This window comes from Micropterus salmoides, unplaced genomic scaffold (genome assembly GCF_014851395.1).
Source record: "Micropterus salmoides isolate LMB-PRFRI ecotype aquatic unplaced genomic scaffold, ASM1485139v1 Ms_hic_scaffold_7, whole genome shotgun sequence".
Taxonomy (NCBI): domain Eukaryota; kingdom Metazoa; phylum Chordata; class Actinopteri; order Centrarchiformes; family Centrarchidae; genus Micropterus; species Micropterus salmoides.
In genome coordinates this window covers 407,531-479,619 of record NW_024044459.1, presented here as the reverse complement: position 1 = coordinate 479,619, position 72,089 = coordinate 407,531, and the positions used below count along the sequence as shown (strand labels likewise).

The 72,089-nt window shown below is 42.5% G+C and overlaps 2 protein-coding genes across 2 annotated transcripts; one reads left to right on the top strand and one right to left on the bottom strand.

The window, feature by feature from the left end:
- Nucleotides 1-17,851: 17,851 nt before the first annotated feature.
- Nucleotides 17,852-26,129, top strand: LOC119892197 (E3 ubiquitin-protein ligase DTX3L-like). Its single transcript, XM_038704343.1, has 4 exons — nucleotides 17,852-17,942; nucleotides 19,454-20,428; nucleotides 24,908-25,125; nucleotides 25,237-26,129. Exons 1-4 carry the CDS (start codon nucleotides 17,937-17,939, stop codon nucleotides 25,304-25,306), a joined length of 1,269 nt encoding a protein of 422 aa, XP_038560271.1. The 5' UTR covers nucleotides 17,852-17,936; the 3' UTR covers nucleotides 25,307-26,129.
- Nucleotides 26,130-35,067: 8,938 nt separating this feature from the next.
- On the bottom strand, nucleotides 35,068-56,739 carry golph3 (golgi phosphoprotein 3). Its single transcript, XM_038702846.1, has 4 exons — nucleotides 56,288-56,739; nucleotides 49,898-50,029; nucleotides 41,791-41,905; nucleotides 35,068-38,155 (listed from the first exon to the last, which is right to left on the bottom strand). The coding sequence occupies exons 1-4, from the start codon at nucleotides 56,495-56,497 to the stop codon at nucleotides 37,731-37,733; spliced, it is 882 nt and encodes a 293-aa protein (XP_038558774.1). The 5' UTR covers nucleotides 56,498-56,739; the 3' UTR covers nucleotides 35,068-37,730.
- Between the last annotated feature and the right edge of the window lie 15,350 nt (nucleotides 56,740-72,089).

Below are 72,089 nucleotides of genomic sequence, written 5' to 3'. Positions count from 1 at the left end.
TGTGGTCGATCGTAAACTTAGTGACACCGATTATGTAATCCGGACCCCTGATCGTAGAAGGAAAACTCGTGTGTGTCATGTCAACATGCTTAAAACCTATGTTGACCGTAATAATTCTGTTAGTTCACCCCTCATGGTTGCACCTATGGCCTTAGTGTCAGTCGTTACATACAGTCCCAGTGATGATGGGCTGGATGACCGGCGTAGTTCTGTTTCCTGTGTGCGCCTTAGAAACTCTGAAATATTGACAGACTTAGACACACATTTGGTGCATCTGTCTGATTCTGCTAGGACTGATGTTAGTGAGCACGCATGGATGACTGTGTGGATCGAGTAGGGTCAGCAAAATATGTCACCAAATTGGACCTACTAAAAGGCTACTGGCAGGTCCCACTTACTCAACGCGCCTCTGACATAAGTGCCTTCGTCACTCCGGATCATTTCCTCCAGTATACAGTCATGCCATTCGGTCTGAGAAATGCCCCTGCAACTTTCCAGCGGTTGATGAATACAGTCCTATGTGGGGTTGCAAATTGTGAAGTTTATTTGGATGACATCGTGGCCTATTCGTCAACTTGGTCTGATCACATGAGGACCCTCAGTGTGATTTTTGAACGCTTGTGCGCTGCTTCCCTTACACTCAATCTGGCTAAATGTGAGTTCGGGAAGGCTGTTGTTACCTACTTAGGTAAACAAGTAGGTCAAGGTCGTGTCTGCCCAGTTACTGCCAAAGTACAGGCAATCTTAGATTTCCCAGCTCCTCAGACACGTCGTGAGCTCCGTCGTTTTCTGGGGATGGCTGGGTACTACCGTGCGTTCTGCAAAAACTTTGCTGATGTGGTAGCTCCTTTAACCAGTTTGGCAAGTCCCAAAACTCTTTTCCAGTGGTCAGAAGAATGTCGGATGGCTTTCGAGGCTGCCAAAGTTCTCCTCTGCAGTGAGCCTGTGCTCGCCGCCCCAAACTTCACTCGTCCATTTAAGCTGGAAGTACATGCCAGTGCGCTTGGTGCGGGTGCAGTGCTCCTGCAGGAGGATGTGCGAGGCATTGATCACCCCATTTGCTACTTTTCCAAAAAGTTCAAAAGACACCAGCTGCATTACAGCACCATTGAGAAGGAGGCCTTATCATTACTGTTAGCATTACAACACTTTGAATTGTACCTTGGGTCTAGCCATGTGTCAACCATCGTCTTCTCTGACCACAACCCCCTGGTGTTCTAGACTCGAATGCAAAATAGCAACCAGCGTCTCATGCGCTGGTCCCTATTACTGCAGGACTTTAATATTGAGGTTCGTTACAAAAAGGGTTTAGAAAATGTTATGGCTGATGCTCTCTCTAGGTCTCATTGAATCAAACCTTTTTCTTAAGAGGAAAATGTTTGATCTTGGGTGGGGAGGTGTTATGACCCTGGGGTCATATTTTGTTGTTTGTTTATCTCTCCTGGCACTGTCAGCTGTTCTCCTCCATTAGAGTGTGTGTGTGAGTGTATGCAGGTACTGGAGAACAGGTGGACACACTGGATTGGTCCTGTTGAGCTGATTGGAGCCTCCTGATTGGGCACCTGGATGACAGCAGCCATCTTAAGCCCTACTGACAGGAACTCTCCCCCTCTCTCTGCCATTCCCAACCTGCCTGAGGACTGTGTGTTATGTCTGTGTTTATGGTACATAGTGAACGGTTGTGACTATATTCAACTTAGATTGTAAGTAGTTTATCGTAGTCCTTCTGATTGTCTTATGACAACCTGGTTTTGTTGGCTTTGCCATTTTTGTTGCTATGAAGCAATTTCCTTTGTCGTAGCTATATTGTGTCAGCTACTAGCAGTGAGTAGGAGTGAGAAGCCCTTTTTTTTGTTTGCACCGTATTCTCCTGTTTTTGGACTTAGAAGCCTAGTTTTAGAGCTTTGTCTTTTCTTTACCTTTTGGTTTTGGGTTTAGGAAAGATTTAGGTTTTCTTAGTGTTTTGGTTGTTGTTTTGGGCACTGCTCATCTCCGATGTATAATAAAAACTGCTAAATTGTATTTGTTGTGTGCTGGCCTTGTTTGGGAATGGGAAGAGTGGGAGGCCACACATTTATGTTACATCCAGATCCAGGACACCCCTAGACCTTGGGACGTAACACAATCTCATAATCATATACAGTAACTCTAAACCATGCAATCCTTTTCCAGCCATTTTGGAGATTAAGAGTAAAAACACGTGAACAAGACGTTATAAATTACAAAAAACATTACTAACTTCATAAAGATATAATTTATTGCACGGCTGTTTTACTGCAATAGTTTTAGCTTGGTGTACCTAATAACAGAACGTAGGTATTTACTGTACGGGGATATTCTGTGCAATCAAAAGCTAATGGCACTTTTTAGTCACAAGGTGGTAGTGTTGCCTCAACACTTCACACAATACAAGAAAAAATTTGATTTTACAAATGTCCTATATGTTGTCTCTACTTCTGGGTTTTTTCACACATGTACAACTTGTGAACTGCATTATCCGCCTTTTCTACACGTTTCTCTCAGTAGTTCTGCATTTCAACCATGATGGTAGCAAAGAGGTTGCTGTGATGGTGTTATATATAACATGTTTTCCTTTCCTTAGCATATGTATCAGCCCTCATGGAGTCCACTGCACCTGCCCCGCTTTGCAGATCGGTCAAAAGATAATCGTGGAGAGATGAGGCAGTCGGCTAACGGTTGAACACAGGACATAAATGTGAAACCAGCACAGAGATCTTGGTTCCTGGCTTTGAGGTTGAGATCTTTATAAATCAAGGCAAAGACAGATCAGTCCTACAATTAATATTATCCTTGGCCAAAGTTACATTTGTTGATTTGTAAGATATCTCAAAAACCTCTTAAAAAGAGATTTAGATGAAATCTGGTAAACAAATAGGTCTTAGCCAACGCTTGAAGTGTGACTTTTTTTGTTCTCCACATTGCAGGCTAGTATTTAGAAAAGTGTCACTGTACTGTTAAAAGAATGTTCTGTGTGTATTTTCATGTTTCATGGAGCCAGAAGATGTTAATTAATAACCAAAGGTCAATTCTAGATTGTAGAGAACGTCTCGGGTTACGTATGTAACCCTGGTTCCCCGAGAAGGGGAACGAGAGACTGCGTCGGTTACGACACTATGGGAACGCCTCTAGGCGAAGCAGGTCTGAACGTGAATGAAATCACTCCAATCCTATTGGCCTGTTGCTAGAACGGTAAGGTGTGACGGAATAACCGGAGGAGTATAAAGCACACCTGTACACACTCATCATTAGCTTAAACTATGAAGCAGGCGCTTCAGGCGGGGAGAGAGGTGCGGCGGGCCGACGCAGTCTCTCGTTCCCCTTCTCGGGGAACCAGGGTTACATACGTAACCCGAGACGTTCCCCTTCGAGGGAACTCGAACTGCGTCGGTTACGACACTATGGGAACGAGATACCCACTAAACCGTGCCGAAAACCCCGCCTGCCCCTGTGTGCAATAAAGTGGCACTACTAAGAGGAGAGCGCACGAGTGCCAGGTGCCGAAGGAAGGTCAAGACTGTAAAACCGAATGAATGTGTGCGGAGTGGCAGCCAGCCGCTAAACAACATCCTGCAAGAGGCCCCGGAAAGGAGGGCTCGAGAGGCCGCCTTGCCTCTGGTAGAATGAGCCCTCACAGCCACAGGTGAAGGCAAACCGCGCACCTGATAGGCCAGGGAAATAGTCTGAACAATCCAGTTGCTAATAGTATGTTTGGATGCAGGGAGCCCGGCCCTGGGAGACCCAAAACACACTAGCAGCTGGTCAGCCTTCCTCCAACGGGAGGACCTCAGAGTGTAAATACTCAGTGCTCTGACAGGGCAGGCAGATGAAGTCTCCCGTCCTCCGCCGTCACATGAGGTGGAGGATGAAATGCCTGCAGCACTGTGGACCCTGCCGCACAAGAAGGCACTTTAGGGATGTATCCTGAACGAGGGTGCAGGATAGCCCTAATATTCCCCGGGGCAAACTCCAGGCTTTGCGGGGAAACCGAAAGCGCTTGGAGATCCCCCACCCTCCTCAGAGAGGTGATAGCAAGGAGAAAGGCCATCTTGAGGGTCAAGTGCTTAGCCTCAGCTGACTCTAGGGGTTCGAAGGGGGCCTCAGCCAACGCCCCAAGAACCACCGCCAGATCCCAAGGGGAACCTTGGACCGAGTCGCAGGTCTCATCCTCCGGGCACCACGGAGGAAAAGTACAACCAAGGGAAGTTTCCCCAAGGACCCCTCCCTCAGAGGGGTGTGGAAAGATGAAATAGCTGCCACGTACACCTTGAGGGTGGAAGGGGAAAGACCAGCAGAGAACCGGTCCTGGAGGAACTCAAGTACCTGAACCACCGGGCAGGTAACAGGGTCCACCGACCGCTCCCTACACCAAGTGGAGAAAACACTCCACTTCAGGCCGTACATCCTCCGTGTGGACGGGGCCCTGGAGCTCAGGAGGGTCTCGACTGCTCCGGCTGTTAGACCCGCCTCTAGGTACTGTGCCCCCTCAGGGGCCAGACCCACAGTCGCCATATGGCGGGGCAAGGGTGAAGAACCCGGCCCTGCGCCTGGGACAGCAGGTCTCTCCTCAGAGGGACCCGCCACGGCGGGCCGTCCAGGAGCGACATGATGTCCGAGAACCACACCCGGGTTGGCCAGAACGGGGCTACGAGCAGTAGGCCGACATAGTCCTGGCGGACCCGCTCCAGAACCCCGGGAGCAGAGCGACTGGGGAAAAGCGTACAGACGTAGCCTCGGCCACGAATGTACCATGGCGTCCAGACCCAACGGGGCTGGAGGAACGAGAGAAACCATAGCGGGCAGTGCGTAGTCTCTTGAGACGCAAACAGATCCACGTCTATGGGGCCGAACTCTTCGCACAAGAGCTCCACCACTTCGGGGTGAAGTCTCCATTCCCCGGGCCTCAGCCCCTGCCTCAACAGCAGGTCTGCTCCCTGATTCTGTGTCCCCAGGAAATACATCGCCCTGAGCGATAGTAACCTCTGCTGGGACCACAGGAGGATCTGACGCGCCAGTCTGTCCAGAGGGCGCGAGCGCAGACCGCCCTGGTGATTCAGATAGGCCACCACCGCTGTGTTGTTCTACTCGGAACGAACCAGGACGTGGTGGCCTTGGAGATCGGGCAGGAAACTCCTTAGAGCCTGGAACACCGCCAACATCTCGAGACAGTTGATATGCCACTCGGATCGATGCACCTGCCAGGATCCCCTTGCAAAGCGGCCATCCATGACCGCGCCCCAGCCCGTGAGGGAGGCGTCTGTCGAAATAACCAGCCGGCGACAAGACCCTCCCAGCACGGGCCCCTGGGACAGGAACCAAGTTTCCTTCCAAACTGATAGGGAACGAAGACACTTGCGCGTAACCCAAACCAGACGGAGAGGATTCCCCTCGGGGAAAAACCCTTGTTCCTTAGCCACCACTGCAGGGGTCTCATGTGCAGCAGTCCAGATGGTATTACGCTGGACGCAGCCGCCAGGAGACCCAACACTCGTTGAAAGTGTTTCATAGTGATGGCGTGGCCTAACTTCACCCCTTTCACGGCAGCCAATATGGTGTCGACACGTGCCGGAGACAATTGTGCCCGCATCGTTGTCGAATCCCATGCAACCCCTAGGAACGTAGCCCGTTGGGTGGGCGCCAGCACGCTCTTCTTTGCGTTGAGCCTCAGCCCTAAACGCCGCAGACGAGCCAGAACGACATCTCGATGCCGAACCGCCAACTCTCGAGACTGGGCTAGGATGAGCCAGTCGTCGATGAAGTTGAAATCCGGATGCCCCGGAGCCTCAGCGGGGCCAGTGCTGCATCCATACACTTGGTGAATGTGCTAGGGGAAGTGCCAGGCCGAATGGAAGAACCCGATACTGGTAAGCCACACCCCCGAAGGCAAACCTCAGGAACTTCCTGTGAGAAGGACGGATGGAGACCTAGAAATAGGCGTCCTTTAGATCTATCGTGACGAACCAATCCTCAGATTGGATGTGCGTCACGGTGGCGGGGATGATGAGCATCTTTAACCTGAATCTCCTCAGAGACCGGTTAGAACCCGCAGATCCAAAATAGGGCACGCAGCCCTCCGTCCTTCTTGGGGACTATGAAGTCTCTGTCTGGGGGGGAGAGACGTTCCACGGCCCCTTTCCTCAGCAGAGTACAAACTTCCTGTCCCAACACCGGACCTTGCTCCGGGCGGACCACAGTCCACACCACCCCCTCTCTTCTGTTGAATTTGGAGGGCGGGCTTGAACTGTAGTCGATACCCATCTATGGCAGTGCGCAGGACCCGCGGAGAAATGTTCGTCAGGCTCCGCCAAGCGTCTGCAAAGTCTGCCAACGGAACCAGCCCCTCGGGGCTGGTGGTCGGTGTCTCGTGTGATCTTCTGGTGGACCCCTGAAGCCCCAGAACGGCAGGGGGGAGCCGCCGAAGATCCACGGTGAGTGAGTCGGGATGCCGTCCGTCTGCAGACCCTCGGGGCAGGCAGTACGGTGCGGACTCGATGGTGGCAGGTGCGTCCTGAACGTGTAAACGGCGGGATAACATCACCTGTTGCCACGGCGGAGGGGACCTCGGTCGGCCTCCGGGGGGGGTGGGGGGGGTGCGGGAGGGGAGAAAGACTCCCCTACCCCGGTCTTCCCTGAGCTCCGTCGGGACTGGATGACGGTCCTCAGATCGCGTCTCTCAGACGGCTGAGGGTGAGAGCGCCGTCTCGCTGCCCCAGCTCCTCGGGGGGCCCCCGAGAAGCGACACTCTGCTTCCCTCCTCTCCGTAGGAGCTCGTAGAGGGAAGGGACCTACGCCTGGCAGCCTCAGCTGCCTTGGGTCCAGACCGGCGAGGGAGGTACTGGCGGAACGCTTCGCACTGCGTCTAACGCTTCGTGGTTCTGCGAAGCTCCGCCAGATCTTCCTCGGAGGGACCCCCCCTCTGAACCATCTCCTGTAGCAGGTTGGCTTGGTAGGCTTGAAGCACCGTGGTGTGCAAGCTCGCACCTGCCTGGCCCGCTGGCATGTACGCCTTCCCCACAAGCGTGGATGTGGTGCGACATGGTTTGGATGGTAACGCCGGCTTCTCCAGGGAGGACGCAAGTCGAGGGGAGAGATAGCTCGCAAGCTCATCCTCCACCCGAGGCATCCTCCCATAACCACGGTCCCTAACCCCCATCACATTACTGTAGTTCAGTGATCGGGGTGTGGAAAGCCATGTAGAGAAGGGTCTGCCCCATGATTTACTCAGTTCATCATGTAAATCAGGAAGAGATCGGCGTGGAGGTGGCGTGGTGCTTAAGAAACCTTTCATCAAGCTACCACTAGCCTGTGGTGTCTGCTCCTCCTGTCCTTGGTGTTGAGCTTAGCCACGGCTCTAGTCACCACCTCCAGCAGCACGTCATAGTCGGGCGCGGCCAGATGACGCCGCCCCGACACCCGGAAGTCATCGTCCACTGCGCTGAGCAGTCCGCCTCCTCGGAGTCGGATTGCTGCAGCGTCTCCGGATCCAAACCGCGAGCGGGAGAAGCCGAGAACGGGCTCCCGAACGAGGAAAGGAAGCGTCGGAGCCAGCGGATGAAGGTCGGGAAAAAGCCTCAGCCGTCCCGAAATCCTCCGACAGATCACGCTGTGAACCCATGAGTGAAGCCGCCGGGCCGCCTCAGCGGCCGCAGGGCCCGCGCCACGGGGAAAACACATCCGGCCATCCTCGGAAAAGAGAGCCATGCGGGACCTCAGTACCCGCACGGAAAGGGCTTCGCAACGGGCGCAGGCAGCCCCCTCGAGAGCTGCCCGTGCGTGCTCCATCCCAAACATGAGAGACACATCTCATGAGAATCTCCATCCGTGATGTACCGAGGGCAAGAAAAAACACACCTTCTGTACATCTGGTTGCCGGACATGCTGGTAGACTTCTTCTTCAGGTAAGACATACTGCTTGTAGGACTGGAGCTTTCTTCAAACAACATACAGAGCGCCTGCTGAATAAAAAAAGCTAATGATGAGTGTGTACAGGTGTGCTTTATACTCCTCCGGTTATTCCGTCACACCTTACCGTTCTAGCAACAGGCCAATAGGATTGGAGTGATTTCATTCACGTTCAGACCTGCTTCGCCTAGAGGCGTTCCCATAGTGTCGTAACCGACGCAGTTCGAGTTCCCTCGAAGGGGAACCAATAGCATTGCTCCATGTACGTCTATTCTGTCTGGTACATGTGCATATCATGCCAGACATCAATGACACTGAGTTGTTCACATAGGTGTGATATTGCTGTAAACCCTGAATCTGGAGTTATCCTTGCTGGAAACTGTAGAGTCAGATTTGAAGCAGATGTATGTGAAAACTGTGTTAAAAAACATACACCAATATATTCCTGATAGACAGCTAAAGTCAAGTTCACAGTGTTGAAACTATAGCTCTGTGTGTGTGTGTGTGTGCGTGTGCATGTGTGTGTGTGAGCAAATATGTGTGCTGTTGTTAGAGGAGGGCACAGCAGAGTGAGGGAGCACAGTAAGAAATAGCACACAGCACAAAAGACACCAGCTTATTCCACAAATGCTGAAAGATTGGAAAACAGAGAGAAGAGAGACACCCAGTTATAGTGAATAACAGAGTCCGACTCAATTTTGCATCGATCTCTGGCCCTCTCCAGTGAAACTTTTTTACGCTAATTGGTGTCTATTTCTATTGAGAATTAAAATGTTAGTCAAAGTTCAAGCTTTCTTATCTGGCCTAAGTCTCAATTTTTTTTACACAATACAATCTATCCATTTCCAATAATAAGATCAGCCTTTTGATATTTCTTCTTAATCTTTTATCTCTAATTCTGTTGCGAGAAGTACAAACATGTTTTTTTGCTAAAGCAATATTTTTATGTCCATAGATGATCCATCTACCCTCTTTAAATAAGTGAGAGTCTACCACCCCTCCTATACATTTATATAAGAAAATAGCAACTCCTGCTGAGTGATTGGAGGCATGGCTTAGATACATCTGGTCTCCCCACTGACATTTTTCCTAAATTTCTGCATTAGAACATCTACAGAACAAAAAAACATCATCCTTTTAGTGATATTTCATATGCCTCTAACATTTGGAGAAACAATTTTAAGGTTGATAAAGTTAGAATTTGCCAAAACAAAACAACGAAACAAAATTAATAAATTAGTTGATGCCTTCAAACAAGAACAAATATAACAGAAGATAAGAGACTCTTAACCTTTGTGGAAGATACACTGAGCACTGAGAGTCCTTATCCGAGTTTGAGTTTTTGTCAACTTTAGTAGTTATTATTGTAGGGGATTTTAATATTCATGTGGATGTTGAGAATGACAGCTTTAGTACTGCGTTTATCTCTCTGTTAGATTCCATTGGGTTCTCTCAGTGTTCATGACCCGACTCACTGTTTTAACCACACCCTCGACCTTGTTTGGTATATGGTATTGAAATTGAACATTTAATGGTGTTCCTACAGAATCCCTCTTTATCCGACCACTGTTTGATAACTTTTGAGTTTGTATTGCTGAACTACACTTCATTGGGCAAAAAATTCTATACAAGATGTCTGTCTGATAGTGCTGTAGCTAAATTTAAGGATGTGATTCCATCAGCTCTAAATTCATTATCAAGTCACAAAGTAACGGAGGACTCCTATGCTAATTGACTCGTCATTAATAGAGGAAAATAGGAACAACCCCAGGTTTCTTTTCAGCACTGTAGCCAGGCTGACAGAGAGTCACAGCTCTATTGAGCCAAGTATTCCCATAGCTCTCAGTAGTTACGACTTCTTGAGCTTCTTTAATGATAAAATTCTAACTATTAGAAACAAAATTCACCAAGACCTGCCCTCAACTGGCACCAACTTATCTCTAAACTCAGGAACCTTAGAAACAGCTGTAGAACCAGATACATGTTTAGACTGTTTTGCTTCCCTCAATCTTTACCAACTAACTTCAATAATTTCTTCATCTAAACCATCAACCTCCCTCTTAGACCCCATCCCGACTAGGTTGCTTAAAGGTGTTTTACCCTTAGTCAGCACTTCTATACTAGATATGATCAATCTTTCTCTATCAACAGGCTATGTACCACAGTACTTTAAAGTAGCTGTAATTAAACCTCTTCTGAAAAAGCCCAAACTTGATCTGGATGTTTTAGCCAACTATAGACCTATATCTAACCTTCCATTTCTCTCTAAGGTTCTGGAGAAAGCAGTTGCTAAACAGCTGTGTGACTTTCTACATAGCAATAGTTTATTTGAGGATTTTCAGTCAGGATTTAGAGCTCATCATAGCACAGAGACAGGACGGGTGAAAATTACTAATGACCTCCTCATTGCATCAGACAAAGGACTTGTCTCTGTACTGGTTTTATTGGATCTTAGTCCTGCATTTAATACCATTGACCATCAGATCCTATTGCAGAGACTGGAATATTTCATTGCCATTAAAGGAACCGCTCTAAGCTGGTTTAAGTCCTATTTATCAGATTGATTTCAGTTTGTACATGTTAACGATGAGTCCCCCATGCACGCCAAAGTTAGTCATTGAGTTCCTCAAGGATCTGTCCTCGGACCAATCCTGTTCACTTTATATATGCTTCCTTTAGGCAATATTATCAGGAAACACTCCTTTCATTGTTATGCAGATGATACTCAGTTATATCTATCGATCAAGCCAAATGAAACTAATCAGTTACCTAAACTTCAAATGTGTCTTCAGGGTGTTAAAACCTGGATGACCTGTAATTTTCTAATGTAAAACTGAAGTTATTGGGGCCTAAGCACCTCCGTGACGCATTATCTAAAGATATAGTTTCCCATGATGGCATCGCCCTGGCCTCCAGCACCACTGTGAGGAATCTTGGAGTTATCTTTGATCAGGACATGTCGTTTAAGTCTCACATTAAGCTAATTTCAAGGACCGCCTTTTTTCACCTACGTAATATTGCGAAAATGAGGGACATCCTGTTTAAAAATAATGCAGAAAAACTAGTCCATGCATTTGTTACTTCTAGGCTGGATTACTGCAATTCCTTATTATCAGGCTGCTTGAAAAAGTCCGTTAAGACTCTTCGGCTGATCCAGAATGCTGCAGCACGTGTTCTGACAGGAACCAGGAAAAGAGATCATATTTCTCCTGTTTTAGCTTCTCTGCATTGGCTTCCAGTAAAATCCAGAATAGAATTTAAAATCATTCTTCTTACCTACAAAGCTCTTAATGGTCAGGCACCATCTTATCTTAAAGAGCTCATAGTACCTTACTACCCCACCAGAGCACTGCGCTCCCAGAATGCAGGGTTACTTGTGGTTCAAGCTCCTCTCCTGTGGAACCAGGTTCCAGTTTGGGTTCAGGAGGCAGACACCATCTCCACATTTAAGAGTAGGCTTAAGACTTTCCTCTTTGATAAAGCTTATAGTTAGGGCTGGCTCAGGTGAGTCCTGAACCATCTCTCTCTTCTACTTTCTCTCCCTCTGTATGCAACCTCATCCCATTATTGCATGTTACTAATACAACTTCTCCCCTTTCCGGTAGTCTTGTGCTTTCTCGTCTCTCTCCTCTCTCCTCCTATCACTTCCTGCAGGTGTTTCTGGCTCTGGAGCTGTGGAGTCTGGATCTGTGGTTGCGGGTCACCTGCTGCTCCCGTGTTCCTGCTCGACACCCTCTGCTGCAACGACTATTGTTACTAGTCCTATTGTTATTATTGTTATTATAATCATTAACATTACGATTGTTATCATTAACACTACTATAAATATCTGTACCATTTTCATTTAGTCTATAGCAACATTACCTTTACTGTCTGTACCTCTGTGTGGATATTGTGTAGGCTGCCTCCCTCCCCTCTCTCTCTCTCTCTCCCTCTCTCTCTCTCTCTCTCTCTCTCTCTCCTTCACCCCCAACCGGTCGAGGCAGATGGCCGCCCACCCTGAGCCATGGTTCTGCTTGAGGTTTCTGCCTCTTAAAAGGAAGTTTTTCCTTGCCTCTGTCGCCTAGTGCTACTCTTGGTGGGAACTGTTGGGCTTCTGTAAATAACACCACACCACGTCTAGATCTGCTCATTTATGTAAAGCGCTGTGAGATAACTGTTGTTGTGTTTCTCTGATACGTATGGACAACATTGTGATTCCATACTTGTCTGGAGTATCAGAGAAACTCAGGAGGATTTTCAAGAACACACTAAGACAGATGCTGGTACACCCCAAAGACCGCACACCCAAACACAAGAAAAGCAATCTAGTGTATGCGGTCCAATGCAGTGAGGAATGCACAGACCTGTATATTGGGGAGACTAAACAACCACTACACAAACGCATGGCTCAACACAGAAGGGCCAACTCCTCAGGTCAAGACTCTGCAGTCTACTTACATCTGAAGGACAGAGGACACTCGTTTGAGGACCACCAGGTGCACATTTTAGACAGAGAAGATGGATGGTTTGAAAGGTGTCAAGGAAGCATCTACACCAGGGTTGAGAAGCCGTCATTGAACAGGGGAGGGGGTCTACGCCACCACTTATCCCCCACTTACAATGCTGTCCTTTCATCACTTCCCAGGAAACTCAACAAACGTAACCTATTGGCCTCAGGTGAAGATACCAACAATGGTTGTTCAGTCTTGGCCACAGGTAGTCTTAACGACTGTAACGACTGTCGTCACAGCAACAAGGAACAGTAACGAACCAGCGGTATCGACAATCCTGGCAAACGAGGTTAAATCGCTGAGTTTCCCTGCCAGTCAGTCAGAAGTGAAGAAGTCCTTTGGATGAGGGACAAAATGTCTTCCAGTATCTTCAACCAAGTCCAGATACCCTTGACTTTATCCTTCATTGGTTAGTTTTGGGGATGATGAATGAATGGGATCTGTAATATAATGACAAACCAACTCAGTGAAACTTCAAAGGATGTACAGTATCTCACAAAAGTGAGTACACCCCTCACATTTTTGTAAATATTTCTTTTCATGTGACACTGCTCCAATGTAAAGTAGTGAGCGTACAGCTTGTATAACAGTGTAAAGTAGTGAGGGTGCAGCTTGTATAACAGTGTAAAGTAGTGAGCATACAGCTTGTATAACAGTTTAAAGTAGTGAGCGTACAGCTTGTATAACAGTGTAAAGTAGTGAGGGTGCAGCTTGTATAACAGTGTAAAGTAGTGAGCGTACAGCTTGTATAACAGTTTAAAGTAGTGAGCGTACAGCTTGTATAACAGTTTAAAGTAGTGAGCGTACAGCTTGTATAACAGTGTAAAGTAGTGAGCGTGCAGCTTGTATAACAGTGTAAAGTAGTGAGCGTGCAGCTTGTATAACTGTGTAAAGTAGTGAGGGTACAGCTTGTATAACAGTGTAAAGTAGTGCAGGTACAGCTTGTATAACAGTGTAAAGTAGTGAGCGTACAGCTTGTATAACAGTGTAAAGTAGTGAGGGTACAGCTTGTATAACAATGTAAAGTAGTGAGTGTACAGCTTGTATAACAGCGTAAAGTAGTGCGGGTACAGCTTGTATAACAGCGTAAAGTAGTGAGTGTACAGCTTGTATAACAGTGTAAAGTAGTGAGTGTACAGGTTGTATAACAGTGTAAAGTAGTGAGTGTACAGTGAGCATACAGCTTGTATAACAGTGTAAAGTAGTGAGCGTACAGCTTGTATAACAGTTTAAAGTAGTGAGCGTACAGCTTGTATAACAGTGTAAAGTAGTGAGCTTACAGCTTGTATAACAGTGTAAAGTAGTGAGCGTACAGCTTGTATAACAGTGTAAAGTAGTGAGGGTGCAGCTTGTATAACAGTGTAAAGTAGTGAGCGTACAGCTTGTATAACAGTTTAAAGTAGTGAGCGTACAGCTTGTATAACAGTTTAAAGTAGTGAGCGTACAGCTTGTATAACAGTGTAAAGTAGTGAGCGTGCAGCTTGTATAACAGTGTAAAGTAGTGAGGGTACAGCTTGTATAACAGTGTAAAGTAGTGCGGGTACAGCTTGTATAACAGTGTAAAGTAGTGAGTGTACAGCTTGTATAACAGTGTAAAGTAGTGAGTGTACAGCTTGTATAATAGTGTAAAGTAGTGAGTGTACAGTGAGCATACAGCTTGTATAACAGTGTAAAGTAGTGAGCGTACAGCTTGTATAACAGTGTAAAGTAGTGAGCGTGCAGCTTGTATAACAGTGTAAAGTAGTGAGCGTGCAGCTTGTATAACCGTGTAAAGTAGTGAGCGTACAGCTTGTATAACAGTGTAAAGTAGTGAGCGTACAGCTTGTATAACAGTGTAAAATAGTGCGGGTACAGCTTGTATAACAGTGTAAAGTTGTGCGGGTACAGCTTGTATAACTGTGTAAAGTAGTGAGTGTACAGCTTGTATAACAGTGTAAAGTAGTGAGCGTACAGCTTGTATAACAGTGTAAAGTAGTGAGTGTACAGTGATCATACAGCTTGTATAACAGTGTAAAGTAGTGAGCGTACAGCTTATATAACAGTGTAAAGTAGTGAGCGTACAGCTTGTATAACAGTGTAAAGTAGTGAGCGTACAGCTTGTATAACAGTGTAAAGTAGTGAGTGTACAGCTTGTATAACAGTGTAAAGTAGTGAGTGTACAGCTTGTATAACAGTGTAAAGTAGTGAGTGTACAGTGAGCATACAGCTTGTATAACAGTGTAAAGTAGTGAGCGTACAGCTTGTATAACAGTGTAAAGTAGTGAGCGTACAGCTTGTATAACAGTGTAAAGTAGTGAGCGTGCAGCTTGTATAACAGTGTAAAGTAGTGAGCGTGCAGCTTGTATAACAGTGTAAAGTAGTGAGCGTACAGCTTGTATAACAGTGTAAAGAAGTGAGCGTACAGCTTGTATAACAGTGTAAAGTAGTGAGCGTGCAGCTTGTATAACTGTGTAAAGTAGTGAGCGTACAGCTTGTATAACAGTGTAAAGTAGTGAGCGTACAGCTTGTATAACAGTGTATAGTAGTGAGGGTACAGCTTGTATAACAGTGTAAAGTAGCGAGCGTGCAGCTTGTATAACAGTGTAAAGTAGTGAGCGTACAGCTTGTATAACAGTGTAAAGTAGTGAGGGTACAGCTTGTATAACAGTGTAAAGTAGTGAGCATGCAGCTTGTATTAGCCATTAATGTCTAAACCGTTGGCAACAAAAGTGAGGACACCTCTAAGTGAAAATGTCCAAATGGGGCCCAATTAGCCATTTTCCCTCCCCGGAGTCATGTGAGTTACAAGGTCTCAGGTGTGAATGGGGAGCAGGTGTGTTAAATTTGGTGTTCTCGCTCTCACACTCCCTCATACTGGTCACTGGAAGATCAACATGGCACCTCATGGCAAAGAACTTTGAGAATCTGAAAAAAAATTGTTGCTCTACATAAAGATGGCCGAGGCTGTAAGAAGACTGCCAAGACCCTGAAACTGAGCTGCAGCACGGCAGCAAAGACCATACAGCTGTAACCCTAACCCCCCCATACATGAAGAGACAGAAAATGCACAATAAAACAACAGAAACATTTCCTTCCATTTTCAATTTCTTTAAGCAGTCTGACCCACAACAAATCCAAGAAAAACCAACAAATGCACATTATTCACAGATACACTGTGGATATTTTGAGAATGTGTTGTCCAATAGTTAAAATAAGGATCATTCAGAGTTCAGGGAGCAGCTTTTAGCTTTTAGGAGGCGATCTCAGAATGAGGGAGTGACTGGACCTGCAATAAGGGATGCAATTAAACTTTTCAAATTTGCCAATTAATACAACATTTTATCGTGTAGTAGCCTGTATACACACATTTATTTCTATTTTGCACTTGATTTATTTAAACTTTACAGTGATAAAGCAGATAAAGTAGACATCAGTACAGTAAAGTAAAAAAAAAAAAGTCCCCCAAACAGCTGTCAATATCAAACAAAAAATAATGCATTTAATTTCAACTGTAACAATCATCAGAAGTGAACCATTCAAAAGTAGTTTGTCACAATTGCATCCGTTGTTGCAGGTCCAGTCAGAAATAGAGCAAACAAAAAGGGGTGATGATGGTGCAATGGATAAGATGCCTGCCTTTGGTGTGAGAGACCTGGGTTCAATCCCACATTATGTCCCTGAGTAAGACACTTAACTTCTCATTGGTCCAGAGGTGTATGACCTCTGGCGTGTACAGCAATTGTACATTGCTTTTGATAAAAGTGTTGGCTGAATGTAATGATGGGCATTGCAGTCATATTTTTGTGGGTCCCAGCACATATTGGCATCAAAGGAAACAAAATGGCAGATAAATACATCGATGTGGCAGTCAGTAAGACAGAAATCAAGAGCGTTATTAAACAGAGAGAAGGAAAAGGTGGCAAAAGTTATGGTAGGAAGAGAGGAAAGGGGCGGTGGTTTTACAAAAATCAGAAGAGAGTGGGAGAAAAGAGATGTGCAGGAACAGGAGAGAAGAGACAATTCTATCAAGACACTGGATTAAACAGCACTTTATTCACAGTAGGTAAACAGGTAATAAAGAATAGTCTTCACTATACACAAGGTGTCCCTCAGTGAAAACTGTAAATGTTAATATACGGAACTTTAGACAGATTCGTACATCATTAACGGATACAGCAGCGATTACATTCCTGCACTCTGATACTGGCTCATATTGAGTACTGTATCACAAGTTGGTCCTATACGAGTCATGCTGCTATTGGGCCAATCGAAGTATGCTACAAAAGAGCATTGAAAATATTAGACAAGAAACCTTCGTCATATCACCATTGTCAAATTTTAGATAAATACAAGTTTTTAAATTTTGCTAATTTCAAATTATTTAAATCAGCCTGTCTAATCTATAAGGTCATACATGGTTTGGCGCCTCCACCACTGAGTGATTTTATTAAACAAAAGTCTAGCAGTGTTGCCGGGACTCGAGTGACCAGAGCCACTATGAGAGGTGATTGTGACTTGGCGTTTAGGCGAACTGCCTTTTCACAGAACGTTCTGTCATATCAGGGAGTGAGCTTCTGGAATAGTATTCCACTGTCAGTGAGGGGAAGCACAAGTCTTCCTACCTTTAGGAGTCGTTTAAAAGTGTGGCTGAGGGACACACAAACATGTGATCATGTTTAGTTAATTATTATATATCAGACATAAAACAGAGTTAGTGCATTATTAAAAAGGGATAAGGGATTTCAGTGTAAAATGGGTCAGTGCAATATCAGGTTAGACAGGGCATGTGCAAAATTGTGGCTTGTGTAATATAGTCGATGCTTTGCTATTTTTATATGTCCTTTGTTTTCCACTCTTGTTGTTACTGTCTGTTCTGACATGATGTGATCACTGTTTTTGTCCTTGTTTCTCTGTATATAGCCTGTGTATAGTGTATTTGTATGTATTTATTAATTTGTGTGTAACATCAACCTGTCAGGGGGTCTGCAGATGGAAATTAGCCTAAGGCAACAATCTGGCATATTTACATTTGTGAAAATGTTCATTAATATGTATTTTCCCTTTTTGTTTTTCGAAAAAACTACAAGAGACAGTCCGGCACATCATGGTACACTGTCAGAAGTATGAGGGGAACAAGAGGGAAATGATCCCAAACCTTAGAATGGAAAGAATACACTTGATTTATAGATAATCTTCTATAAAGAACTCAAGAGGTAAGTGCTATGGGATTATTTAGCATTATCTTAGAGTAATCAATATGATTGAGAAGATGTGAGGCTGTTTTTCTTTGTTCTGTTTTAAACTAATTACCAGTCGTTGTGATCCACGCTCCACACCAGCTGGTGGCGGTAATGCACCAACCCGCTGTGTGCTAACCGCCAACATCATTCAATAAAGAAGAAGAAGAAGACAAAGGGTGACGTCACGGGGCGGAAGTGATGTACTTGTTGGTCACCGTCGGGTTCGCTGAAAGACCCAACCTGAAGCTGAACCTGAAGCGAAACGAAACTTGGTGTTACTGGCTCCCAGATAGAGCTCTGCAGTATGGAGGTAGGTTCCATAGACTTCCAAATCAAACTACTTAGGGTTAGGGTTAGGGTTAGCTAGTATCAACAGATTTTACTGTCGGTGTGTTTGTTTTTCTCAAAAACACGGAGCACATTGCGGCAGTTGATCTCTCTAACGTTATTTGATTCAGGCACAGAAAACAAACAGTCCACATTTTACAGCTTGGATTCCAGACGGGGAGAAGAAGGAAGATTTAATTGGACGTTAATATTTGTAACCCACAGAAAACAATCCACAAATATTTCACTATCTGCAAATGTGTATTGTCATATCCACAAAAATACAGAGTGACTTCTACACAAAAACAGTTTTAGCACGTTTGCAGATTACTTTCTGTCAAATTGTGGGTCATGTTACATTTGGAACTTCCTTTTTACACGTTCTCTTCTGTGCATGTGGTCTCGCACAGACTTCACTCCGTAAAAAAAATGGTAGACTTTAAACGTACGTTACAAGTCAGGTGGATATTGTAGCACGGAGCAGGTAAAGCAGATGTTGGTTTCAGTTGTTTGCTGGGCTGCGGCGCTCACCTGCTGCCGGGATAACAGATCGCAGGTGGAAATGTACGGAAAAAAGACAAGTTCTCAGTCTTTTAGGCGACTTTATAAAACATACTGCTGACGGAGAAATGGAGCAGACAGGGGAGAGAGACCTGAGGTGTGTGTGTCATAGTGGGAAGAGAGAACTCCGAGTGCAACAAAACAATAATAAGAATGTTCGTGTTCAGTAAAGGCTGCTCTCACAGGCTGGAGATTTGTTTTGATGGGGGGGCGGGGTTTACAATCATGATGCCGGTGTTCTGACGATATATGCTGCCTTGTCGAAAAATGCCACCTTATGTGTGCACTTTTCCAATCCCATAAAGTTAACTCTCACAGTATTATGACATCTTCTGTTTTTTGATTATATTGTAACATCATTTCAGGGGCAGCGTCAAATCAAATAATGCTCCCACCACAGAATCATTTTATATTGCACCACTGCTCACTCCCTGTGTACTGTAAGGAGATGGGGAGCATGTTGAAATACTATATTATATACTGTACTATATTATGCCATCTTTATTTAAGATATCAGGGTAGCGTATTCTGATAGACTAATAATGATTTTTTGTTTTGATGTTGATGACGGCATGCACAACAGCAAGGTTGCACAGATTTATGGCCGTGGAAACAGACCGCACTTGTGAGTCATACGCATGCGCAGAACCGCTAAGTAGCACATCTGGATAGGTAGCATAAATCGACAGAACACCGGCTCAACGTTGTGATGTCTGTCAGCCATCGGCGATGGACGTTGGCCCAAGTTTATGGCATTTCACTTGTCTCCTCATTTTGCTTTTCCTCTGGTCAGTTTTTCTTGTTTTCCAGCTCGGACAGACATTAATGTCTGTTTTGCTGCTGAGTTCTTCAGCGCAGGCATAATATGCCTATGCGCTGTCACTGCTGCATCATCGCTGATTGCTAACCTTCAGCTGTCATTTCTTCTTGCAGTTTATCACAGATATCACAGTAATCATTGATGAAGCTTATTACAAAGAAGACCCTGAAGTATTGAAGATTCTTCAGCCTTACAGTAATAAGAGAAAAGATTCCTGCTATGAAGTGAGAGGAACCTTTGAGGAACTGGACAACCTTTCAAAGAAACTTTTAGAACTGAGGCCTGACTCCAGCCCAAACACTCATGGACAAGATGGCCGTGCTTCAACTCCTATCAAACCCGTGGATGTATCTGGAGTTGTTATGGCTTACATTGAGCAAAAATGTGCCAAAGAACTTAACAAAATTCTAGGGAACAGTTTTGTGATTGAAACCCATCCTGACCCCAGAACAGTACACAGTAAACCCAGCAGCACAGTGCAGGTGACCTTCAGACCACGCCAGGTCCCCATAAATCCTGTTCATGGGGACTTTGTCAGACAGCGATTCATCACATTCTACCAGAGAACCGCCTCTGACCTGCAGGTTACGTCTGTCCCTGTGAGTGCACAGGACCACAAAGACCTGCAGAGGAGATTTCCACAGCTCCTCTTCAAAGCCAGCCGCAACAGATGTACAGCGACGGGGCCTTTTGTGCACATTGCTAAATTAAAAGAGTTCCTTTTACAAAATACACAAAGCTCATTCAAGAGTCCGGTGAATAAAGGCCCAGTAGACACTCCAAGCGGCAGAACCTCAGGTCCTGCTAAAGATCCTGAAGATGAGTCATGTCCAATCTGTATGGAACCAATGGTAACAACAGACAAAGAGACTCTGCGGTGCAAGCACTCGTTCTGCAGGAAGTGTCTACAAACAGCTTTTCAATACAAACCTGTATGTCCGACATGTGGAGCGCTATACGGCATTTTGACAGGGACGCAACCTGCTGGAGGCACAATGAAGGCCACTAACAGCTCCTCATCTTTGCCTGGATATGAGAGATATGGAACAATAACCATCCATTATTACATTCCAAGTGGCATCCAAAAGGTAAGATACACTGAACAAGTTCATTTTCACTTTCCACCTTGGAGACCATATTGGAAAAACTCTAAGGAAAACCTTTTCAAATGTGTATTTCATAACACATAAGAAGAAATACATTTGCCACCAGTCCAGAAATAGTGATTTTGCCACATTGTAAAGAGGTTTTAAACAGGTTAACACGACCCGTGCACACTTTATGGTTACATGATTACTGAACGATTTTTAGAACAATAACTAAAACAGAGGAGCACATATTGGCCCAATGGCATCCCGGCATCTGTTCACTGCAGAGGCTCTATCCGCAACCTGGAGGAGAAATTAGTACACATGAGTGTATTATTATAATATAACATTAAATATAAGTTCAGTTAATAGTATACTATTTTACCACTAGTGGAATATTAAAACCAGTTTAACCAGTTAAATCCTGGCTCTACATCGGTCTCTAATTTGTTAAAGCTGAGTACTAACTTGATAATAATCATATTGTTCACTATTTTAAAATTTGCTGGGCAAACTTCGGGGGAGGGGGGGCAGACCAAGCAGACTGTAGTGCAGAGACGAGTGCACACACGCTTTTGTGTTTATGTATTTCACTAATAGAGCAGCCCTCGACAAAACTATACAAACCAGCTAAAACGGTATTAAAGCACAGATAACAATACTAAGGGGGTTAAAATGAGCAAAGAACTGACAGGACTCATTTACCATAGAATTTATAATAGTCCTTAGACTGGAGATATCAGTCCTCAATTTATCTTCCATCTGTAAGAGGATCCCAACACAGCATGAAGGCCCTCAGTCTTCATAAGACTGTGAAATACGCTTGCAGAGAGAAGGTGGAAAGTTGCCCAATATTGCTTCATAAATAAAAACACACAGCACCAATTACTGGAGTCGACACTTAGGCAGAGATGAGCAGCCAAATGTGGAACCCAGAACCCGATGATGAGTGGAAAACCGAACACCACGGAATACTAATGTTTAAGGTAGAAGGTTGTTCATTAGTTATGAATTTTGTTGTCTGGTCAATATGACTCCCATTTTATCCAGCATGGCTCCTCTCCTTTGAGCGATCACCGCACCCGCTGTGGCGCTGGTCCAGTTGTTTGGGCCAGGTGGATTGTGGTCTGCTGCTCAGTAACCCAAAAACCCCGTCGGAAAAAACAGATAAAAAAACAAAAGGGTAGAAAAGTTTGAAGCTGAACTACCGGCTGCTGCTTCTACAAGCGCTGCTGGTTGCCATAGCTGGCTGTCTGTCTGTCTGTCTATCTCTGTCTGTCTATCTATCTATCTAGCTCTGTCTGTCTGTCTGTCTATCTAGCTCTGTCTGTCTATCTAGCTCTGTCTGTCTATCTATATCTGTCTGTCTATCTAGCTCTGTCTGTCTATCTAGCTCTGTCTATCTAGCTCTGTCTGTCTATCTAGCTCTGTCTGTCTGTCTGTCTATCTAGCTCTGTCTGTCTATCTAGCTCTGTCTGTCTGTCTGTCTATCTAGCTCTGTCTGTCTATCTAGCTCTGTCTGTCTATCTAGCTCTGTCTGTCTGTCTGTCTAGCTCTGTCTGTCTGTCTGTCTAGCTCTGTCTGTCTGTCTATCTAGCTCTGTCTGTCTGTCTATCTAGCTCTGTCTGTCTGTGTATCTATCTAGCTCTGTCTGTCTGTGTATCTATCTAGCTCTGTCTGTCTATCTAGCTCTGTCTGTCTGTCTAGCTCTGTCTGTCTATCTAGCTCTGTCTGTCTGTCTATCTGTCTAGCTCTGTCTGTCTGTCTATCTATCTAGCTCTGTCTGTCTAGCTCTGTCTGTCTGTCTGTCTAGCTCTGTCTGTCTGTCTGTCTGTCTAGCTCTGTCTGTCTGTCTAGCTCTGTCTGTCTGTCTGTCTATCTAGCTCTGTCTGTCTATCTAGCTCTGTCTGTCTATCTAGCTCTGTCTGTCTATCTAGCTCTGTCTGTCTGTCTAGCTCTGTCTGTCTGTCTAGCTCTGTCTGTCTGTCTATCTGTCTAGCTCTGTCTGTCTGTCTATCTGTCTAGCTCTGTCTGTCTGTCTATCTATCTAGCTCTGTCTGTCTAGGTCTGTCTGTCTGTCTGTCTAGCTCTGTCTGTCTGTCTGTCTGTCTGTCTGTCTGTCTGTCTGTCTGTCTGTCTGTCTAGCTCTGTCTGTCTGTCTGTCTAGCTCTGTCTGTCTGTCTGTCTAGCTCTGTCTGTCTAGCTCTGTCTGTCTGTCTATCTATCTAGCTCTGTCTGTCTGTCTATCTAGCTCTGTCTGTCTGTCTGTCTAGCTCTGTCTGTCTGTCTGTCTAGCTCTGTCTGTCTGTCTGTCTAGCTCTGTCTGTCTGTCTATCTAGCTCTGTCTGTCTGTCTGTCTAGCTCTGTCTGTCTGTCTGTCTAGCTCTGTCTGTCTGTCTGTCTAGCTCTGTCTGTCTGTCTGTCTAGCTCTGTCTGTCTGTCTAGCTCTGTCTGTCTAGCTCTGTCTGTCTGTCTATCTATCTAGCTCTGTCTGTCTGTCTGTCTAGCTCTGTCTGTCTGTCTATCTAGCTCTGTCTGTCTGTCTGTCTAGCTCTGTCTGTCTAGCTCTGTCTGTCTGTCTATCTATCTAGCTCTGTCTGTCTGTCTGTCTAGCTCTGTCTGTCTGTCTATCTAGCTCTGTCTGTCTGTCTATCTAGCTCTGTCTGTCTGTCTGTCTAGCTCTGTCTGTCTATCTGTCTAGCTCTGTCTATCTGTCTAGCTCTGTCTGTCTGTCTGTCTAGCTCTGTCTGTCTATCTGTCTAGCTCTGTCTATCTATCTAGCTCTGTCTGTCTGTCTGTCTGTCTAGCTCTGTCTGTCTATCTATCTAGCTCTGTCTGTCTATCTATCTAGCTCTGTCTGTCTGTCTGTCTAGCTCTGTCTGTCTGTCTGTCTAGCTCTGTCTGTCTGTCTATCTATCTAGCTCTGTCTGTCTGTCTATCTATCTAGCTCTGTCTGTCTGTCTATCTGTCTAGCTCTGTCTATCTATCTAGCTCTGTCTGTCTATCTATCTAGCTCTGTCTAGCTCTGTCTGTCTATCTAGCTCTGTCTGTCTATCTAGCTCTGTCTGTCTGTCTATCTGTCTAGCTCTGTCTGTCTGTCTAGCTCTGTCTGTCTATCTATCTAGCTCTGTCTGTCTATCTATCTAGCTCTGTCTGTCTATCTATCTAGCTCTGTCTGTCTGTCTATCTATCTAGCTCTGTCTGTCTGTCTATCTATCTAGCTCTGTCTGTCTGTCTATCTGTCTAGCTCTGTCTGTCTGTCTAGCTCTGTCTGTCTATCTAGCTCTGTCTGTCTGTCTATCTATCTAGCTCTGTCTATCTATCTAGCTCTGTCTATCTATCTAGCTCTGTCTATCTATCTAGCTCTGTCTATCTATCTAGCTCTGTCTAGCTCTGTCTGTCTGTCTAGCTCTGTCTATCTATCTAGCTCTGTCTGTCTGTCTGTCTATCTATCTAGCTCTGTCTGTCTGTCTATCTGTCTAGCTCTGTCTATCTATCTAGCTCTGTCTATCTATCTAGCTCTGTCTGTCTGTCTGTCTAGCTCTGTCTGTCTAGCTCTGTCTGTCTGTCTGTCTATCTAGCTCTGTCTGTCTGTCTGTCTATCTAGCTCTGTCTGTCTGTCTGTCTGTCTATCTAGCTCTGTCTGTCTGTCTGTCTGTCTAGCTCTGTCTGTCTGTCTATCTGTCTAGCTCTGTCTATCTATCTATCTGTCTAGCTCTGTCTATCTATCTAGCTCTGTCTATCTATCTAGCTCTGTCTGTCTGTCTGTCTGTCTAGCTCTGTCTGTCTGTCTGTCTATCTAGCTCTGTCTGTCTGTCTGTCTATCTAGCTCTGTCTGTCTGTCTGTCTGTCTAGCTCTGTCTGTCTATCTAAGTTCTTCTCACAGAGGAAGAATGTGGATGGAAAGCTCACACTCCAAGTGGGAGGGGTAGAAAGTAAAATGAAGATTTGTGGGTTGTCCCTTTAATTTTCAATTTCAATTTTATTTATATAGCGCCAAATCACAACAACAGTTATCTCACAGCGCTTTTCATAAAAGAGCAGGTCTAGACTGTACTCTATGATGTGATTTACAGAAGCCCAACAGTTCCCACCAAGAGCAGCACTAGGAGACAGAGGCAAGGAAAAACTTCCTTTTAAGAGGCAGAAACCTCGAGCAGAACCATGGCTCAGGGTGGGCGGGTCTTAGGCATTTACCAGTCCTAAGAAACTGTGTTGCCCCTGCTGCCATATAAGTATTTTCTTCAAGTGGCCATTTTTATTTTGTTATTTTTATGTTTTATTTTGACGGGTTAGAACAACAGGATTCCCACATTTATAAGTTTTTGATGTAAGTATGTTATGTGCTTCTTCTAAAATGTAATTGGTCAAATAAAAAAGCTACTGTTGCCTAAGAACTGGGGACCCCCAGTCACTTGAAAGCCCATGTTCAACTTGACAGAACATCACTAAAGAGGGAAACCTCTGCTGTGTCTGCAGGAGGGGCATCCAAACCCCGGGCAGCCGTATGAAGGTGTATCCCGCACAGCCTATCTCCCAGACTCCTCAGAGGGCAGAAGGATCCTGAAACTGCTGAAGCAAGCCTTTAATCAGAGACTCATCTTCACTGTTGGTCAGTCCACCACCAGTGGCAGGAGCAACACGGTGACATGGAATGATATTCACCACAAGACCTCAACACACGGAGGACCAACTCAGTAAGGACTCTTATTTGGCAACATTACATGATGTACCACCTTAAATGTAATCATCATTACAGGTCTCGCATGATTTCACAGAGCACACTAACTCTGTGATTGTCTTTTCAGCTATGGATACCCAGATCTGGATTATCTCAGCCGAGTTCGAGATGAACTGAAAGTCAAGGGAATTGAATGAATCACTTTGTCAACACGTGAACGTAGAGCTAAGATGACACGACGTTAGAGTAGCTGGAAGGGGTAATGGCAAAGTGGACTACAAACTAGTAGGGATAATGAATGTCATTTTGACACCATTTGATGTTCCACAAATAATTATACCATCTCACATTAGTTTACCATAGATTTAAAGGTCTTTTTTTCAGTTTTAAATATTATATTTTTATTTTTTGCCTTGTATATGTATGAAATCACTACATATGGAACAACTGATTTGAAAGTGACCTGAGATTAATAATAAGGATGTAACTGGATCAAATACAAATAATAAATTAGATTTACAGCCCTGTGTTAGATAAAGTGGGACAGGCCACTTCAGGTTGAGTGGGACATGCTAGTAAGCACAGTGCAGCATTTTTTAGATTTAAAAGCAGATTTAAAAGTTGTTGGTAAGAAGGATGTATCTGACTATCAAATTTCAGGTTGGTAATTTCTTAAATCCACTAGGCTCCACAAAAGATGGCACCCATACAAAGAAAAGAGGAACAGAAAGAGAGGAGTGAGTGAAAGGGGGACAGGGGCATACGGAGAAGGTAAGGACAACGACGTAGGAAGGGAAATAAACTCAGTGGAGCGAAGAGAGAATGGGAGTGGACGTTGAGGAATACTATGTGACTGAAGGACAGGAACCTAACCTGACATGGACATAACAAAAGCGAGTGAAAGGGCTGCTGAGAGACCATGCATCAGGTAAAAGCCCCCAATCGTTTCAGAAATGCATTTAGAAACTTACTTACATAGCCTAGTATTAATAAACTGAAGACATTTAGGCTACTCGCAAACATGATTCTTTTTATGCATTGTTGAATATTTCTAACTAGATTAGATCTCTTTGAGTTACTCTACACGAACACATTTATATACGTTATATATATATATATATGTGTATATATATATATATATATGTGTATATATATAATATATATATATATATATATATATATATATATATATATATATATATATATATATATATATATATATATATATATATATATATATATATATATATATATATATATATATATATATATATATATATATATGTATATATATATATATATATATATATATATATGTATGTATATGTATATATGTATATATATGTATATATATGTATATATGTGTATATGTGTATATATATATATATATATATATGTATGTATATGTTATGTTATATGTTGCTAAATGTTAATATAATATTAAAATGTCTAATAATACGTTGTTAAGTTTCTCAAATGTTTAATAGTTAATTTTAACCTTATATAATATAGTGTCCCACTTTATCTAACAAAGCGTCCCACTTAACCTGATTGCTTCCAGTTTGCCCGAAGAGGGTGTCAGATGGTGTTTAAAGATAAACAGTTAACTGTTAATAAATTGGCTTAATTTCACCATAGATGTAAATGCTCTGTATTTGTATAGCACCTTCCTAGTCTTTTCAACCACTCTAAGCGCTTTTACACTACATCTGCATTCACACTGAGCCTAAGTGCTCAAACAGAAACTAACACACACACATTCATACAACATTCATACACTGGCCGCCAGGGGCAAGGACACTTCAACATGCAGCCTGGAGGAGCCAGGGATTGAACCGCCGGCCTTCCGATTAACGGCAACCCGCTCAATCTCCTGAGCCACAGCCCAAGATGCCTTCACAACAACCTATTTAAACAAAATACATACAATTAATACAATTAAAAATAAGATTTTAGGTTGTTTAAAATGCAATTTACATAAAAAGTGTCCCACTTTACCAGACTTCACCCTAATCTGATGGTATAATATAGTATAACAGTCATAGGGGACGTTTTTCTTTCTGCTATGAGTAGGCTACTTTTATTTCTAATTGGCTACTTCTACACTTTCCTGCTTATAGCCTACTTATCTACTTTTGCTTAACTTTTTCAATGCAGTAGGCTACTTGCAGAGTACTTTTATTTTTTTAAAGGATCTGAATAGGCCTATGTGACTTTGCTCACCACTGGCTAAAAAAGCTGGTTGCAAAGAGGTTGGAGAGTTTTTAACTGCATCAGTAATAATTTAGCACGCATTTGGCTCTCACTCTTTGATCATTACCGCATCCATCGCTTCCAACTTCCACTCCGTGTGTGCACGCATCCATGTTGCCTGGTAACGAGCGTGCCTGCCACGGGATCACGGAATTCACCCGCAAACAACACATTTTAATTTCTGATCAGCTTAACGGCTCTGGCATTTAGTAGGCTACAGAGAAAGCTATGAACTCAGCACAAAAATGATCCATTAATTGTATATAGCGGGACAACTTCGAGGACGTTTTGTCTTAACTTGGCGTGAGAAATACGAAGTGTGGCGTGTGAACTGGCTGAAATGCGTGTGTCTCACAGTGAATGCGTGAGATTTGAGAGCCCTTGTGGGTACGAGTCACTCTCGCCTGATTGAGAGGTCGCCACGATAACGGCTTGTCAATCACAGATAATCCCGCCCTGAAGCATACTCTGCTTCATGGTCTATTTTCCTCTAAACAGGACCAACATTTACTAAATGAACATCATGCTGTGTTGAAGAAGACTTAAAACTAGCGAGTGAGACCGTAAACTCATTATGAAAGTGTTTACTGAGGGAATAAATCAGCCTCATTTTGCCGTTATTTCTGTTGAAGCCATACTACTTTTTGCAACCAGAAGAGTCGCCCCCTGCTGGCTATTCGATAGAATGCAGGTTTATGGAACTTCTGCATTTTATTCAAGTCTCAGACCGGAAGCGTCCCACTTGGTTGTGCTCTGTAAGTGATGCTGCGTTCCATTTACCTCGGAGGTCGGAGCTGGGAATGACGTCAGCCGTTGTTTACAACTAGCCAGGTTAGCTATTGATTCGCCGGTTGATTTAAAAAAAAACGCATTGTAGCACTGTAGCAACACGTCCACAGACAGCTGTTGGACAGCACTTTGTGTACAAACATTTCTATGAGACACAAGTACACAGAAGTGCTAATAAACAGTATAAACTAGAGGTTTCACTAACTGTTGATGCCCCAACAGCCATCTTGGATCGTGAAGTCGGGGTAGTGCGGTTCTTTTGATTGTTTTGTTTTTTCTATTAAAGCTTCTATTCATAAACAATATGTTGAACATATAAAGCAGAGAAGCATACAATACCAGGGGAGCATAGGGTTGACTGAAAAACAAACATTGTCATAGGAAAGGAAGAATTCAGTCCATATATTGCCAAAAAGTGCAAGACCAAAATAAGTGATGCAAGTCTTCTTCAGCCATTTGACAAAATGAGCAGTCCACATCAATGTCCTTTTTATATCTTCGTAGAAATACCTTGCAGGGATAAAAGCCATGCAGCATTTTAAAAGATACTTCCTTAACCCTATTTAAAATTAGATATTTGGAAGGTAGGCACCAAATTTGGGGTAAGGTTATTCCAATAAGGAACAGCATTTGGGACAGAGACTATTTCTTTTTGAAACAGGGTACGTATAGATCGGTTATTGTTTCTCAAGTTAGAGGAGAAGCAGATCTGGCCAACAGTCATCGTATAAGGATCCAGTGGCAAAAAAGTTGGTACGGATACTATATGATTTTTAAGAAGCAGTAGAGCACCAGAAGGGATTGCATCAAAAACTAAAGCATATTCCTTTGGCAGTATAGGAATACCATATTTGTCTAGAAGTTCGGAGTATGACAATAATTCCCCACTAGAACTGAGGAGCTGTATAACCAGTTTTCCAAGAACAATGATTTGTGTTTATACAGAATGTCTGTTGTTGCAGATGTAGTATTTTTGCAGGGAAAAGTTGTGTTTAGAAACTAAAGACCAGGAAAGGAGCAATTGTTTGTGAAAATTTGATAACTTTAAGGGGATTTTTTTCAACATTGTAGCTGCAAAGTAGGAGGAACTTAAGACCTCCAAGCTTTGAAAACAGGTAGTTCGGAATAAAATTCCAGATTGAGTTTGGATGTTTTATCCAATTTATCTTAAAGGTATTGTTGAGGGTGGAGAAGTCAAGAAAGTTTAGACCACCATTTACATAGGAGTTCATTAATACTGATTTTCTATTTTTCCATACAAAGTTGTATAGCAGGTTATCAATGACCGCAGAGGTCCGTTTGTTGACATCTAGAGATAAGGCTGCATAAGTAAGACCAGATATGCCCTCAGCTTTGGTAAGCAAAATTCTTCCTTTAAGAGAGAAGCCTCTTTGAAGCCATAAATTACATTTTTTCTGCACCTTTCCTACCACTGGGTTGAAGTTCAAAGAGCATCTGGTGTCGTTGTTTTTGTTAATAACAATTCCAAGGTAGGTGACGGACTCTTTGACTGGAATGGTAGAGATAGACGTAAAGCAGCTTTTGTGGGCGAGCAGCTCACGCTTACTGATATTTTAAAAAAGACCAGAGGCTTTAGAGAATGTCTTAATTGTATCGATAGCATCCTTTAAAAATAAAGTGGTATCATCAGCTAGTTGACTAATTATTATTTCTTTTCCAGCTATTGTGATACCTTTCAAGGGGCTGGTCTTAATAAAGTCAGAGAGTGATTGAGCACAGATCAGAAACAAGTATGGTGAGACAGGACACCCCTGCCTGACACCAGGCTTTAGGTCAAATCTAGGTGAGGTGCCTCCATATAGTTTAATTTAGCAATTTGCATTCTTTTACATGGTTTTAATGGCTGCACAAAAGTAAGTGCCAAAGCCAAATTTATCCAAGGCCTGTAAGAGAAAGAGAAAGAAAAGGGGGCGTTTGGTTTTCAATGCTTTCTGTGTATACGTGATGAAGGAAGGGAGCAAGTTGTTCTGCAAAAGCAATATAAAATTCAGCGGTTGGCCATCAACACCTGGAGATTTGTTAAGTTTTAGACGGTGAATGGCAGACAACTTCATCTGCAGTTATTGGGTTATCACGGAAATCTTTTTGGTCATTCAATATCGATTTTGTTTTAGTGAGGTACCTTAAAAAGGTGTTAGCTGCTACCTCATTATAGTGAGATGTATAAAAAGTGGAACAGTACATAGCTATCTTTTGGGGATCAGAAATAACACCATTAATACTGAGTTTTTGAATAGAGTTGGATTTGTTGCAGGATCGTTCTAATTGGAAGAAATAAGCAGTGTTTTGCTGTCCTTCCTCCAACCACTTCCACCTTGACCTCACAAAGGCTCCCTCTGCTTTTTCTCTGTATATTTCATTCAGGCGATTTTGCTGTAAAATTAAATCCTGTTTGTCATTTTCTGATAGATTGTCAGGCATAATCTGAAAAAGAGCAGTTATTTTGGTAATTATCTTTGTTTCTTCCGCTTTTCTAGATTTGGACAAGAAGGACCCATACATACCCTCTTAAGAATTTTGACACCTCAAATATGAAGAGCTCCCAGTTTCTGGAAAAGCATTTCTCTAGTAAGGCCTTGTTCCAGAAACAATTAATCAATGTTTGGATCTTATTAATTACTAGGTCATGTTTTAAAGTAGCATTATTAAGTTTCCAATAGGAGCCTCTTAATGCTTGACTAGCTTTGGAACTAAGAGAGATTTGGAGTGACACAGCTCTGTGGTCTGTTAAAGGAGTTGTTAGTATATCGACCAAAACATTATCACTATTAAAGTGGTCAGAATTAACCAATAATCAATATGTGACATTGAAGTGCTTATTATTCCATGTATAGAGTTTAACATTGGGATTTTTCCCCCTCCATATACCTATTAAGCTGAATTTTTGCATAAATAGCAGCAAATTGGAAGATGAGGGATTCATTGAATTTGGAGGCCATCTGTCTAAGGAACCATTTAAAGCAATGTTGAAGTCACCACCCCTCAGAAGCAGTAAATTTGGGTATTTAGAAAACAAATATAAAAAACGGGATTCCAAAACATCAAGGAAAAGGTCATTTTCATGTCTGGTGTTATACCCATAAATGTTGGCAAGCATGAGAATGTTGTTATCAATATTAACAATTAATAATATGTAACGGCCATTGGGGTCACTTTCTGAGTGCAAGACTTCTCCATCAAAGTTATTCTTTAAGATAGCAACCCCTGCAGATCTATCTGAACCGTGCGACAACCATTGAGTTTTCCAAAAGGCAGCATCATTTACCACTGAGTGTGATTCTTGAAAAAAAAAAAAATTAGTCTTTCGCTGTTTTGCGAATAAAAACAGAGCTTTACACTTAATATTCTCTCTTAATCCCCTGGCATTGAGAGAAACAACTGATAAAGACAGTGTAATAAGTATTCAGTTAAGTAAACAACAACAACAACAACAAACAATTTTCATCCCTTAAGAAAACTAAGTCTAAGGACTTTGGACTAGGCCAACCAGGAACGACATAACCTTATACTTACAGGGCCCATTAGCTTGAAGTGGAGTTGTAGGCCTACCTATGAACAGCGATTATACAAAATGTGAATCGTGTCAACAGATGACCATCCGGGAGGACTTGCAGTGTTAGCCTGAGTCGGTTGTGCTTGTAGTGGAGACAGCGGTGGGCGTATCTCCTTCCCTTCTATTATCACGCGAGTCCCAGCAAAGTGAGCTTTCTTTCCTTGTTTCTTGGCCGTATCGATCAGTGGCCAAATTTTCTCCCGCAGAACCTTGTCAGCCGCGGTTAGATCTTCTGTAAACCTCAAGTTGTTCTCTTTGAGGAAGCTACAGCCCTTTGCCATTCTCCACACCAAGTCCCGCGCTGATCTGTTGGAAAAGCGGATGATAGTCGTCCTCGGTCTCTTCTGTTATAGCAGCCCAGACGGTGTACAATGGCAATATTTTCTTTGAACTTGAATGCGTCTCCCCGACAACAGCACAGCAAATGTCGGTGACTTTCTCCTTTATGTTTTCTTGTTTGATCTCGGGGATACCGTGGAGTCTGAGGTTCCATCTGCGCTGATACCTTTCAGCCTCGTGGATTTTCAGTTCCATCTCGGACAGCCTCTGGATATTTTTCTCACACGTGGTCTTTGTCGATCTCATGTCTGTTTTCAGGCTTTCAATCTCGGTAAACAAAAAGTCAATTGATGTTTTTAGGCCTTCGATGCTGACCGTGTTATGATTGATCATGCTCTCCAGATTATCAGCTCGCGTGTGCAAATCATCACCTTTGAGTCTCTTTCCCTCTGGTTTGGCAGGAGTATCTGGGTCGGATTCTGGCATGGGTAATAGCTCTGGGCTCTGGCTGCGGATGTTGGAGAAAGAGTAGTCATGCTCGCAGGCAGCATGGGCAGCAGTTGTAGAGCGAGCCTGGACACCAGTGGTTATAGCAGTTGCCTTTGTGTCTTTAGGTGAGATTCTCGTCACGTTTTTGGTGCACAGCGTTTTTTCTTTCTTTTTATGCTTAATGCCGTGCTCAGACAGAGACATGTTGAGAGTTAGCTTAGCCGGGATAGGCAGAGTTAGCTTAGCCGGGATAGGCAGAGTTGTGGTTAGCTGGCTAACAGTGCTCGCCGGTCTGTGGTGAAAGTTGCTATGTTGGCAAAGCACTTTCCCGGTGAAGTTAGACAGTGCAATACATTGCAAAGACAAATTTACGAGGTGTTCGGAGTCCAAATGGAGTTTGAGAGGAGGATAATAAGGGATGAAAATTGAAAACGCCGATTCAGCCATGAACTGTTGCGACTTTACTAGGCGCCATCTTGCCAGCCCCACTGCGGTAGTGCGATTCTCCCGATTTCCAAAGTCGGGATTCCGACTTAAGGGGGCGTTCCCTTTGAAATTTTGACCTTTGAACTCGGAAATTCCGACTTCCCATGTCAAATGAAACAGGTTACAGTTAAAGAATGCCTTATAGCTGTGCAGTATTATAAACAGCCTGGATTGAACCCAGCAGCTGATACAACATTCATTATAACCAGGAGAGACTTGACTTGGACTCTAGCTCAGAGACTGCGTCACGGTTTTGTTCCGTCCTCTGCACAGCTTCATACCCGTCGGTTGTGCCTGCCTGACTTTGATTTGATAGGAATACATAGCATCTACATGTATGACAGTACACAATTATGTATAAATACACAAAGTATTCACCCCCCTGAGCTTTTTGACAAGGATTTTAACACTGATTAATAAAAAATATTCTAATGGAATACAAATCCCTCCACATCTATCTACATTAATTACACATTCAAAAGACAAAATATTTGAAGTTCATATCTTCCCCCATTGTTCTTTGCAGAACAGCTCAGATTATGCCAAGCTGCTTGGCGCTGAGTTACCAAGACTTTAAAATGTACAAATAACTTATTTCTGTAATAGCCATGCATGGCAACTGCAGTTTGGTTAAAGGTACAATGTGTAAGAATTGCGACTGCTCCACCCGGCAGCATCTGATCACATAGCAGGTCCTAAGTGCAGTTCTGGCCGTATCTAACACATTATTCCTTTAAGGTAGGGAAATACTGGGGTTATGGCAAATAAACAGTGGTTAAGGCGAAAGCGCAATTGTGCTGTGTAGAAAGTGCCCAGACTCGAAGTGTGACTGAGATCACATGGGCTTCATCTGTTTGCCTATTTGTTGTTTGTACCCCGTTGTGAAATAGAGTACAGTGATTGTCACGTACCTGGAGGTGGGATCTGTCCACGCAGATAGTTTTCAGCTTTTGAGATATCTGTCTCTGAGGACAATTTTGCTCAAAGCATTGAAACACGACATTTAAAGAGCGTGACAGGTACATGCCTTGACGGTGTCCCTTTTACTCTGGATAATCCACACACCCCACTGTCAGGTTTTTTATTGGAAGTAGACTCTAACGTAGACAACGTTAGTTTCCTATGAAAACTATTTACTTCTACTGATTGTCAGCATGGCTAGACTTCACCAGAGGACAGAAAATCTGCTTTTTGGAATGCGTGATTATTCACACAGAGTACACAGTGGGATCTAGGCTGATTTCCAGCTGCAGCTATTTGATTTTTTAAACAAATGAACTTACTGTACATTGAGGAGCGTTCTTCTCACAGACTTTGGAGTGAACGTGTCAGGATTGTTTGGAATGTGTTTTGTGTAAGTGAAACCATGTAAACCTTTTCTTGTACACCCCCTTACTAATATAAATCTGAAAATGAGCAGAATGACCACTTTAATTTCATCCTTTCAATCCCATTTGTTTCAATCTTTTTAACCATCCATGTTGTTGTTCCTTCCTATAGTAACGGACGGTTAAATGTGCCGTGTGTACATTGAAAACATCCTTTCAGAGGTGTGATTCTGTGTTGGACAGAACCCAATCTTTTTTTAAAGCATGAATATTTGTCACTGCACTTGTCTCCCATGTGTTAGGAAAAGAAAACCGCAGTGCTCAGAGTCCAACTGCACTAATATCATTTTCAAAATAAACTTTCTAAGTGCGTATGAATTCTCCTTCGCATCATTCCTTGACTTTGTGAAGACTGTCCATCAAGGTCAAAGAAAAAGTGTTCAGTAAAGAATATTTTCTCCACTTTGACCGCAGCCACGGTAACACAGGTGAACGCTGTGCAGATGCGTTTTCATAAACTCTACTCAGATCCACTGGGATTCAGGATGACCTCACATCATGTGGATTTTGTTGATTTGTACTCCACAATAAAATAAGTGCATCCAACCGGTAAATAAGTCACACTGAAACTCAGAAACACACAGCACTGCGCACAGGCTGTAGTCTATGACCTCATAAAATCAATAAATTGCTGTGAGCTACACCACTATCCCCACATGGGACACAGACGTTCTGTTCAAATGAAAATTTAAATCAGTTGTATGATTAGGCACTTCCAAGCACTTGGTTTATTTTTTTCTAGGGTCAAAGAAAACACACAGACTGGCGGTCCCTTTATTTAGGTAACATATATAATCTCATATTCACTCTGCAATGTGAGGTGATTGGTCACTCACTAATCCCCCCCAGCCCTTTGCTACATACAATAACAGGAGGAGGCTATCTGTAATACAGCCTTTCACAAGCTCCATGAGGCTGAGTAGCAAAAGTTTGTTAAAACAGAACAGTTAAACAAATGTGAAAAGAACACTGAGGCAGTAGAAAATTAAGAGCAATGTATGGTCCGTGGTGAAAAGGCTTAGTTGAATGTTTTTACAGCACAATGTCCATTATTCTCACAGACAGTGCAGCTGAACCATGACATGCAATTGTTACAAAGTGACCTTTGAATTTTTGCCTGATATAAATACGAGTAGAGTATACAAGTATACGTGTCAGCTTCTGGAATGTGAGCCCAGCTTTTGTGAGCATGTTTGATAATCCATTCGACTTTTTCAAAGTTTAGTAAAATCCAGTGGATTTATTTTCAGAAAAAATAAAATAAAATCACTGACTGTTTAGGAAATGCAGCAAGCCCATGCCCACATGAAAGGATCAATCTATTCAGATCTGTGCAATCAGTACAGTGACAGGTCTGGATTACGTTTAGCAGAGCACACAGCCTGGAAGCAGGATGAACTGCCAGCCTAGCTCCGTGAAAAATGGAAAGAAATACACCACCATCTCTGAAGCTGCCTGATTTACAGACAAGGCTTCCACAGTGAGGACATTAGATGCTGTGTGGAGTCACTGCACACAGTGTGTCTCTCTTTCATTAGGTTTAAACACAGGCAATAAAGCCTATCAAATCTAATCATGTCAATGAGCTGCTAGCAGTTTGTGTCTGATCCGGTCTGTTTAATAGCAACTTGACACATCTTGGACCTCCAGTGTGCTGGAGAAGACTCAGAATTCAAATCCATCTTCATATTAGAGTATGATATTTGTCTTGAGCATGACTTGAGGGGGTTTATTGCTCCTGATGCTCGAAGTCCAGGTAGCATACACAAACTCAAAAGCTGAGGAGAAGACCATCAGAAATGCATTTCTCCTGCATTAAGCCCTGCGCATGACTTCAATTCTGATTATATTTAAATTCACCAGTAAATGGAAGCTATAAGTCCAGAACTAACGTAGGACAGCTGGCACTGATCGGGCCTGCTGTCCTCCGTTAGTTCCTGCAAATTACAAATGTGTTTTTATCAAGGAGATACAAGCCAAAGTCACGACACTGCACCCAGACTAAGATAAGTTTACCGACTTACAGACCGGAATCCTGAATGGACCCTGTCTTATATTAGACATGCACACATTTTGACAGTGCATCTACAATTTATGTTTCGTTATAAACACAAACTACTGGCCAAAGGATATTTTAAACAGTGTGACCTATTTTCACTTTTTAATGTCTGAAAGGATCATTATTAATATTTATATATATCCCTTCCATCATCATTGTATTATAGCCCATCAATTCTACACTGTTAGCAGAATTTAAGAATTGTATTACTCCAGCACTATTTTTACACAATACCCTGAACAGATCTAATCATGTTCAACAGTTTTGGCTTTTCATTTTGAAAGTTTTTCTAAACTATTAAACTGAGCTGAGGTCTAAGTAACCAATGCACTCCATCTTCCCCGACTGTACAATAAGCTTCTATTCATGTCTAGGCTTGATCTTCTACGCAACTTTGGGCAGAAGGGATGGAATGTTTGGTGGCACGGTCTCTCAGTGGTTAGCGCTGTAGTCTTACAGCAAGAATATCTTCAGTCTGAATCCAGCAGGGATGGGGCCTTTCCCACAGTCCAAAGACATACAGGTCAGGTGACCTGGAAGCTTTAAATTGGCTGCAGATGAATGGTTGTCTCGCTCGGTGTGTCAGCCCTGTGATATACAGGGTCCACGGTGTACCCCTCCCCCTGGCCGGTGTGAGCTGGGAGAGTCTCCAGCCCCCTACGTGCCTGCACATGTCTATTTAATAGATAAATGGGGTAAAACGGAGAAAACATCTGGAAATGAGTCCTTAATGTTGACCCCACTCAGTACTAGGTAATGGACTCTTTTGGATCTGACCACATTCCTTGTCTCCTAGTACTAATTCTGAAAGCCACAGAATGCTGTGACACTGAAGACACATTTGTTAGAGGATATCCATTTAAAGCCTCTCTGCCCTGTACATGGATCAGTACATGTACGTCAAGGTTACTGTATCCTCAGGTGTGTCAGGATGCTACCCTAGTAACCTGTGCCACGTACCTTTCAGAAACTAGCTCAAAGACAGACCCAATAGAAAAGAAAGGATATGAATTGACATCCTAATTTCAGCCTCACCAATATCACCAACCACTTCATTCAGAGTTCAGTCAGTTATTATTTTTTAGCAAAAGTGAAATGACACCGGGGAGGGGCAACAAGGATCAACACTTATCGGGAAGGATAAGAAAATGAGGGACAAGAAGAGAGGGCAGCCCATTTCAAAAGTCCAGGCAGGGGGGAAACTGTACTTCAGTCACGTCACCATGTTGGGGCCAGTACTCCTACCCCAACGTACAATGCCACTTTGAACGCCTCGACTGCTTTCTGTCCTCTGTGTGGTCACCTCATTTGGTGAAAGCAGCCACCACAGCCCATAGCAGCTCGTTGGTGTTGGCCTTCATGCTCTCCCCCTCGGGCTCCAGCTCGAGCAGCTGCCGCACTCTCTTCATGGCCAGGTCATATTGGTCGTCTAGCAGCGGGGCGAAGGCATTTTCCAGGACATCGGAGGAATGGGCTAAGAAGATGAGCGCAAGCAGCCGCTTGTCCATTCGATGGGGGTCATTCACCCACTTGTCCAGTACGGCCTCCTGGACCTTCTTGATGAGGCGTTGCTTGATGTTGTTGTTAGTCAGAGGATGTGTGGTCATGTCAAAGAGCAGGAAGTTCTGCTTCTCAGTAGTGAGGACGCCTTTTTCCACAAGGTTTTTGGCCAGTCGTTCACGGACGTTCCGCAGTTGATAATGAAGCTTCAGGGGGTTCCACGTCTCCCCTAAAGAAGAGTCGATAAAACAAGACAGTTAATGTTGTCACAAAAAAGGTGCTGTGCTCATCTACATCTGGAATGATGGTTGCAAAGGGTAGCATCATTTTCGGTCAACTTATTTGGGGGAGGAAAGCACATTAAAAAGCAATCCTAAGTCTTACAGCAAGTTTTGCTTAAAAGCTAAAAGTTAACGGTTAAAACCATTCGACTTGTAGCCATGCACGAGGCCCGGGCAATAAAACAATAATAATTACTGCAATATCATTTTCTCAATATCAATATAACAAATGATCAATAAATGATTTATTTGAATCATGAACCAGTCAGCACTTAATTTTTCTATTCAGATATTTCTTTTTTGGGGAAAAAGGACTGAAAATGGTTTTACTTAATTTTACTTGAGCAAATTTGTTAAAAAAAAAAAGATTTTATCAGTTGTTTTGAATATGCTGCCTCAGATTTATTAAGTGATCCACTGTTTGGAAAGTGTTTGTCATGTTCTGATCATAAAGAACAGTTTAAACTCAAAAATTAAACATTTATAATAGTCATAAATATTGATATCAAACAACATGAAATGTATTTGTTTGTTTGTCTATGTGTGGCCCTGCGATGGACTGGCGACCTGTCCAGGGTGGACCCCGCCTTTCGCCCGACGTCCGCTGGGATTGGCTCCAGCCCCCTGTACGCAGGGATAAGCAGTTGACAATGGATGGATGGATCATTTGATATCGATAATTATCAGGATAAATGTCAAATCATCATTTCTTTCAAGTTTAAAGGCTGGTTTTTGTTCCTGAAGGGAACCAGATGATTAATCATGTTGCTAAACTTTTTTTTATGGTCAGAATGTGAAAAACACTTGATGCCAAACAGAGGATCACTTCACAAATCTGAGGTAGAACATTCAAAACTATTATCTTTTTCAACAAACATGATTAGTAAATCTTTTTTCTCAACAAAATAAATATCTTCATAGAAATATTAGGTGCTAATTTGTTTGTGATTCAAATGAATTAATGCAAATATTGGCGATATATTGAACATTTATTATATTGTTGAGGAAAATTATATTGCGATAATTATCACTGTTTTATTGCCCAGCCCTATTCCATTTTTATTATGATATTTCAGTAAATCAGCAGATAGTAGCCTAAAGCAATGTATACAGTTTCTAACTTGTTAAGACCTTCTGCTAGTTTTGCTAGCTTGCTATTGCCATGTGGGATGTTGCTTCATCGCATGTGCTAATTGAGGAGTTTTAATTCAACTATTTTCACTCCTTATTTATTGTAGAACATTTCAGAAATGAGGTGTTATTTTAACGCCTTAGTCTGCATGTAGCCCACATTGTATGATGGCATTTTCACTAGTTCCTTTCTCCATTAGTTAACTTGCTAGCTAGATAACGCAACGTAGCACATTACACGTGTATATGTATTTCACAAATGAATGGATTCAATGGTCTTCAAAGAAAAGAGAAGCCCCTGGCTTCAGTGTGCCCACATTGCACACTGCAGCCAGGGGCTACAGGGAATGTTTGTTTTGTTGTTATCCAATGAAAGTTCAACACAGCCTTAATGAGCCAACTCATTAAACTAAAATTCAACTCAACTAAATTTGAAATGTTTTCACTTCCACTAAAAGGGTTTCCAGTTATGTCTGCTTATAATATGGTAAAATACTTGTTTCTATCTGCATGATAAATACAGCCTGGCCAAATAACCCTATTTTATTCCTGTTAATTCCCATTGAACATTGTTTATTTCTGTTTTTATAATTGATTCTGTATTAATGTATAATGTCTGCTATGTAGCAGAAGGGACTTACAAAGCTCAATTTCATTATATAATCTGTTATATTGTGACAAAATAAATCTACCTTCCTACCTAGAAAAGTTTCCACCATGAATGTTCCTGGAATCTGGCATCTTCTCCTGTTCTACCTCTGTATTTCTTGCCAGTGTCTTTAATCTTTTACTGTGACCAATCTTCACAGTTCTTCAGATTCAGTGGAAATGCAACCTAGAATGCTTGAATGGGACATTTAGTTCCATGTTTAATTTCCAGCACTCCTGAATTCCTGGTATTATTTGATCCCAAAAGGGTTCTATTGTTTTTGCTAATCGCCCCAAAGTCTGACAGCCTACAAACACAGATTCCTTTGTTAATGCAGGGTCTGTCAACTTGATCAAAAATGCATAAAAAAGGGGCGGCTGTGGCTCAGGAGGTAGAGCGGGTTGCCCATTAATCGGAAGGTTGGCGGTTCCCAGCTCCTCCAGGCTACATGTCAAGGTATCATTGGGCAAGATACTGAACCCTCGAATTGTGTGTGAATGTTAGTTTCTGTTTGAGCACTTAGGCTCAGTGAATGAATGTGAGTGAATGTTAGTTTCTGTTTGAGCACTTAGGCTCAGTGAATGAATGTGAGTGAATGTTAGTTTCTGTTTGAGCACTTAGGCTCAGTGAATGAATGTGAGTGAATGTTAGTTTCTGTTTGAGCACTTAGGCTCAGTGAATGAATGTGAGTGAATGTTAGTTTCTGTTTGAGCACTTAGGCTCAGTGAATGAATGTGAGTGAATGTTAGTTTCTGTTTGAGCACTTAGGCTCAGTGAATGAATGTGAGTGAATGTTAGTTTCTGTTTGAGCACTTAGACTCAGTGAATGAATGTGAGTGAATGTTAGTTTCTGTTTGAGCACTTAGGCTCAGTGTATGAATGTGAGTGAATGTTAGTTTCTGTTTGAGCACTTAGGCTCACTGAATGAATGTGAGTGAATGTTAGTTTCTGTTTGAGCACTTAGACTCAGTGAATGAATGTGAGTGAATGTTAGTTTCTGTTTGAGCACTTAGGCTCAGTGAATGAATGTGAGTGAATGTTAGTTTCTGTTTGAGCACTTAGGCTCAGTGAATGAATGTGAGTGAATGTTAGTTTCTGTTTGAGCACTTAGGCTCAGTGAATGAATGTGAGTGAATGTTAGTTTCTGTTTGAGCACTTAGGCTCAGTGAATGAATGTGAGTGAATGTTAGTTTCTGTTTGAGCACTTAGGCTCAGTGTATGAATGTGAGTGAATGTTAGTTTCTGTTTGAGCACTTAGGCTCAGTGAATGAATGTGAGTGAATGTTAGTTTCTGTTTGAGCACTTAGACTCAGTGAATGAATGTGAGTGAATGTTAGTTTCTGTTTGAGCACTTAGACTCAGTGAATGAATGTGAGTGAATGTTAGTTTCTGTTTGAGCACTTAGACTCAGTGAATGAATGTCAGTGAATGTTAGTTTCTGTTTGAGCACTTAGGCTCAGTGTATGAATGTGAGTGAATGCAGATGTAGTGTAAAAGCATTTACATTTTACATAAATAACCAAATGCATTGCATTCACATCAGCTGATGTTTGACATGCGATTGTGTAAAACAAAATGTTCTACTTCTAACTTTATAATTCAAACCCATAGCACTCAGGGCCCAGTCTGTAAGTGCAGACATACACTTGTAAGAAGCCTGCATTTTCAAAACACGTGAGACGTATACCTCAAAATTCAGTTGGGTCCAAACGGCATGAGGCAGCATGGATCCATTTTGTTTCTAGACCCCTTTCTACACAGCACCAGCGTGGGGCTGTGAGCCGATGAAGCAGTTGAACTCACCACTGAGCAGTTCGATCCAGCTCTGCACGGTCTCCGGGGGTTGGGTGTCTTTGATGTGTTTCAGAGCTTCATCCAGGAGCACGTCGCCTGTCGGAGCATCTGACTTACAAATTACCTGCGAATCCGATTCAGAATAAGGACAGCCAGTTACAAGGTGTGCTTTGCAGTTCACTAACTAAGATGAACTTTCCTTATTGATCAATTTGTCAATTACTTTTTCTGATTACTTGTTTGGTCTATGAAATAGCGAAACATGCAGTTTCCCAGAAGCCTAGGCTGGCATCTTGAAATATGTTTTGTCCAACCAACTGTCAAACCCAAAGATATTCAGTTTACAGGGAGGAGCAGAAAGTCCTCATGTTGCAGAAGCTGCAACTAGAGACTGTGGGGCCTTTTTGCTTGATTAAAATTAAAAACCTGTTGTCGATTACTTTTCTGTTGATCTATGGACGTTATGAAAATAAACGGAAAACTACTTGGGCCCGGAGCAAATTCCCACATTCACTTTTACTCTGCTCTTCAATTTATGTAGCACGTAATGATGAAGGAATAACAGTTAAGGAAGAGGAAAACGCGCTGGCGTGCTGGTTAAAGGAGACCTATTAAACTGCTTTTCCAGTCCTATATTGTAGTTCTGTGACTCCTGTGCAGCTTTGCATGATTCAAAGTTCATGCAGGCCTTCATTTCAGCCTCTGTCAGAACAAGCTGTAGATGCTCCTATCTCTTTAAGCCCCCCCCCCCCCCCCCCAAGCCCACTGTCTTCTGATTGGCCAAGACCTGAAGCATGTTATCTATGGGATTAATATCCTGCCTTGATTCAAAACTGAAAATAAAGTTCTGAAAGGATGAAACTAAGTATTTGAAAACTCAAAATCTTACAAAAAAAAGTTATGCAAGATCGAAAACTAAGATTTGCAAGCTTGCAAAATGTAGAAAAATAAAACAGTCTTGTTTTTGAGTTTTCCTTCTTCAGAACAAACAGTTTCAAATTTGTCAGTGTTCTCCCAGTGTATTAGTTTGTTTTCCAGGTTTGAAACCTTGTAAATGGTGATCTGAAAACGGGTGTGTAAATGTGTGAAAAAACGTTTTGAAACGCTGAAAATTGAGGTTCAAAAGGGCGAAACTTTATTACAATACATTTACACTCCTATTGCAGACTATTTTTTCAGACCTGTTCAAGCTGTGGGCCTGTAAAGCATGGGAGTGCTTTTGGTCATATATATTGACTGTTTTTATCAATATTTCAATGTTTTGGAAGCTTTATGTTATTTGGAACGTGGTTGTATGGAGAGAAATAATGTTTTGAAGATAACTACCAATAAAAGTGAACATGGCCAAAACATGGACATTCGCCTGATATATGGCTGATATAAGAAAGATTGTGTAATAACTGTTGTATATCAGTTTCTTTTCATCAAATTTACAGTTACAGTTGTATTCCAGGTGTATTAGAAGATATTCTGGTGCATTATAATCTACCTTATGATGGTTTTGATGGTTTATTGCATTAAAATATAGCTTTTTTTAACCAGGCGAGGGTGAAAAATATATTTCTGTATTTCACCTCTATGTAGTCTGTAATGGTAAAATACTCCAACACAGCTGTGACATGGCTAAGTTAGTAGTCCATTATAGTGTAAAACGTGTCATTTCCAGCATTGCCAACAGGTGGCGGTATGACTTTTAGTGAATGTTGGCATATGGATTTGTTCAGGGCTAGACCGTTATTATCCATGTCAAATTTGGTACAGATGTGAGCATGTATACCGAAGTTACAACTTCCTGTTTTGTGGCGAATCATCGATTTTCGACGCCACGGGCACGCTCGTGGACGATAAAACTCACCGTTTGTACAACTTAATCGCCAATGGGTTTAAAGTGCACTGCAAAAATCTGAAGTTGATTAGATTAATTCTCTAGGAGGAATTTGTTAAAGTATGCACTCTGTAAATGGTATAAAATAGGCTAAAATTGCACTTTCAATTCAAAATGGTGGACTTCCTGTTGCATTAGGGGTATAGGTCCTCGAGACTTTTTTGTGCGTCTTGATATGATTCACGTCCCCAAAATATATCGTGCATGTAGGTTGAACATGGCTGAGGGGCTAATTTCTTCCAATTTTGTAGGTGGAGCTAGCGAGCCATTTTGCCACACCCATGTGCAGGACCCATAAAATACGTAATTTTTTGCCACTTCAGACATGTATGCAAAGTTTGGTGCACGTTTCCTTCTTAGGCCCTAACAATCACCTTTCCCCACTGCCATGCTGTCACCCCCCTCCTCTCTGACCCCTCACCTGCACTCAAGATCGGTGAAGAGGACGTGAGCCACCTCAGTAAGGCTCCTGGCCCCGACAGTGTGTCCCCATCCTGCCTCCTGCTTCAAACGCTCCAGTCATCCGGTCCCCAAAAACCCCTCCATCTCTGGTCTGAATGACTACAGGCCCGTCGCCCTGACATCTGTAGTAATGAAGTCCTTTGAAAGACTGGTGTTGGCCCACCTGAAGGACATTACAGGCCCCCTGCTGGACCCCCTGCAGTTTGCCTACAGGGCTAACAGGTCAGTGGATGATGCTGTCAACTTGGGTCTGCATCACATCCTGCAACACCTCGACTCTCCAGGGACATATACTAGGATCCTGTTTGTGGACTTCAGCTCGGCGTTCAACATCATCATCCCGGACATCCTCAGCACCAAACTCACCCAGCTCACTGTGCCAGCCTCCACCTGTCAGTGGATCACAGACTTCCTGACTGACAGGAGTCAGCAGGTGAGGCTGGGGAACATCACATCCAGCACCCGGACTATCAGCAATGGTGCCCCCCAGGGGTGTGTGCTCTCCCCACTGCTCTTCTCCCTCTACACCAACGCCTGCACCTCAGGAGACCCATTTGTCCAACTCCTGAAGTTCGCTGACGACACAACGGTCATCGGCCTCATCTGGGACGAGTCGGCCTACAGACGGGAGGTTGATCAGCTGGTTCTCTGGTGTGGTCAGAACAACCTGGAGCTTAACACGCTCAAAACTGTGGAGATGACCGTGGACTTCCAGAGTAGCCCCCCCACTCTGCCCCCCATCACCATACTCAACAGCCCTGTGTCTGCTGTGGAATCCTTCAGGTTTCTGGGATCCACTATATCCCAGGACCTGAAGTGGGAGCCCAACACTGACACCATCATCAAGAAGCCCAGCAGAGGATGTACTTCCTGCGTCAGCTCAGGAAGTTCAACCTGCCCAAGGAGCTGCTGATCCTAGAGGTGCTCCGATCAGGATTTTTTGGGCCGATCACCGATTGCTGAAAGCAGTATCGGCCGATACCGATCACCGGGCCTATTTGGAGCCTTTTATTTATCATGTAGCATTATACAGTATACTGTATATTTATTTAATTGGTCCTAAAAACAATGTATTAAGTGTTAAAGTTAACAGATGATTAAGTATCATGAAATGACAACTGTTTATTTTATTGCCAGGAAACATGGGCAACAAATTACGCTCAATCTGTGTTAGAGACTTAAACCATAGCAGCCTTTGCCTGGTTACTGTGAACATCTTATAGCTTAACAAATATAGCTTTACTGTGGAATAAACTACAAAAACAGAACAAACAGCATCTTTATAAATTCACTAAAACCATAAAAACTGCAACAAAAAAGGCTATAGCCAAAATATTTAGGAGATAAAGGACCACAGGCATCATGAGTCGATGATAAACTCTGAAGTAGCTGCTTTTTGTTCTGGAAAGCTCAGGCAGGTTCTGTGGGCTTTAGGGGGGAGAGAGGAGCAGAGAGGGAGAAGGGCTACAGAGGGGAGTCAAAACTGCCTTCAGTGAGATTTGAAAATAAGGAAAATTTATAAAATAAGAATAGGCTACAATGTAAATTCCATATTATACAGTCAATTGTTAATATTACATAGGCTACTATATTCATTCTAATTTTATATGGTTTGCCATCAGTAGGCTACAGGCCTTATATCATTTCAGTGGATTGTTTTCATTTTTTATCCTTGTGCTATCCTTGAGCACAGTCTACATATCTTACATGCTGCCACCGACTTTACCAGAGGGAGCGTAGCAAACACTTTAGATACGGCCAGAGGGTTTTATTTGATTTCATAAAGGTTAAATAAACGGGTGAGAATGGAAAAATACGGGAGAATCTCGGGGAAAATGGTAGGGTTGGCATGAGAGGAGTAGAGAGAGGAGTGGGGTAATGTGAGGTTACATCCACACTGCTACGTTTTTACAGTTTAATAAGGAAAACGATCTTCTCCGTCCACAGCAGCGTTTCAGCTGCGTATCAGAGTTGATCTCTGTCTATATTAGAACGACTGAAAATGCACATCTAGTGGCCGTTCAGGTAGCCCAAACTGGGCATGCGCGTGCCAGTGTAAACATGAAGCAGATGGTCTACTCTGCCGTAGCAGAAAAATTTAGCGAAAAGAAGAAATTAATACAGACCAAGAACCACACCAGGCTGTTTTCTCTTTTTTTTTTTGCATTGACCGACAACGAAGTGGAACTTTTACTGAAAGTAACACGGGAGTACGAGAGACGGCGGCGGAAAACAGACTGGGAGATGTCGCAAAGTAAATACAGCGACATGCACAGTAGGCTAGGCTAACTGTTAAGTGTTATTTACACAGTACTTATATTTAAATAAAAATACCAAAACTAAAACTCCTTAAAGCATCGTGTTTTTGCTTTGAATGACTAATAAGACCGACTCACAAAGCTAAATGTGAGTGTGTGTCATCGTTTTATAAAGTCCTCTGTTTTGTCCATCAGATCAGTAGCGTTTTCAAACAAACCGTTTTAATCTGGACGGCAGGCGGAAACGTAGCAAAAGGTCTCCGTTTTTTAACGAAAACAGAGAGAGGCAGGCAGCTGATTGAGTGGCGCCGTTCTTTGCATCAGGAAACTCACACTGAAGGATCAGTCTCTCTCTGCCTGATGCGCTGTGTCTGTTAAACTCCGGTTGCGGGTGGCGTGTGAGTGAGATGAGCACAGCAGCGACAGTTTCACATAATCGCTCCTGCGTGTTGCTCCACTTGTCTGATTGCTGCTCAACTAAAACTCAGATAAAACTGAAGTTATTGCTCTGGGGCCTAAGCACCTCCGTGACGCATTATCTAAAGATATAGTTTCCCTTGATGGCATCGCCCTGGCCTCCAGCACCACTGTGAGGAATCTTGGAGTTATCTTTGATCAGGACATGTCGTTTAAGTCCCACATTAAGCAAATTTCACCTACCTTTTTTTACCTAATTTCGCCTTTTTTCACCTACGTAATATTGCAAAAATCAGGAACATCCTGTTTAAAAATGATGCAGAAAAACTAGTCCATGCATTTGTTACTTCTAGGCTGGATTACTGCAATTCCTTATTATCAGGCTGCTCGAAAAAGTCCATTAAGACAGCTGATCCAGAATGCTGCAGCACGTGTTCTGACAGGAACCAGGAAAAGAGATCAAACTTCTCCTGTCTTAGCTTCTCTGCATTGGCTTCCAGTAAAATCCAGAATAGAATTTAAAATCATTCTTCTTACCTACAAAGCTCTTAATGGTCAGGCACCATCTTATCTTAAAGAGCTCATAGTACCTTACTACCCCACCAGAGCACTGCGCTCCCAGAATGCAGGGCTACTTGTGGTTCCTAGAGTCTCCAAAAGTAGACTAGGAGCCAGAGCGTTCAGCTATCAAGCTCCTCTCCTGTGGAACCAGGTTCCAGTTTGGGTTCAGGAGGCAGACACCATCTCCACATTTAAGAGTAGGCTTAAGACTTTCCTCTTTGATAAAGCTTATAGTTAGGGCTGGCTCAGGTAGTCCTGAACCATCCCTTAGTTATGCTGCTATAGGCCTAGACTGCCGGGGGATTTCCCATGATGCACTGAGCTCCTCTCTCCTCTACTTTCTCTCCCTCTGTATGCAACCTCATCCCATTATTGCATGTTACTAACACAACTGCTCCCCTTTCCGGTAGTCTTGTGCTTTCTCGTCCCTCTCCTCTCTCCTCCTATCACTTCCTGCAGGTGTTTCTGGCTCTGGAGCTGTGGAGTCTGGATCTGTGGTTGCGGGTCACCTGCTGCCCCCGTGTTCCTGCTCGACACCCTCTGCTGCAACGACTATTGTTACTAGTCCTGTTGTTATTATTGTTATTATAATCATTAACATTACGATTGTTACAATTAACACTGCTATAAATATCTGTACCATTTTTCATTTAGTCTATAGCAACATCACCTTTACTGTCTGTACCTCTGTGTGTATATTGTGTAGGCTGCCTCCCTCCCCTCTCTCTCTCTCTCTCTCTCTCTCTCTCTCTCTCTCTCCTTCCATTCCCCTCTCCCTCCCCCCCCCCCCCCCCCCCCCCCCTTGCCTCTGTCGCCTAGTGCTTGCTCTTGGTGGGAACTGTTGGGCTTCTGTAAATAGCATCACAGAGTACGGTCTAGACCTGCTCTTTTATGAAAATCGCTGTGAGATAACTGTTGTTGTGATTTGGCGCTATATAAATAAAATTGAATTGAACTCTAATTGTAAATGATTATGTGGGCGTGTTAATCCCTTCTTGTCTGAGAAGGACTTTGGTGCTAGCTAGCTTTTAAAACCGATCACATTTTAGCTTCCGTTAAAAATTTGTCTGGCGAGTATTGCATCATCTGATCGGCTATTCTCATCGGCCTTTTTAGCGACCACCGATCAAACTAGTTAAAGCCATTATCGGCTGATTATGATCGGTGACCGATCGATCGGAGCACCCTTAGCTGATCCACTTTTACACAGCCATCATCCAGTCTGTTCTCTGCACGTCCATCACTGTCTGGTTTGGATCTGCCACCAAAAAGGACAGGAGCAGACTTCAACGGACAGTCAGGACTGCAGAAAAGATCATCAGTGCAACAGAGCCCTATACGCCAAAACCAACAGACTCAGGAACAGTTTCTTCCCACAATCCATCACTCTGATGAACAGCTGATTTCTGACTCACAGTGTCAAGAACAATTACTGTGCAATAACCCAGTAACTCTGCCTGTAATCAGCACCTGTTTACTGACTAAAACACTATTTATTCACCATTCTCTATTTCAGAGCTGTTCATACTGTTATATTGTCATATTGTAGATATTGTATACCAATCCACCTACCTCAAGACAGTCTACTCCAGAGCAAAATACTTATTTATCTGTCTGTTTTGTTTGTAGTGTGTATATATGTTTTCTATACTGTAGCCTGTGATATAGTTTTATTATTGTATTAGTAAGCACCTGCTTTGCTCCTCTCTCTCCCTCACCGCGCAGCCCCGCCCCCTCCCTCTGCGTCTGCACGCAGCCGTCTACTCACAGTCTCAACAGATGGAGGGAGACACAGTGCTGGTCGACACTGTTAATCTGATGTAACAAATACTTATGTCATGCAATAAAATGCAAATTAATTATTTAAAAATCATACAATGTGATTTTCTGGATTTTTGTTTTAGATTCCGTCTCTCACAGTTGAAGTGTACCTATAATAAAAATTACAGACCTCTACATGCTTTGTAAGTAGGAAAACCTGCAAAATCAGCAGTGTATCAAATACTCCCCACTGTATCTGTCTTTACATTCTGAGTAATGCTGAAACGTTTTAACTTAAATCAAGACAGCTGTTTGTGCATCGCTGGTGTGTGCGTCGCATTGAACATTACGTCGCGGCAGTTGTGTGTGGTGTCACTATAGAAAATGGACGGCCAAACCGAGTTGAGTAGAGTCAAGGCGAAGAGAACTGAGGGAGGCAAATTCAATAAGTGAGTGATACTTAAGATGGAGATTGAAGTATAATTTAAACTGTGTAATAAGAAACAAGTTGAGTCATTAAAAATAGTAAAAACATGCCTGCTAAAACTGCCCCCACTTCCCCAACCCGCTTTACAGAAAATACCAATATATGTTTTATACTGGAATTCAGCCCAACAGTACCGGGATATGACTTTTTGGCCATATCACCCAGCCCTAATCCAGAGTCAGATTTCTCGTATGTGTACCTGGCAAATACAGTTTTGCTAAAAATTGTTCAATGCTACATGCTAATGCTCCACCCAACCAACATAAGCAGAAAAATCCATCCTACCTTCCTGGCCAGCAGACCTTTCCTCCTCATGCCACAAGCCTCCAGCTGAAGTCGTCCTCGCAGGGCCAGTTCTATCAGCATGCAGCCTCTCAGACCTGATGAAATGCAGTCATTCCAGAACGAGGTGTAGCCCTGCATCACGGAAACACACTTCAGAATTATGGTTCGTCGAATGTTTCCATGCAATAGCAACACTCCTGTAAACCAAGTGGGGTCACTGGGCCCAGACTGGCAGGAGTACCAGGGGAATTCTAGATGGTCAAGCCGATTGGGCCAGTAAGTAAGGACAAAGTAAACATGCAAAATGAAAACAGGTAACCTAAATCAGAAAGAACGTTTACACATACTTTTAGTCACAAATGTTTTAAACACCTTCAGATGCCACACTTGGCCCAAACCTTCCATTCTGACAACATCCCCTTTGTATATGTTCCTTCAGGCGTCTGACTACAGAGTGAATATTAAAATGGAGACACCCTACTTCAAGTCAGAAGGCAAGTCATGGCCCTTAGTAAAAGGCCATGATCTTTGATACTGACAAACGGCTAATAAGTTGGGCAGTATATGAAAGCAGTAAGTGACATAGCTTATTGTCACATTTGTTCTCAAATCCAGAAGCAATGCCACAGTACTTTTAGGCTGTTTCTGGGTCGAGTTAAAAAGAAAAGTTAGCGACAGCTTTACAGAAGCAAATTTTGAACACGTTACATAGTTTAGACAGCCAACCAGCATCTATCTTGTTCATTTACAATCCGGCGGCTGTCAAATTAGCTGTTAAGTGTCCGAACAGGAAAAATGCTATAGACCTCTCTATATGTCAGCTGTTGGGCTCATTACACTTACTATCACTGTCTTGTAAAGGCTCATTTGTATTCCTGTAATTGTGCATGGGGTCATTGCATTACTTACAGAATATAAAATTATATAAAATATTTCTAGCATTTACTGTACTGGTTTAGCGGACCAGGAAACTCACAGACCAATCGCATGCGCTTCAATCGTCTCATGTTACGCTGCTCAGCCAATCAAATCTGTGCATTCCGATGCTTGAGAGTCGAGTCCGCAAGATTCACCAGAGACGTTTTGGAAACACACGAATTGAGGAGACGAAAGGGAAAAGAGATTTCACATGGCTTTTAATCAAGAATGTACAGATTTTTACATGGATATTCCTCCCACGGGCAGTTCAGAACCAGAATATCTCATAGATCTCCAATGTCAGCTGGCAAGAGAAACTAGAGCTCATGTTTCTCACTGAACAAAAGAAATTAGGAGTGGTAGCTCTGTAAGAGGGAATGAAAGAGAAGAGGAGGCATTACAGCTGTTCAGTTGTTATGTGTTGAGTGTTTATTATAAAATTGGTTAAGACTACACTTCATCACTTCAAGATACACTTTTTATTTCATTTTCTCTAAAAATTAGGCACTTTATTTAGTTTACTTAAATTTAGAATTTATTATTTATTATCCCTCCAGTTTGATGTACAAACTGATTTGACAGTCTGTTGTTGACTAAAAACATAAGTTGATACAACTATATGTTATTATGGTACTGAAAGATAACGCAAGTTAGTTGTTTTGCTGTTCCGGACCTTTGCTTTGGGAAATTTTCTCTAACTGGACCTCTTTGAATTCTAATTGAATACCCCTGATCTAAGGTATTGCATGTTTATGCAAACAAAAAGTTAATGTGATTTGTGGTTTTCAGTATAAAACTTGTTGAAATTGTTTAAGTGTGTACATTTTCGGCACATTTTTATAGGGCTGAAACGATTCATCGATTAATAAAATGCATCGACGCTTCGTTTAATCCATGCCACTTTACAGCAGTGTTTCGCAGGGACATTTATTACGCACATCTCGCTTACGCTGTGAACACGACGTGATTATAATGCCGCTGTTTGCAAAGTGGAGGAAGAGAGAGAAAACAGCGAGGGACAAAGAAGAAAGTGTCCAAAGTCTGGGATTATTTCAAACTAGAGAAAACAACAACTCTGTAATGTTACCGTCCGTCCACCGTAAAATGAAACTTATGTCGCCACGGCAACAGCCCGACGGCAACTGAACAAAAAGCAGCCGGTGTTCTGCCAGCAGACCACAGACAAAGTAACAGTTGCAGCAACTTTAGCATTTCACTGAAATCACGATTGATTGTTGAGTTGAAGCCAAAGTAAGCCGCAGTCCTCAGCTGAAAACGTGTACACGTGTGTTTGTTGTTCTCCTTTTGGGCCGTAACCTCACAGTCAGGAGATAACTGGGTGTCGGGAGCTGCACCTTTTTAACTCACCTGCAGTTCTCTCTGCAGGATCACTCATTTCACATTTGTCACAAACGTGGTTTGGAGACCAGCGTCGGGTGACTTAGCCGTCAGCTCGTGTGTGTGTGTGTGTGTGTCCCTGTCACCGATCAGTCACGTAGTGTGAACGCCACAACGACTTCAAGACTGCCGTCATGACGGCAAGTTGTGTGAACGGCACGGCCATCGGCCGACGCTGAAAGTCGTGTAGTCTGCAGTGATGTTTGTGTTTGTAAAGCAGCTGTCTAGTTGTTGGTCTGATGTTTGCTGTATGACACACTATGAATTTCCGAAGAAGGAATAATAAATATCCTATCTCCTATAAAAGTGCACAGCTGATTGGCTTAGGAAAGACAGGTGACCAAGAACCTCAGTGGTACGCCACTACTAAAATTTCACACAATCATTATTATATCATACACTACGCGAGTACGGTAACACTCATCGCTTTGCTCGCTTCCTCTGCTCATTCTTAAAAGGACATCTACGTGACAGATGCAGTTATAACAGCAACGAAACTCAGAATCGGAGGTGCGTAGCGAATGTTCGATTGTCTGAGTGGTACAAAGTGACGGTGAACGCAAGCGGAGGGAAATATTCAGACAAGAAATGTAGGCCTATGTGTCGGTCACGGTGTGTTAGATTGTCAAGACCAAGAGAAGTCTGTCTGTTGTTTCTGTCCCTCCCCAGTAGACTGATCTTTGGGTGTTGCTCACTGAAACACCGTCACCTGCCTGACCATGACTACCACGACCTCTACCAAAATACTCATCTAAAAGTTTAAGCTATTCTAATGTGCATCTCATGCTTAAGGACACAAGAGAAATGCTGTTGAGACATACTTTGCACAAAATTTTCTTTTGCTTCACCTCCGCTGCTACAACTCCATCCTAGGGGAAACACAGTACAGTTCTGCACACAATTTGACCAATACCTGGATTAATTTAGCCCTCAAGATTAATTTGATAGATGAAGTATGTTTTGCAGTAATTTCTTCAATGTTTGATTTTACTGTCACTACAGGCATCTTTTTCCTGTCTTGGTTTAGATTTAAATGGTGAACATCACTGTCAGTCTATTTATTTTTTTTAGAAAAACTTTGACCTTTTGTGCTTTATAATCATACGTAATTGAAAATGTGTGCGAGCATGGCCTGGACGAGCCTTCAACACTGAATTTGGACTCCATCTGTGCCACTATGAGGCTAAAAGCCGAGGCCCATCCACACTACTATGTTTTAGTTTACAGATGGAGAATTAAACCAAATACGATCTCCATCCACAGCAGAGTTTTAGCTGAGAGTTGATCTCCATCTACATTAAAAGGACTGAAAACGCAGATCTAGTGGCCCTTCAGGTACACTGGGCATGCCCGTGCCGGTGTAAACATGAAGATGATCTCTTCTGTATTAACAGAAGATTTGGCGAAAGAATAAAGAAATGCAGACAAAGAATCAGATCAGACTTCACAGTAGTGAATATTTTAATAAAAATACCATGTCTAAAACTCTGTCAGCAGCATCGTGTTTCTGCTTTGCATGACTTATAAGACCCAATCAGAGAGCCGAGTGTGAGCGTCTGCGTCATCGTTTCTAAAGTCCTCCGTTTTTGCCCGTCTTCACTAAAACCCCTCCGGAGTTTCGAAACGGGGTCAACAGCATTTCCAAACTTCTCCGTTTTAGGCCTTCGTTTTTAATAAAAAAATGCAGTAGTGTGGATGGAGCCCAAGAGCTTCTTTGAAATTGCCCCGTGTTTGTTTTATGGTGCTTTCAAACCAAAAGCGAAGTGAGCGTTCGGGGTGCTGAGTTTACATATAAAGTCAAGGCAAAGACGCGAAGAGCCGCGATTTCCTGTCCGGCGAAAAAACAAAACGAACGAACTCGCGTGACTTGAATATTTTCAACTCAAGCGAGTTGAAAATGACGCTGAGTTGCGATAGCCTATCAACTTTGAGATTGTCCGTACGTCACCGAGGCTTCAGAGCGTTGTGTGGAGAGGGCCAGGCAGAGCGGGCGATTGAAAATCTGCTGGCCGGCGGAGAGCTGCTGAACTTCGGGGAGAGGAGCAGGGAGCAGCGCTCCAGCTTCAGACAAATAAAGACCCGTGGTCGGACAGGACTTTGCTCGCAACTACGGCCTTTGCTCGAGGGAGGAGCTTGGAGCAATTTAATAATTGCTTTTATTAAATTAGCTTTTTACTTTAGTTTTTGGGATTTCAACGTTGATTTATCTTCACTGGAGCTTCTCAGCAGCTTCCGTGCACATCCGGTTCCAGGGTTGTTGTTAGCTCTGTCGGACTACGACTTCATATTTATATAAAGACCGGACAAAACTGGACATTACTTGGAGAAAAGAAACTTTATTCCAGCTATCATTGTACTTTACTGTGACTAACTTAGCATAGCATAGCCCTGATCGATCCAAACTCCATTCAGAAAACAAACATTTTAGAAGTTGTTGTCCTGCTGTCTTGCTGACAGATCTGACAAAGCATGAATTCATATGTTTAACAAATCTGCATCATGTTGTAGTTATTCAGCATCAGTTTAATCTGTTTATTGCTATTTAATCACAGCAAAATGTTTTCTTTGGGTTCATACAGTTGTAGTAATGGCAAGTTGTGTTTATTCACGTTAAAATCGCCTTCTCGCATTGTGTGTGAACACTTGCAGCGAATGTGCTCACGCGAGGAAAGTGTCACGAGGCGAAAATTCGCGTTTGGTCAGAAAGCACAGTTAGAATTATTGGGTGGTGGATTCAAATTGTTGTCCCACTGTTCATAATCCCTAATGGCGGGCCTGGATAGGTATACATCGTTATGATGTGCAGCATCAGGACTTCTATCTCGAGTACTCTATCAGTGTTGATTGTAAGCTTGACATGACTCAGGATTAATTACAATATTTTGACAATGATCCAAACATTTCTAACCCCCCATTGGTAATTTGCAGTAAACCTGTCATGATTTGTTTTGAAAGAAAATGACCAGCAATCTGTTGAAGCTTCCAGACGAGTCAGTCTGTGCAGATCTCTCTCTATCTAGATAGATAATACCAATTTGGCAGTTAGGGAAACTCAGGTCCAGATGAAAAACCACTATGCCTAGAGCTTTCAAATCTGGACTAGATTATGAGACACTAACGTGTCTTTAAAACATAGTTTCAGATTTGTGAAACTTTTATTCTATTTTGTTACATATAACTCAATTAAAATTATTTAATTTTCACAAATACAATAAAAGGTTTCACAAATCTGAAACTATGTTTTAAAGAAACTATAGCCTTTCCGGGACAATCTAAATGTCTGGATTTAACAGCTCTAGGCATAGTAGTTTTTGATCTGGGCCTGAGTTTCCCTTAACTTTCCCCTAACTGCTGAATCGGAAGCATTAGATAGATATCTCTATTCCAATTATAATTACACTTCTATAAACCACTGGGTGCACCAGTGATTATTTAGATGTGGACTATATTGGACTTCACATTTTTTACAAACATTGGTGTTTATTTAGGCTTTAACAAAAAACGTTTTTTTTACTGAACAAATCTTAAACAACTCCACCGGGATTCAACTGGGGGGAAAGCAAGTCACGTTTAACCTGGCCCGGTACCTCCCTCAGTAGTCTAACGTTACTGTTTAGGATCACTGATAAGGTCACTTCACAGCAGCAGATCACAGATCCACAGCGCGACATTATTCTGCACTCCTGGAAACGTAGAGCTGCAGACCATTAACCCGTTTGTTTGAATGTCTGTGACCACAGCATTCTGCTAACTCACTAGTGTAACGATAGGCACAAACGTGACAATGTCCAATTCAATGACCACCACTGTTGCCTGGAGGAAAAGATCGCTTAAAGACATAACCGTGTTTCGGCAAAAGACATTAACCAGCTCGGTGTGCAGCGACGAGGCCCGTTGTTGTTGTTAGCTAAAGCTAGCGTTAGCGTTAGCCAACAACGACGCTAAGGTTAACTAAAGCCATGTCGGTAAGGAAAGAAATAGCCAACATTAGCTTGGGTAACACACCATCGCTAAGTTAGGTTTCATTTTCCTTCATTTTTACAGCGTTATAGATCAGGATTTATCTACTGTTACCTCTCGGTCCTTTAGTCCTAACAACAGCACTTCTTCCATCAAGGTGAGGCGTGTTTCTTTGGAGTCTCCAGTATCGTTATCGTCCTGCTCGTCTCCCCGTCGGGGCTCATGGTCCTCCTCGCCGGACGGATGGTCTTTGTCAGCGGCGTTGCGCGAGGCTTCGGTCCGCCTCTGCACGAGGCCCGAACTCCGCAGAGTCAAGGAAGTCATGTCTGCTGGCAAGTTAGCTACACGACGCGAGAAACAACGCCTCGGACTACTCTGCCCGAGATTATTCCAGTTACTTCTTTTTAACCATATAGCAGTTACCTCCGATGTTTAGCGAGATTACTACTGGGGCCTGAGTACCCTCGTCATCTGGAGTAACTTACTGTTCCCCTTCTTTGACTTCGTCCGCAGCAGGACACTCTCTATCTAATATGGCGCCGTGTGGTGGATGTGGTAACGAAGTTATCCAGCAGGTGGCGACCGAGATTAGATGAATATGAGCAAACAGGCTCCGGCTCCAAGTAACTTTACATTAGATACCAAGGGCGCCACTTTGTGTTGAAAGCATAGATTGTATATAAAAAGGTTGAAAGTGGACATACGGGCTCACATTAGAGGCGTGATGATACATTTGGGTCACGAGAACAAGAAGAGAAGAGATAGAATATTTGATGCGGAAATATATGTTAAAAAGTTTCAAAAAAATTCCTATTTCAAAATTTTGAAAATGACACCTATGGATTATACTGAAGCCCTTGGTTTTTATTCTGTTACCCAACTTAAAGTCACATATTTATAAGGCAGTACCCTAAAAAGAACAATAATCTTGCACCATGAATTTTGACTTTTTGATATCGTGCATTGGAACACTTTTTTTTTTTCAAAATGTCAGGGTGGTAACCTCTAGGCACCTCATTACTATTGCCACCATCAAGTGGCAAATTACAATCTGCTCCAGAAGGAACCGTGTGACTTTGAGCAGGTGTGCCTGATCACTCCCAAGAAAGTTAGATTTCTGTGCAATGCTGGCATAGACTTTGTTTACTTCCGCATCCCCCCCTTTTTGATCATGAGATCCTTCTGACAGGAACCAGAACCAGAGATCATATTTCTCCTGTCTTAACTTCTCTGCACTGGCGTCCTGTAAAATCCACAATAGAATGCAGGGTTACTTGTGGTTCCTAGAGTCTCCAAAAGTAGACTAGGAGCCAGAGCGTTCAGCTATCAAGCTCCTCTCCTGTGGAACCAGGTTCCAGTTTGGGTTCAGGAGGCAGACACCATCTCCACATTTAAGAGTAGGCTTAAGACTTTCCTCTTTGATAAAGCTTATAGTTAGGGCTGGCTCAGGTGAGTCCTGAACCATCCCTTAGTTATGCTGCTATAGGCCTAGACTGCCGGGGGATTTCCCATGATGCACTGAGCTCCTCTCTCTCATTACACCAGTTCATGAGTGCCCCATACCACACGACAACTTTCGTGCTCTGATGTCACCAAGTAGGCTATTCTAGAGCAAAACTGCCAGCAAGTCACACAGACAACAGCAGACGATCATGAGCGCTCAAAACAAACTCACACAGTGTTGATACAGAACTAATGACATATAAAATACAGTCTACATTATTATCTTTCATTCCTAATTTTTATCATTCTCATCAAGTTTAAAGTTTCAACTTACTCTTGTTTAGCAAATATCTCCTTTGTCTTGCTCATGTTGACTGTGAATGATGTAATCTGCTTCCAATAAAGCAGTAGTCATACACTGTTGTTGGGGAATTGGGAATTTTGGGGAATTCCAGAGTTAAAACAAATGTCATGTTTATTGTGAAATGACTCACAAAAGACTTCAAATGAAATAATAAACTCTATATTGATGTAAAAATGTATCTCTACAATAACTAATACCCAATTTCAGTGCTCATGCCTAAACACCAGTGTTAGCTGACAATTACATAAAATATTAAATTACACAATGAAATGACAGGGTGGGCTCTCAGCTAGCTAACATCAGATAGCTCATTTTAAGTGAAAGAAATGCTAATTACAAATCTCTGAATGTAGGAAAGTTAAGTGTATTAAAGCAGCTAGATAGTTAACTATTGACATTAACCTGCTGTGTCTCCATTAGCGTGTGATGCAGACAGACAAGACATTGGTACGGTCCGTTTTAGGGGAGTCTGAAATCGTATTTCAAGATTCTTGAATATAAGGCATGAGTACGGGAAATATATTGTAATATTTACAAATACAGGTAAGAAAGACCCCCCTGAACTGTTGGTTTTGCCTCTTTTGGGGGGGGTGCAAGCCATAACTAGGGGGGGTCAGACCGCCCCGTAATTCAAACCATGCTCTCTCCTCCCCTCCCTCTCCATTTGTATTCATTCTTATCCCATTAATGCATGTTGCCAACTCGACTTCTTCCCTATCCCGTAGTTTTGTGCTTCTGTCTGCGGAGCTGTGGGGTCTGGATCTGTGGTTGCAGGCTTCCAGCTGCCCCCATGTTTGCCACTGCTATTATCATAATTATTAACATAAATATTGACAACATTATTGTTATTTTTATTTTATTGATAGTAGTATGATAACCACAACCATTAACCATTATTATTATTTTACATGTCTTGTGGAACTTGCATTTTGTTACAGTGTGTGCCCCGCTCCAGAGTATAGACAGGTTTCTTGTATACAATCACTACTGGATGCACGTGCAAACGCTTCGGTAGTCGGTCAGAAGTCTGTAGTCAACCCCTGTAATCAACGTAGATTACGCATTGTTTGTAAAGTATTGTTGATTTAATAATAAACTCCCATTTCAGAGTTGGATCTATTTGTTGTGTTTCATTTTGAATATTAATATAACATGCAGGTTAGCGACGCCGGAGGTAATGTTGTTCAAGTCAGCTGCAAGCCAAAAAGCTAAAGGAAGAACGAGGGACAGACGTGTTCAAGTACTGCCATTTGTCCTTTGCTGTGTTTTGCTGTGTCACACTCACAGTTGCAAAGATGCAAGCATCCACTCAGCAGGACAGACTGGCGTTCATCAACGTTTTGTGTTTTGGAAAAGCACTGAATACTTCTTTTCCCAGCAATCAATTACACGGTTAAAAGACGTCTAATAGACATCTAAACAGAGCCCAGATGTGTAGGCTAAAACAGGGCTGAATTTGGGCTGTCAGTGAAAGTTTGGTAGACGTCTAACCATAGCCCAAAAATAGTCTAGTCATCAATTAGACCACCATAGAACGGCTACATATAGACGTGTATTAGATGGTGAAAATGGGTCTATGCTAAAACAAGGTTGAATTTGGGCTGTCAGTGAAAAGTTAATAGACGTCTAACCATAGCCCAAGAATAGACCAAATACACTTTTGAATGACTACATATCTACCTCTAATAGACAACAGAATAGTGGTTCAGAATAGTGATTGTTTTTACTTAAACATAACAGGATCTAATGAATGGTAAAGATTTTATTAAGAAAAAGGATTACAATGTAGACAACTTAAGATAATACAACATGATGAAAATATAAAGGAATTACTGATCAAATATTATTATAAATACAAACAATTTTAACAACATTAATAAAAACATAAATAATAAGAAAATAAATGGGTTGGCTACATCCAAATCTAGATCTTCATCTATGCTGCTACTGGATGCAGCAAGAGCATAAGATGGGTCTCTCGGTTGGCGCCAGTCTCTCGGGTAAACAGGATCCATAACTGTTGAATATGTAAGAATATGAATATAACATATAATTGACTGACAGATGAAAAGACATGACTACTATGATTTTAAATGAAAATATACAGTATATTTCTAATTATCATTTTAATGAAGGTAAAAATTGCCCCGGCCCCTCTGTGTGGAGTTTGCATGTTCTCCCCATGTCTGCGTGGGTTCTCCCCGGGTGCTCCGGCTTCCTCCCACCATCCAAAGACATGCAGGATAGGTTAATTGGTGTCTCTAAATTGTCCTTAGGTGTGAATATGAGTGTGAGTGGTTGTCTGTCTATGTGTGGCCCTGCGATGGACTGGCGTCCTGTCCAGGGTGTACCCCGCCTTTCGCCCGATGTAAGCTGGGATTGGCTCCAGCCCCCCGCGACCCTGTACGCAGGATAAGCGGTTGACGATGGATGGATGGATGACAAAGGTTTAAAAAAAAAAGAACAGAAAATTTCATTTATAATGTTTTTTAATTTTAATTTAAAAGCCCTTATTTATTAACTTACTGACCCATTTACCGCTATAGAAAATATAAAGATACTTGAACAGGACACATGTTTTAGCCATCATGTTGCATTAGAACAACCAAATAGACAATTGGGAAAGCTGCTTTTATTATTTTGAGAGAGCTATGTGCTGTGAATGTAATGTGACTGTATGCTGGATACTTTGCAATAAATACTGTATTTAGTGTCAAAAGTCAAAAACTAATCATAATCATCTAACATTAGTGAGTAAAATATATGTGACTTTCATTACAAAATTATAATAGGTAAGGTTTCACATGTTTCATGTTCACCCCCTTTGAATTCCAATTTGTGTTTCAAACGTTTACTTGCATTTGATGAAATGATATCACGCACCTCAACAGCTGCATGGGTGAAAACTACATGTAACCAATTTGGTCTGAAACAGGGCTACAGCCAAGCCGTTGATATTAGACCACTAATTGCCTCTATTTCGCCGGGTGGGCTAAAAGCAGACTACACGTAGCCTGTCCAAATAAGAGCTAAATCGTGGCTACAGATAGACCATGTCAATTTAATGACACTTAATATCTTTTTGATATTATTGACCATTTCACGTGCTGCCAGGGCAAAACCCCACTTTTAATAATTTTTTACTTATTTGACTAAAAGTGGGCTACAAATAGCCGGTCTGTCTACGAGCTAAATCGTGTCTACGCACAGGCTCCACGTAAATCATGTGAAAGAAATTAAAGTGTCAGCATCCGTAAGTGTGGGTTTATTACAGCAGAGACTTAGCTCTTGTTAAATTGGTCTCCTCTAAAAGTAATTTCATAAATTATGTCTTTAAGCCCTTGGCAATACGTTTCAGACTGTAACAAGCTGTAAAAATTGAATTTCCAGTAACCCTTGTTTTGTTTGTGATTATTACCGGGTTTTAACGTGAGACTAATGAAGCAGTGGTCGGATAGGGGAGCAGAAGATATAAAGCAGTCAGATACTAAATCTTTTACACTGTCAGTGAAAAGTCAATCCTTGATTTAATTGAACCATCCGGCTTAAAACAAGAGAAGTTATTTAAGTTTTTTACGTAGGATGTATAACGCGCCATGGGTCAGACAGATTATGAGAGCTACAGAAACAGACTAAATGAGGGTTATAGTGATTTTTGTTTTGGTTTAAGTTGTTTTAACCCTAGACATTTCCCAGGATAATAAAAGAGAATTGAAATAGAAAGAACGCATAGGATCCAGTGACCCATCTGTGCTCTTTTTGGATGTCACTATTTTCCCAGGGAAGCTGTTCAGAAGGACAGCAGTACCTGCAGAACGATTGGTTCCATGACAAAATAAAGAATTTTCACCCCATTGATTGGACCAAAATTTTCACAGTGTGGTTTCTTGCTTTTACAGAAGAGAAAAATTGCCTTTCGTTTGATACCGTCTCTAAGGCCCCTTTGCATTGAATGAAATGAAACAGAAATTAGAATCAACAGTGAACAGTAAACACTTACCACTTAAGGATAATAACACGAGGTATATCAGCAGGAGAAAACTGCTTTGAAATGTGAACATAAGGCAACGTTCCCTTAAAAAACAGTCAACCTGGATGTCCTTAGAAAAGAAACAAGTTTCTCACATGTTGGACAGTGAAGTGTACTCACTAGGCGACCCGTACCGTGGCCGAGAATGTCTAACCCCCAGAGTCCGGTTCGTTGACCATGCGATTGCTCTGTGCCATGCCGTGCCGTGCCCGGGCACACTTGAAGAGGTGGGCCCAGGCACAGTTAGACTGGCCTCCGGCACGGTACTCATCTAGTGTGATCACAAATCGTGCCCAAGCACGGAACCCTGACACAAACTCCACTGTGTCGTGAGAGAGAAAGCGCTTTTTTTCCTAATGAGTGCAGTGTTTCACACAGAATGACGGTTGATATTGACTTCCAGCGATGTACAGTGTGCTTATCTCACAACCCAGCTGCGGTCTAACATTAACACAGCTTTCCTTATTTGCTAGGCTCCTTACATTACTTTTTTTAAGGGGGTCCGACAATGACAGTTGTTGGACAGATTTGTGCAGCACTGTTCAGAGAAGGTGCTGCGTGAATATATGCGCAGCACTCTGCTATCAACTACGATTATAAATAGGCCAAGTAAAAAAAAATCACATATTGGTGTAAGTGGTGCTATTCTTCCTGTGTGTGCTTGCTTGGATTTCTTTTTGATTATTTGCTGTATATGCAGGTCAATGGATGGATTTACAAAAAAACACGGAGGAATATCTGGATATGGGACTGCTAGAATATATTTTATACTGCACAGGCCAAGGCTTTCTGCTTTCGCATTTCCCACCCATCCAAAACTGAAACAGCTGCTCTTATTGTGTTCCCAACATTCTTCTAGGATGGTTTTAGCGGGGTGAGAGCTACAGTGTCCCTAAAGATTAACCCAGTATGTTAGCATAATTCTTGTTCTTCTTATCCTTAGTGGCTGTTCCCCCATTTCCACTTTCATGGCAGCCACTGGAGAGGTCTTAAATGCTCCACTGCATGTCCTTGCACCTGTTCCACATCTAGTTTTTTAAGATGGCATTCTGCTGCTGACATATATGCTATACATACATAATCTAGTGTAGCTCTCATCAAGGCCTGATATATTTTAAGCAAAGATGTTGTAGTGGTCCCCCAGTCCCTTCCTGACAGACAACTTAAAAGGTTACTGATTTTTTTGCATTTGTCTTTGACCTTATCAGCTGTGTACACACAGTCTGACAACTTTTACTTCGAGGGTTCGAGGGTTGGATCATATCATTTTAAGGACACTTCTTTATGTCTCCTGGAAAAACATATCACTTGTGTCTTTGCACCCGACACCTTAAAACCCCAGTTATTTGCCCACTGTTCCACCTCCACAATTGCTGCCTGTAATTTTTTCTGAATAAATTTCAAATTCCGTCCTCTTATCCATAGGGCTCCATCGTCTGCATACAAGGACTTCCCAATACTTCTTTCCACTTTTTCAAAAATATCATTGATCTTGATGTTAAATAGTACTGGACTACACACACTGCCTTGTGGAGTACCATTTTCAGCTTTATAGAGTCTTGAATATTCTGTGCCCACCCTGACCTCTATTGCCCTGCCAAATAAAAAGTCCAACACCCAGTTGTACAGTCTACCACCTACACCTAACTTATTTATTTAATAAGTAGCCCTTCCTTCCATAACATATCATATGCTTTTTCAATATAAAAAAAGACAGCTACCACAACCTCCCCATTTGTCTGAGCTTTTTTGATTTCAGGTTCCAAACATAAAATAGGATCCATTGTATTTCTCCCTTCCCGAAACCCACTTTGATATGGTGAGTACAAATCTCTGCTTTCTAGAAAGAATGTTAATCTGTCTGTTATCATATGCTCCATGGTTTTCCCTAACTGTGACATGAGTGCTATTGGTCTATAACTTGAGGGGTCTGATGGATCTTTCCCAGGTTTCCAATCTTATTGCAGTAATCCCTCCAGTATGCACGTTTTGTTCGTTTAGACTATGGCCTGTGATCTTTTGTAATTAATTAATGTCTCTAGTGAATGATGTTTTTTAACTGCCTAAATGCCTTGTTTCTTCTTTTAATAGCTTTGCTACAATTTACATCCCACCATGGTACGTTCTTTTTCACTCTGCTCCCTGTACTTCTTGGTATCGTTTCCTCTGCTGCATTTATAATGACTCCCACCAACTTTTTATTAAATTGGTCCCCATCTGATAAATCTTCTTTGATTAAACTCTCACACTTATTTTTACATAATTTTGCATGTGTCCCAATCTGCTCCATCTAGTTTCCATCTTTTTATTCTTGAGTTTTCCTCATGATGTATCTCTACTCCGATCTTAACTATTATCGGGTAGTGATCACTACCTCCTGATGATGTATTTAACACCTCCCATGTGGTAATGCCTGCTACTCCCTGATATACTAATGTTAAGTCAATTGCACTTTCTGTATTTTGAACACTGTTAAATCTGGTGCCACTTCCATCATTCATGCAAATTAATCCCTTATCCACAATTAATTCTTCTATGATTAATCCATTAGTATCTGTCTTTTTACTTCCCCACAGTGTACTATGTGCATTAAAATCACCGCACCAGACCACTTTGTCCTGTGTTTGCCCACCCACAGTATTCAATGTGTCTATGTTCTCACCTCCCCTGTAGCCTCCCTGGCTGCTGTATGCTTTTCCGCCAGTTCGGCTGATCCCGCACCTTCTGGACCCCCTACTGTTTTCAGCCAGTTTTCTGGTGGTTCTGGAGCGCACGAGCCCGTCCTGGTTTCCCTGCCTCCAGCAGTTGCTGGCGGGACAGCCGTGGAAACTCCCCTAGAGGGGGGATGCCCTCTCTCAGGCAGGAGGTGCTTTGAACCGGGGGTTGGAACCAGCAGCCTGTCCGCTCCCGGGGGTGCTTTCGTCCGCTCGTCAACAGGGGTCTGGCATTCAGCACAGTTAAAACCTACGTTGCTGCCATGTCGTCCTGTCACGAGGGTTTTAGTGTCAGGAAAGTGTTCGCTCACCCCCTGGTGAAGCGTTTCCTGAAAGGGGCACGGAGGCACAGGTCAGTGGCACGGCCTGTTGTTCCACAGTGGGATTTGGCGCTGGTCTTACGCCCGCTAATCCAAGCCCCTTTTGAGCCTTAGAGACGGCGGACCTGAAGTCTCTTTTGGCCAAGGTCGCCGTACCTGTGGCTCTGACATCGGCCAAGAGGGTCAGCGATCTGGCTGCCCTCTCTATGGCTCCGTCATGTCTCAGGATTCAGGATGACGGCAGCTCGACTGTCCTGTGCCCCAATCCTGCATTCATGCCTAAGAGCTTCACCAGCTCCTTCAGTCGCGGGTGATTACTCTCTCGGGCTTCTTTCCTCCCCCCATGGGTCTGAGGACGACACTACATCCCACCTCCTCTGCCCAGTGCGTGCGCTGTCCTGCCGTTCGCAGCGCCTGTTTATGCACTATGCACTATGTATTTTAGTAGGGGTGTTGGGAGGAGGACGGCTCACCTTCATGGAGGAGGTTTCCACGTTGTTGCCATCAGCATCAGTGCAGTAATCATAAGGGAAAAGTGCTGTTGCAGTATTAGCTTTCCTCATCATGTTGGATAGATGCATTTCAGAGAGTGTGGAACCCACGATTACTTTTTGACATGTTCAGGCTACCTTTCATTCAGCGCAGCGAGACACTGGCATATATACACAGTAAATACACTTTTGGAGCCAGCCTCAAGTGGCAAATCGATGAATTGCAATGGTATTTTCCCACTGTGTGGCGATGGGTGGGTCCTTAGGGATTTGGAGAGCGTCCATTGTTTAGTTTCACTCAAAATGCAGACAAACAGGCCAACCCACCAAAAGGTGAAAGCCATCTTCTCTTCTCCCTAGCTCACTGTGTGAGTCACATACGATCTCGCGAAAATAAGGACGCCTGCACATTTGGCGACCCCAACATCAGTCTAAAAAAAAAGATACAGCTGAGTACTGCTGACCTTTTCCATATGTTCTGGTCTTACCCAAAATTTACTCAGTTCTGGCTAACCATTTTTGACGCCTTTTTTGACGCCTTGACCACTATGTTACGCCATCCTCTGGAACCATCGCCCCTGAGTACCATATTTGGGGTCATTCCAGGGGATGCACATCTGGGGACTTCTCATTCTAACCAAGTGGCCTACTCCACTTTATTAGCTGGGAGATTATTGTTGGTCAAGTGGAAGGAGGCTTCCCCTCCTGTTTTTGCACACTGGATTTGTGAGTTCATGCAGTCGCTGAAGGTAGAGAAAATTAGATACACCATAAAAGGATCAGTATCAAAGTTCTACCTGACACAGAAGCCCTTTACAGACCGTGTAGATGGGTTATGCTCAGCCGTTAATAGCAATCCAACTTCAACTTACAAGGTACAAGGCTGTTTATTTGTCATTATAAAGCACAAGCTGCATATCAAAACAAAATATGTAGTCCCTTCATGCTACACACACAACATATAGTTGTATTATTTTTCTCTATTCTTTTTATTATTCTTACATATAACTTGCATTGTTTATTCTATATCTATATATTTCTAGATTTATTTATGTCAACTGTATGTTTATCTGCATGTAGCACCTTATCACCAAAGCAAATTCCTTGTGTGTAGTGTAAAACACTACTTGGCAATAAAGCTCCTTCTGATAATTAAGTGTTGGCCTATGTTAAAATATGGTAACATGTAAAATAAAATAAAACAACATATACAGTTATTTATATACACGTACACACCCCGAACATTCCACAGTGCATTTTTTAAATTTGTATCTGGGGTGAATGTAAACAGCAGCAACCAGATGTAGGGTTGCCACCCTACGCAGTATTGTTGAAATATTGTTACACAGTAAAATAAGCACATCCCTACATTATGGTAGGCTATTTGTTTTTTAAGGTTGAGGTACACAGTCAGACACACAGGCTAAGCATTAAATTTACAAGAGAGAGATCCAGGTTATTTATTATACATTTAATTATCAAAATATAGTGCCTATGTGAAGAATATAAACAACTACGTCTAATGCTTTATCAATCTATAGAATTGCATGATTCAATACTATAGAAATAACAGGCTAAATAAAAACTGAAAAAACAAATACATAAATATATTTACTGACCAATCATAAAAATGGGGTTGAATTAAATTGAGAAATGTTTTTAGATAGTATAGATATAGTTATTTATGTGTGGTTTCATTGTTTGGATGGTATTACTGCAAACAATGACACATATTTTTGCCAAGATCTGTGTTCACACCACCATTTACAATTACTCAAGTTCATTAGCAATTTCTCAGCAAGAACAGGTGCTCTGTGGAGCTCATCAGGAGTGAGCTTTTTCTGTTCATAGTTTTACTGTAGTAGTTTGACAGACAAACAGCTACTCAGTGCTGCACCAGTAGTGTACTTCTGACAAGAAAACATTTATAAAATTAAGTAGGCCTAACATGCTCCAATACTGCACACAAGGCCTACTACTGGTCCACTGATGTTCATGATGTTTATGGAAAATCCTTTGCAAGAGTCTTTCCAATCAAATCGTATCAAAGCATTTGGTTTAGCCTGTTTATAGATAAGAAGTTATGGACATGTTGATTTAATAAGTTAATAAAATTCACATTTCACTTTTTTTTTGTGTTCTCACTATCACACATTTTCGGCCTATGTTTATTATTGTCATAGCTGTGTATTCAGCTTTGACAATATGACCACTAGTCTGCTGAGCTGTGATAGAGAGACTGAGGGCCCTTTCACACCTTTAAGTCCGCACCAAGGTCCCAACCAACGTTCATGTTTTGATCCATTTTGATCCATTCGGTTAGTTTTGGTTTGGTTTCACACTGCCAATCTGCGACCGCACTAAAGGACTTTACATGACAGACCTGCAGCCTGTCGTCATCATCTATGTGGGCTGCGTCTCCCTATACTTGACATTGATTAGTTTATTAAACATGAATAAATGAATAAAAAATGAACATATTTGCCACTATATTATTATTATGGCATTACTACCTGCAGCACCAGCTATGCTGAAGGCTAGTTCAAATTCGCAATTAAACGTCCTCATTGTGTGAACATTATAACATCGCCGACAGGAAAGGAGGAGACAGCAAGCGATCCTTCTGCACCTCCGTTTCAGGAGAAACCAAAGATGTATGTGGCAGTGTGCTTCTATAGCGGCCGTCTGTTTGAAAAGATGAGCTGTCACAGCAGATTTATAACTGTGTCTTTACTTCAGTGCATTTCTGCGTGTATTTGTTTGTTTCCGGTTTACACGTCAAGCGCCGAACTTCCTGAAAGTCTGAACCATCCAAAAAATGCTTTCACACCAGAAACGAACGGAACCATGGTTCATTTTGATCCGGACCGAGTCTACCTCTTTTCGTCGGACCAGATGTTGTCTGTTTGGTCCGGACCGTGGTCCCTGAGAGGTTTCACACCTGTATTTTTGGCTCGGATCCAACTGCAAAGTCCAAAAGTCCGGACCAAACGAGGTAGGTGTGAAAAAAGGTGAGTCCATCTGTTCACACTGATTTCAATAGCAGATGGCTTATTATAATGTCTGGCACACTATCGGTTCACTATCACTGTCATTGCCGTACCCCTGAGGGGTGTGGCCCCCACTCCGGCAGGCATCCCTTATTTTTCTGTATTGAAGCTGGCGACCCTAACCAGATGATGATATGAAAGTTTCATCTTCACAATAAACAGTTTCACATCTGGAAACAGAGTCCATCCTGACTGCATTTGAGCACAAAGCATCATCGATGTAAAACACAGAGTCTCTCATCTTGCCGGAGTCTTGCGCTGACAGCTCGGAACATGGACCACCTGCCAATCGCTTGATCCGGGATGTTGATGGGGCAGGTCTCTGAATTTTGTTGTCTGGACAATATGAGTCCCATTTTATCCAGACCGGTGTTCTGTCGATTCATGCAATGTCACACTGTGGGCGTGTCTGCTCTGTTTTGGTTCCCAGTCGGTCTTAGTATTGGTAGTCTTTTTTAGTATCTGTCTTATAGTATGTTGGGTTTTGGGTTCTGTCCTGTCCTGTCTGTTGCCCTGTGTCCAGTATCTGTCATATAGTTAGTCTGTGTTTTGGGTTTCAGTCATGTCTTGTGTCTAGTTTACTCTGTGTGTTTATGCTTGTTGGTCTGGTACTGTCTGGTTGTGTGGTTATGATCTGTTTAGTTCATTATAATTTTGATCATTCTGCTTTAGTCTCCTAGCCTTATTATTTTATTCATCCGCATCTTTAAGTTCATTTAGCATCTGTCTTGTATCTTAGGTTTAGCTCTGTGTCTTAGATCCTCGTTCTGTGTCTCAGTTCATGTCTTAGTGTTTTCTCCGGGTCTGTGTACTTCTGTGTTGTTTTTCCCATGTCTGCTCTGAGTTCTGTTTTATCCCAGCCTCAGTCAGTTTTTCCCTTGCTCTCTCTCTGCCTGCCTGTGTCTCGTTAGCCTCATGTCCCTCACCTGTGTACCTCCTCCCAGCTGGTTAACCCTGTGTGTATATATCCTTGCTTGTTTCCCTCAGTCTTTGTCGCGTGTATACACTCTGTCTCGTGTTATGTTGTTTTGCCTGCCCTGCTCGGCATGTCACCCTGTTTCTGTGGATTTTGGATTTCTGTTGGATCACCTGTTTATTTGGACTCTGTTATTTTGGATTATGGATTCAGCCACTCAGTTGTAAGTGTGCTCGCTTTTGTTTGTTGGAATTAAACCTTCTATGAACTGCACTTGCTTGCTCTGTGTCCTGCATTTGGGTCCTCCAACTTGCTCAACCCCTCACAACCCTGACATGCTACCTATCGACGTGTGCTACTTAGCAGTTCTGCACATGCGCACGACCCACCAGCGCGGCCTGTTTCCACGCCCGTAAATCTGTGCAACCTTGCTGTTGGGCATGCCGTCAAGACAGTGGCTGATCGTCAGCAATATGAAAATGTAATCATTATTAGTTATTATCAGATTACGCTACCCCTGATATCTTTGCAGCATGACTACATTGATGTAATAAATTTATGAGAATTAATACCAAATTAAGAATTTTAATATTCAGAAAATATTAATGTCCAACGCTCTCGTTTCACGGGGCACCACCAGAGATCCAATTCGCCCAGAGTCTCCGGACCTCTGAGTATGGTTAATAACTAGACAATTATTCACTAGTGATCAGTTAGTTAACAATCGCTCAATTATCTTAAATCAGTCAGTCAGTCTTGGAGATAGGCAATACACACACAATTCCTTGATCATCGTGAAGTTTATATAAAAGGTGATATAAAAATGAGGTTAAATACATCAAAGAAATAAACAATGGCTAAACAATGAGAAGGGGTTCTATTGTGGGGAGCATTTGACTCATTCGGCAGCTAATGAACGCGAGCTATGAGTTTTAAGAGTTAAAGATAATCTATTAACAGCTATGGGACATCACTGATCACAGAATGCAGGGTTTTGGTCTTATTGCGTGTCGCTTCTCCCAGCCAGGTGCTGGTCAACAGCCTCACGCTGGCGGAGTTCCGTGCGTTCTCGGTTAGGACAGCTTCAAGCTGTCGGTTACAGCTTTAAGCTGTCCCTACAGCTTAAAAGAAAAGAACTTGGTCGTTCTTCAATTAAACTAGTGTAACTTAACGGACTGATAACTTTAACATAACAGCGTGCCGACGCGCAGTTTGAATAGGCCAGGAACCAGAAGTCAAGAGCACAAGAGAGAGAGCGACAGCGTGTGTGTCGCTGCTTTTGTCTGTTGGGGCGTGGTTCCCAGATGGCAGTCCTTTGTTTCCCTGTGGGAGCTTTGTTTCCGGTTTCCGAGAGACCGTTTTTCTTTAGACATTAAAAATCAAAAATCAATTTGCGCGTATTGTAATCAAATATCTTCCCACAATCAAACCTCAATTGTCAAACGGTTGTACCGTTCTTAGTTTTAAGCACTTGATAAGGGAAACAATTGTCAGATAATTGGACATGAAAAATACAGAGTGATATTTATACATTAAACGGCATTTCAGACGATGGCATGTAATACTTATTTTGTCCACTTGGGGGAGCTCGGGTTACATGAGGATAGCACTGATTAATCCTAAAACAATCTTCTCAGGAGCTGGGGAATTTAGTCTATTTTAACCTTAAATTTGAGCTGGAAAATTAATGGAGTATAGGATGACATTTCTTTATCATCATTTCTAAAAGAAGTGTCAGAAAGTGTTGTGAACAAAGCATTGATTACAATATAGACTGAATAAAGGTCAGAGGTCCTTGCTGAAAATTAAACACTGCAAAATTTACTTATTTAGATTCTTTTCAACAACAAATAACACCAACATGGTAACATAACTACTCAAATGGAGGCAAACGTAATCAAGTAACTAAAAGATTATTTAATTAAACAAGGTAATGGCAAGTTATGAGGAGAAAGTATTCCTTTGTCCACACAAAGGAGTTCAGGGCTGTCCCTGGTGTCCTGGAGTTTCTCACACCTAGGCGTGAAGAGGAGAATATCCTTTGATGTGAGGTAATTAAACAAAGAGCAATGTCAATTGCCGTGGTTACGCGTGTGGGGGCAGTTTAGGGTTTCCTGCCCTCTCTTAAGAAGAGTTTTGATAGGCTGTTTCAGGAGAACGCTAATCTCTGGTCAGTGTTCCACCGCGTTATCTGGCTGCGGCATCAGAGGTGGCAAGTTTTACGATCAGACTTCCCAGAAACAGCACTTAGGGAAAGCGACCTTTCACCTTTTCCTTTGGAGTCGCTTCAGCTGTCTGTTGAGTTGATATCCCAAACCCCCTCCTCCTTCTCTCCAGAGAGAGAGAGAAAATTTGGAGTAGTCCAAATTTATTTGGTATAAAATGCACAAATCCACACTGTTGGTACACTACATCTTAAATAAAGATGGCATAATATAGTATTTCAGCATGCCCCCCATCTCCTTACAGTAGCCTACACCTGGAGTGAGCAGTGGTGCAATATAAAATGATTCTGTAGTGGGAGCATTATTTGATAGGGGATATTAGTCAGAATACGCTGCCCCTGAAATGATGTTATAAAATAATCA

Excerpts from the sequence above, each read along its gene's own strand:
- golph3 (XM_038702846.1), bottom strand. The coding sequence starts at position 56,497 with ATGACTTCCTTGACTCTGCGGAGTTCGGGCCTCGTGCAGAGGCGGACC. Across the intron at positions 50,030-56,287 it reads TAGGACTAAAGGACCGAGAG|GGCTACACCTCGTTCTGGAA; the intron begins GTAACAGTAGAT and ends TCCGTGATGCAG. Across the intron at positions 41,906-49,897 it reads AAGGTCTGCTGGCCAGGAAG|GTAATTTGTAAGTCAGATGC; the intron begins GTAGGATGGATT and ends TCGGATTCGCAG.
- LOC119892197 (XM_038704343.1), top strand. Across the intron at positions 20,429-24,907 it reads TTCCAAGTGGCATCCAAAAG|GAGGGGCATCCAAACCCCGG; the intron begins GTAAGATACACT and ends CTGTGTCTGCAG. Across the intron at positions 25,126-25,236 it reads ACACACGGAGGACCAACTCA|CTATGGATACCCAGATCTGG; the intron begins GTAAGGACTCTT and ends TTGTCTTTTCAG.